The sequence below is a fragment of the Physcomitrium patens genome, chromosome 19 (genome assembly GCF_059467195.1).
Source record: "Physcomitrium patens ecotype Gransden chromosome 19, ASM5946719v1, whole genome shotgun sequence".
NCBI classification, from domain to species: Eukaryota; Viridiplantae; Streptophyta; class Bryopsida; order Funariales; family Funariaceae; genus Physcomitrium; species Physcomitrium patens.
This window is the reverse complement of record NC_143428.1, coordinates 8,963,512-9,035,600: the sequence shown is the minus strand read 5'-3', so window position 1 is coordinate 9,035,600 and position 72,089 is coordinate 8,963,512. Positions and strand designations below refer to the sequence as shown.

General features: G+C 35.1%; 5 protein-coding genes and 1 long non-coding RNA gene across 18 annotated transcripts; 4 read left to right on the top strand and 2 right to left on the bottom strand.

The window, feature by feature from the left end:
- Positions 1 to 19,513: 19,513 nt before the first annotated feature.
- LOC112296079 (putative xyloglucan 6-xylosyltransferase 3) lies at positions 19,514 to 22,555 on the top strand. Of its 2 annotated transcripts, none has more exons than XM_024548219.3 (3): positions 19,514 to 19,832; positions 20,453 to 21,436; positions 21,596 to 22,555. In XM_024548219.3, the coding sequence occupies exons 2-3, from the start codon at positions 20,590 to 20,592 to the stop codon at positions 22,126 to 22,128; spliced, it is 1,380 nt and encodes a 459-aa protein (XP_024403987.1). In that variant the 5' UTR covers positions 19,514 to 19,832; positions 20,453 to 20,589; the 3' UTR covers positions 22,129 to 22,555. The 2 variants fall into 2 exon arrangements, with proteins under 2 accessions (XP_024403987.1, XP_024403986.1); XM_024548218.3 differs by having other exon boundaries at positions 19,646 to 19,972.
- A 773-nt stretch (positions 22,556 to 23,328) lies between these two features.
- Positions 23,329 to 25,952, top strand: LOC112296081 (uncharacterized). The gene is made up of 3 exons (XM_024548220.3): positions 23,329 to 24,208; positions 24,581 to 25,014; positions 25,318 to 25,952. Exons 1-3 carry the CDS (start codon positions 23,687 to 23,689, stop codon positions 25,460 to 25,462), a joined length of 1,101 nt encoding a protein of 366 aa, XP_024403988.1. The 5' UTR covers positions 23,329 to 23,686; the 3' UTR covers positions 25,463 to 25,952.
- A 228-nt stretch (positions 25,953 to 26,180) lies between these two features.
- LOC149987382 (uncharacterized) lies at positions 26,181 to 26,955 on the top strand. Its single transcript, XR_016498688.1, has 2 exons — positions 26,181 to 26,382; positions 26,595 to 26,955. It is a non-coding gene; the product is annotated as an uncharacterized LOC149987382 (long non-coding RNA).
- A 632-nt stretch (positions 26,956 to 27,587) lies between these two features.
- LOC112296082 (uncharacterized) lies at positions 27,588 to 30,668 on the bottom strand. 6 transcript variants are annotated; one of them, XM_024548226.3, is made up of 3 exons: positions 30,197 to 30,668; positions 28,687 to 29,898; positions 27,588 to 28,287 (listed from the first exon to the last, which is right to left on the bottom strand). In XM_024548226.3, the coding sequence occupies exons 2-3, from the start codon at positions 29,339 to 29,341 to the stop codon at positions 27,941 to 27,943; spliced, it is 1,002 nt and encodes a 333-aa protein (XP_024403994.1). In that variant the 5' UTR covers positions 29,342 to 29,898; positions 30,197 to 30,668; the 3' UTR covers positions 27,588 to 27,940. The 6 variants fall into 6 exon arrangements, with proteins under 6 accessions (XP_024403994.1, XP_090100939.1, XP_090100938.1 ...); XM_090244813.1 differs by having other exon boundaries at positions 28,687 to 30,068; positions 30,231 to 30,652; XM_090244812.1 differs by having other exon boundaries at positions 28,687 to 30,068; positions 30,197 to 30,556.
- A 15,566-nt stretch (positions 30,669 to 46,234) lies between these two features.
- Positions 46,235 to 47,049, top strand: LOC112295843 (protein BOLA1, chloroplastic-like). The gene is given in 2 exon segments (XM_024547844.3): positions 46,235 to 46,480; positions 46,482 to 47,049. Coding segments are annotated over 2 exon segments (582 nt in total). The 5' UTR covers positions 46,235 to 46,348; the 3' UTR covers positions 46,932 to 47,049.
- Positions 47,050 to 50,648: 3,599 nt separating this feature from the next.
- LOC112296123 (uncharacterized) lies at positions 50,649 to 55,881 on the bottom strand. Of its 7 annotated transcripts, none has more exons than XM_090244541.1 (8): positions 55,634 to 55,821; positions 54,619 to 54,719; positions 54,330 to 54,495; positions 53,958 to 54,136; positions 53,061 to 53,607; positions 52,754 to 52,797; positions 51,996 to 52,502; positions 50,649 to 51,667 (listed from the first exon to the last, which is right to left on the bottom strand). In XM_090244541.1, exons 7-8 carry the CDS (start codon positions 52,173 to 52,175, stop codon positions 51,293 to 51,295), a joined length of 555 nt encoding a protein of 184 aa, XP_090100667.1. In that variant the 5' UTR covers positions 52,176 to 52,502; positions 52,754 to 52,797; positions 53,061 to 53,607; positions 53,958 to 54,136; positions 54,330 to 54,495; positions 54,619 to 54,719; positions 55,634 to 55,821; the 3' UTR covers positions 50,649 to 51,292. The 7 variants fall into 7 exon arrangements, with proteins under 7 accessions (XP_090100667.1, XP_090100669.1, XP_090100668.1 ...); XM_090244543.1 differs by lacking the exon at positions 54,619 to 54,719 and having other exon boundaries at positions 54,330 to 54,386; positions 54,492 to 54,574; positions 55,528 to 55,813; XM_090244542.1 differs by lacking the exon at positions 54,619 to 54,719 and having other exon boundaries at positions 54,330 to 54,386; positions 54,492 to 54,574; positions 55,634 to 55,775.
- Between the last annotated feature and the right edge of the window lie 16,208 nt (positions 55,882 to 72,089).

Genomic DNA, 72,089 nt, shown 5'->3' with positions numbered 1-72,089 from the left:
AATCTCCATTCCTATTGGCTAAAAATCATGATCGATGGGCTTCAAGGAGATTGCTTGAGGCCATATTAGGAATCAGGGTTACACTTTCGAGCCATTCGAGATTTTGAAGGCTATAGTCAAAAAGTTTAGAATTTTGGCTATGATTTTGGTTCAAATTTTGATACAAATGGAGTTTTTATGAAGGAGATATAGGTGCTCAAAGTCGAGGTATCAATTTTGTATCTACTATCACTCTTTTGGAAATAACATTCGCATATAGAAAACAACAAAGGATCGGCAACTGAGATTAAAGAGAGCACTTCCTTGACTATAGTTTTGGCATACTATTTGATAGATTCCAAGTTAGAATGAAGGATATATTGGAAGTTGAAATTAGTGCTTACAAATCTAAAGGTAGTAAGTGATGTGTTTTACTAGTGGTTGTATTTTGAGCTATATCTTGAGCAATTTGATAAGATTTTGTTTCAAAATTTTCAAGAATGTATATAATTATGTTAATAAACTTTATGTAGAAATTTTTTATCATTTGGATTTTGGATTTGTGAGATATGAAGAAAATAGTACTCACATACTTATGAATTAGGATTTGAAGCACCTACTAGGATTTTTAAGATGCCAAATGATCAGTAGCAAATTTATAATTGAATTTTCTTTAGTAATGCTTAAGGATAAATTCTATATTATCTATAGATTTGATAAAAATAGAATGGTTGAATCAAGAGATATGAATTTCTAAAGTTCAGGAAGAAAAAAATCTTTGCAAAAAAAAAAATGATTTGAAAGGGTTTTATTATAATTTGAGTATTTTATATAAAATAAAGGAGTTTTTTGGAAGTCAAGACTTTATATATATTTTGAAAATGGATATATAGAGCTATAGTTAAATTTTGATGTAAAGATGAATTTTTGAGAGGAGATTATGGATTTTCTTTGGAATTATTGAAAATCTAATTTATCAGCAAATGATTAGTTATGATTTGGTATAACCAAGAATGTTAGGAAATTCTTAGATATTTTAGAAAGCCTTATGTACAAACCTTCTTAAATATAAAAGATTTTACTAATACAATATCTTTTTGATATTATAGTATTTATTTGTCTTCTACTTAAAAGGTTAAATAACTTGTTGGAGCTTGGTCAATAAATTAAAATTAAACTCTCTATATTTAAGTACCTAGTGTATTTCCAAATAGAAAACCATGCAATACAAAAATGTATTTATATAAGATGTGTGAAGGAAAAACCTTGAGGTTGACTGACACCTACATCTTAAGAGAGAGGTTCAAGATAACAAAGCTAAAAAATGATATTATCTTTGGTATGCCATGGTTTTAGGTAGAAAATAAGGAAGTTGATTGGATAGCAAGAACAATCTCCTTTAAAGATGCAAGGTGACTCTTTGTACCTGCACATTAAGTCAAGAGGAAAAATAATCTATAATTAAAGACTTATTTATAGGAATGACCTTTATAAAGATGCAAATATAACATAAGCAACCAATTATCATGGACATATATATTTATCTCAATAATTACTTATATGATTAGGTAGAAATAGATAAATATAGATTAATTTCATAAAGTCTTTTAGAAAAGCTTCTTAGAAGCTTCATAGACATGGTTTTGACTTTAGATGTGTTTGTAGGTTAGAAACTTAACCAACAAGCTAACCATGTATTGGTAGCTTGTGGAACAAGTTAACTCCATGTAGTAGCTTGTAGAACAAGCTAACTATGTGGCGCATACATAGATAACTTGCCTTACAAGTTAAAACAAGTGGCTAGCAAAGTCAATATGTTTTAGAGGTCCTATAAGACATTGCTTTAAAGCTTCTAGTCATAAGTATATATGGAGGCAAGAATGAAGCCTTCTTCACTCTTGTCAATGAAGTTCTAATTTATAGTCTTATTTCAAGACTTTCTAATCTTCTTATTTTTGACAATAGCCATTCTGTCACGGACACAGAATACACACTTGATATCTACCAAGAAGTTCAAGAAGAACTGGCAAGAACTAGATTAATTAGATGAATACAAGAACAACACCAGAGAGGTGAGCTAGAGCTCCAAGAGATGTGTTGTCGAGACTGAAGAACTCTTCAGCCTCGATCCCAATATATACTCCTATTTAGGAAGCTTCTCAAGCAACTTCTACCAACTAAGAAGCTTCTAGAAGGTTTGAGAGACTTGCTTCTAGAAGGTTCTAGAAACTTATCTCTAGAAGTTTCTAAGGACTATGTCCCTAACATCTTCTATCAACTAAGAAGCTTCTAGAAGGTTCTAGAAGCTTGTCTCTAGAAGGTTCTAGAAACTTATCTCTACAAGGTTCTAAGGACTATGTCCCTAACATCACCCCCTCCTTTAGCTTCGAGGTCTCTGAGAAGCAATGTTGTTGTCAATCAGTACCAACGCAAGAAAATGAAGATCTGTCGCATAACGTCTGCTATGAACTCCAACTGTTGTTCACGAGGTAAGTGGTTCATCGGCCCTTGAAGCCAACGGTAGTGGCCCACTCCATCAACTTCTGACCAAGCATGAACTTCCGTGTCTTCATTGTGAAATTGTCCTGAAAATATGCCTTCTGGTTGACCATCGTAAGTAGGCTCGGACTCAAATACAATCACCAGTGATCGGTTACTTGGTATCCTCCGTCGTCGTCGTGGTGTAGATGGTTCTTCATCTCGAGGTTGCCTTCGTGAATTAGTTGATTGAGATAATCTGACTGGCATAGTATCTATCTCTTGGCTATCCATATCAGAAGACCAAACTATGGCTACTGAAAAAATTCTATTTTATCTTAGAGAAAATAACTACATCAGCTACGAATTTTGGTGGTGCTCTCTCTCTTTCTTATATTCTTGGGTGAGCAAGCTTCAGAAAGAAGCTATTGTCGAACCGGCTTAGGTTTATGAGGATGTTATTGATGAAACTCTTGTACCTTTTACGGCGCATTGGTGATATTTTCAGCTGGCTCCTACGTTTGCTCATTAATGTCATAGCCGCACCAATGAACAAGATACTCCAACTTGCCCCACCTTCGTCGAGAATCCAATACCTTTTCAACCTCGTATTCCTCGTGGTTCTCGATCTCAATGCTAGGTGGCGGACATTGCACTCTTCTAGAAAAAGATGACTCTCGATAAGGCTCCAACAAAGAAACATGAAAGACTGGATGTACCTTCATAGAAGCCGGTAATTCCAGACGGTACGCCACTGGATTGATTTGCTTTTGGATGATAAATGGTCCCAATCTTCGATAGTCCAACTTATCACATGGTCGCTTAGTCTTGATATTTCGTCGAAGAAGCCATGCTTTATCTCCAATTTTGAAAGTAGGTGCTTGATTCCGAAATCTATCTGCAGACGCCTTTTAGGATTCTTGAGTGGATTGTAATTGAAGCTTCAACATATTTTGAAGCTCTGATAGTTGTTTCGCAAATCCTTCAACTGCTGGATTATTATTTGTTGATGGACTCAATAAATCAAGCTTTGGATGATACCCATAGTTGGAAAAGAATGGTGTGTATTGAGTCGACGCATGGAGGGTGTTGTTATATGCAAACTCGGCTAGCGGCAGATATGTGGTCCAATCGTCTTGGTAATAGTTGATGCTGCATCGTAAGTATTGTTCCAAGACTTGGTTCACCCGTTCCGTTTGACCGTCAGTTTGAGGATGAAAAGTCGAAGAAAGCTTGATATCCACCTTCAGTATCTCAAAGAGAGATCTCCAAAACTTTGATACGAACTGGGTTCCTCGATCTGATACGATATCATCTGGTAGTCCATGATATCGATACACATTATCAAGAAAGAGCCTTGCTGTGACTTCACTGGATGATGTCTTCTTGCAAGGGATAAAGTGTGTCATTTTTGTAAGCCGATCTACCACGACAAAGATGCTGTCAAATGAGTTCGATGATGGCAGGTCCGTGATGAAGTCCATGGAAATTGAAGACCATGATCGATGTGAAATCGGCAATGGCTGTAGAAGTCCATAAGGGCGATGTCGAGGATTCTTGGATCTTGAACAGATGTCGCAGGAGAGGACAAAATCTTTCACATCCTTCCACATTTGGAGCCACCAAAAATCTCGAGAAATAAGCTCCAAGGTCTTGTTGAATCCAAAATGTCCCGCAGCTGGAAAATCGTGGCGAGATTGAAGAACTCGGAGTCGTGCTAGTCCTTTTGGGATATATAACCGCTCTTCAAAGTATAAAAGATCTCCCTCCATCTTGAACTTGTCGTCATTGGCATGTTGCTTAATATCAATGGCTACTGAATCTTCAATGGTTACAGCACGTACCTGATTCAGGAAGTCAGCATCAATTGGCATAATAGTAGCGCAAAGCTGAAATTGCTCTAGCTTCAACAATGTCGTACATTGTTGATCAAACGATGCTTCTCCAGCCTTTGGTACAAGATACGATCTCCTCGATAAGGCATCAGATAGTCCTTGCTGCTTTCCAGGTCGATAAGTGATAATAAAATCGAACCTAGATAGCAACATACTCCATCGAGCTTGACGTCGATTTAGAACTCGAGCCGACATGAAATACTCCAAATTCTTGTGATCTGTGTATACGATCATTAGATGTGCAGCTCCTTGAAGAAAGTGACGCCATTCTTGGAAAGAATCCACTATAGCAAGAAGTTCCTTATCGTGGATCTCATAATTGATTTCAACAGTAGAGAACTTTCGAGAATAGAATGCAACCGGATGGAGCTTCTTATCTTCTCCCATTTGTGAAAGTACAGCTCCCAAAGCAAAATCCGAAGCATCAGTTTCTAAATAGAAGGCCTTTGTAAAGTCTGGATGTATCAAGATTGGAGTCGTAGTAAATGCGGTCTTCAGGTTTTGAAACGCCTTCTCTACTAGAGGTCCCCATTCCAGCTTATCCTTGCATGTCAACCGAGTGAGAGGAGCAGCAACTTGAGAGTAATTCTTGATAAAGATCCGATAGAAGTTGGCAAAACCAAGAAAGCATTGTACATCTCTAACCGTCTTCGGAATCTCCCAGGACACGATTGCTTCCACCTTCTTGGGATCCATCTTCAAGCCTTCCGTAGTCACAACGAACCCCAGAAACTCCATCTCTATTTGGTGAAATAAACACTTCTCCAACTTGGCATATAGTCCTCGCTCGCGTAGTTTCTCCAATACCAAACGAACGTGTTTTTCATGCACTTCTTCATTTTTGGAGAATATCAAAATATCATCTAAATAGATGACAACAAAATCGTCAAGGTACTCTCGAAAAATGTCATTCATCATATGTTGAAAGACCGCTGGAACATTGGTAAGACCAAAGGGCATGACATTATATTCAAAATGGCCATACCTTGTACAGAACGCTGTCTTCCACTCATCTCCTTTCTTGATTCGTACGAGGTTGTAAGCTCCCCTTAGATCAATTTTTGTAAAGATCCTTGCACGTCCAAGTTGTTCTAAGAGACCAGAAATCAAGGGTAATGGATAACGATTCTTCTTTGTTACCTTGTTGAGGCCTCGAAAGTCCACGCACATCCGCAACGAGCCATCTTTCTTCTTCACAAATAAGATGGGTGCTCCAGCTGACGATTTTGAATGACGGATGAAGTTCTTGGCTAGATTCTCGTCGATGTACTTCCACAACTCCGCCAACTCCATCTGCGATAGATTGTAGATTAGGCCAAAAGATGGTTGTGCTCCTTCCTGTAAGTCTATGGCACAATCACATAGTCTGTGTTCCGGTAGCATGTCGACATTTTTCTTTTGAAACACGTCTTTAAAATCCTTATATTGCTCCGGTATACTTGCTGTCGAGATCTTCTCCCCGGTAGTTGGAGCCGCATAAATGACAAACGGTGTGCCTCCCTTGGACAATCTTATAAATGCTCTTGCTTCAATAAATAAGGATTTCTCTATTTGGGGTTTTCTACTAGGCTTGCTCTTGGGTGGTTTTGTAGGAAAGGTCATCTTCTGCAACTTCCAATCTATGAATGGGTTATGCTTTTTCAACCAGGAAAGACCAAGAATAACAGGATTTGATGGGATTCTAATAATATTAAAAATAATATGACTACTATGGTCCTTAAACGTCACTTCTATAGGTTCTGATTCATGGGTGACACTACCAGACAATAAAGGTCGTCCATCTATGACCTCGACGTGAACAGGTTTGGATTTTTGTACTAAAAGGATCTTATGACGCTTTGCAAATTCTTCGTCTAAAAAACAAGCAGATGCTCCTGAATCTAATAATGCTAAGGTTCTCAGTTTCTGAGGGCCAATAAGCAAAGGGATTGTAAAACAAAGGGCAGGTTGAGCGGAAAGAAAGGAACCTGGTTGTTGTTGCGATATTTCGCTGTCCAGCCGCACGGTTTCTATTGTGGCTAGGCATCCTCGTTTTCCTGAATAAACGCACCCCTAGTCTTGATAATACGTCGATTTTGCTTCTTGGAGGAGTTCCCAACTTTGTGGCCTTCTTCACCACAATACAAGCATAGACCTTCCTCCATACGCCACTTTTTTTCTTCTAGACTAAGAGATTTGATACGTACCGCATTAATTTGCATGTCTTCTACCTCTGAATGTGAATTCACGCTGCATGCCGACATAGTTGGGGTGTGGCGAACTGTATGTTGTCTTGAACGTTGGTCTTGGCGACATTGGAATAGGCGGTTATCGCACTTCACAGCTTGGCTAATAGCTTCGTTGAGCGTTTGCGGATCAGGAAGAGTTAACAGCAAATCCTTCACATCGTCCCTTAAACACCAATAGAATTGACTCATCAACGCTTCTTCGTCCCAATTGATGTCGCATGTTAATTGCCTGAAGTCTGATGCATAGACTGATGTAGAACGCATCCCTTATTGTAGTGAGCGGATCTTTGTTGTAGGCCATTGAACCTTGTCGTGTTCACCAAATGCTTCCGCAAATGCCTCCAAAAAGGTTTCAAAGTTGTTTAGTATGGACGATCGTTTCTCAAGCAAAGGAACAAACCATGATAGAGCTTGCCCTGTAAGTAAGGTTCCAACAAGCCCAATACGTGACTCTTCCGTTGGATAGCGTTCGGGCCGTAAAACTGTTATCAACCTGATTTGGTTGACGAATCCTTAAAACTTGGAATGCGTACCATCGAACTTGTCTGGAAGGCTAACTCGGGGCTCCTTATGTTCTAGAACTAACCGTGCTTGTCGAACCTGAGGCAAAGTTGCTTCTCCAAGTACAAAGTTTGAGGCTGGTGCAACCTAGATTGTGCCATCTCAGATGCTCTATCATTATGAAGCCTTGCCACGACTCCTTCAATCTCTACAGTTCTTTGCGATAACGTAGCGAGGGCATTCATGATAGCATCTAACTTGGACTCTGAACTTTCCGTCATACTAATGTCTTGGCCCCCGACCATTCTAAGAGAAGGACAGAAATGACTCTACAAGAAAACAATATTGGTTTAGAGGAGGGTACTCCACAACCTCTAAAGTGCCTTAAGAACTTCAAAAAAAGGGGTAATCCACTCTCTTCAAGAAGAATAAGACTCCAATATTGTAACAAAAGAGGTATCAGTTTAGAGGAGGGTAATCCGCAACCTCTAAAGTGCTAGTACACTTCCAAGCAGAGGGGTAATCCACACTCTAACAAAGAAGAAACTAGCTCTGATATCTGAGGTGAGTGAAGTCTCGACAAACTGTCACGGATACAGAATACAGACTTGATATCTACCAAGAAGTTCAAGAAGAATTGGCAAGAATCAGATTAATCAGATGAATACAAGAACAACACTAGAGAGGTGAGCTAGAGCTCCAAGAGATGTGTTGTCGAGACTGAAGAACTCTTCAGCCTCGATCCCAATATATACTCCTATTTAGGAAGCTTTTGAAGCAACTTCTACCAACTAAGAAGCTTCTAGAAGGTTCTAAAAACTTATCTCTAGAAGGTTCTAAGGACTATGTCCCTAACATCTTCTACCAACTAAGAAGCTTCTAGAAGGTTCCAGAGACTTGCTTCTAGAAGATTCTAGAAGCTTGTCTCTAGAAGGTTCTAGAAACTTGTCTCTAGAAGGTTCTAGAAACTTGTCTCTAGAAGGTTCTAGAAACTTGTCTCTAGAAGGTTCTAAGGACTATGTCCCTAACACATTCTAGTTAATATTACATTATCTTTAGAGTGACTTTTTAGTTTTCTTGAGTGACACAAGAGTGTATCAAGGATTCTCTTTCTTTGAGATTCATGTCCTTGACAATTTGACAAGAGTAATAACATATTATTTCTATCTTCTTTTAGAAGTAAGTAGATCACTTCACTTCTATTATTGTATTTTAAAGGTTACAGACTACATATCTTTTAAACAAAAAAAATCTTGTTTTGTAACACTGATCTTTTTTTAAAGAAAATGGATTATCCATCTTTGTAGAAATTTTTATCAAAGGTTAAAGATTACCTTCCTCTAATTTAACTTTTTTGGATTTATTTGAGTAGCCTATAGAGGGAAAGATTATGGATGCTACTCCTAGCAAAAGTGAAAATAGATTTGTAACTATTGCAGATCTTCATGATCTTGTTAATACTTTTAGAGTAAAAATTTCACGTATTTCTAACGTAAATCATGGAAGTACTATGCCTATGCCTATGGGAGAAGTTTAGAGAGTATGTGGGAAGAAATTGTGTAATTGAAGGAAGCAAGTAAATCAAGCTTACAACCAAATCTAAAGAATTTTGCTTCTATAAGTACGATGGAAATAAGGATTAGTATGCTTCAAAATTTTGATGGAACAAGATCAAAATTTTGAGGATTTTTGCAACAAGTCAAGCTCTATCTAAGTTTGCACCCTTTTCAATATCTTTATGGATTTACTTAAGTTGGATTCATAGGCGCACTTCTATCACGTAGTACTCTCTCTAGGTTTACATCTTTAATTAAAAAGATTTACGATTTGTTTATGATTTGAATTCATTCCTATAAGTGTTTACGATGACATTTGGAGAAAGTGATCAAGAATGAGTAGCAAAGACCAAACTCTTATCTTTACCACAAGAATCATGATTAACCACCACATATGCTGCTGAAATCCAAAACCTTGCTTGTGATGTGGACTGGAATGACAAAGCACTCATCAATTAATTTCAATATGGATTAAAGGATAGTGTCAAAGATTTGTAATTAATAATGCCAAAAATAAAATCTTTAGAAAAATTTATTGCTTAAGCCATTGCATGTAATAATTGATTATTTGAAAGCCGTTAAGAACAAAGGCTTGACTAAAGAAGAACAAGTCAAGCAATAGCAACAACTTTTAAGTTTTTTGAAATGTATTTATCAAGGCTAGAATTAATACAAATTGATATAATACATTTTAAAACTCTCACAGAGTAGGAAAAGACTCGACGTCACAAAGAAGGTTTGTATTTATATTATGGAGAAGCTAAGCACACCTCTCAACACTATCTAAAGAAGCAATACAATTACAATTTATTGTGAATGATGAAAAAAACTTACAGCCTGCGGCCTTAATCAACTTCGTTGATTGATCAAAATGTTTTTGACTTTGCGACAAGTCTTAGCATTAGTATGAGTTTGATAAATGAGGAGCACAATTACCAAAGAAGTTAATGTATCAAAAAACGAGTTTTTCTAGCTACAATAGGGACTGCGTGGCTGGAATCATGTGAAACAACCTAGTAAAGGTCTTATTCTCTCCTCAAATCTCTCATTATGTTTTACAATAGATTTGCATTTAGGACCTAATAATCACAAAGTCTTTGTCTAATTAGATTCAAGAGCCTCAGCTTGTTTTATAGACAAAGATTTTGTCAAAAATCAAAAAATACCTTTAATCAAATAAACCAAATCTGTACATGTAGAAGTTATAGATGGTTGTTTATTGTCTTCTAGAAATACTATCTATGAGATTGTTCCTTTAGATGTAACAATGAAAGATTATAAAAGCATAGTAGTATTTAATGTAATAAGATTTCTTTCTAATCTGATTATTTTAGGATTATTATAGCCAGAAAAATCTAGTCCTCAAATTGATTGGATTTCTTGTAACCTTAACTTCTTTAGTAGTATATTTCAAGATCAAGTTAGTGAAGTAGAAGTACAAAAGTCTAGTACTTCCAAACCTTTACTAGTAGGTATGAGAGCTTTTATGCATATTGTAAAAGAAGGATTATCTCTTCTTATATATGCTATGTCCATTTTTAATGGTGAAAAAATATCAAGTAGTATTCTTAGCTAATATGAAGAATTCTAAGACATTTTTGAAAAGAAGAATGTAAATATTCTTCTAGAGCATCGACCTTATGATTATTCAATTGATTTATAAGAAGGAACTCAACTACTATTCAGACCAATCTATAGCTTATTACAGAATGAATTGGCTGGATTAAAGTGTACATTGATGAGAACTTAACAAAGAACTTCATATGCCATTCTAAATTCCTAGCCAGAGCTCCTATCTTATTTGTGAAGAAAAAAGATAGATCTCTATAAATGTGTGTGGATTATTGAGGACTCAATAAGATCACCATCAAAAATAGGTATTCTTTGCCTTTGATTTTAGGACTTCTTGACCAACTCAATCAAGGAAAGATCTATACTAAAATAGATCTACGATGAGCATATAATTTACTTTGTATCAAAAAAAGAGATGAATGGAAGACTGCTTTTCGAACTAGATATGGACATTTTGAATATAATGTCATGCTTTTTGGACTCACGAATGCACGAGCCACTTTTCAACATCTTATGAATGATATTTTTTGTGAGTTTCTAGATGATTTTATCATTTGCTATTTAGACAACATTCTAATCTACTCTAAGAACACATAAGAATATGAACTTCATATTCGTTGAGTGTTACAAAAATTTAGAGATGTAGGATTATATACCAAGTTGAAAAAGTGTTTATTCCACACTACTCAAGTTGATTTTTTAGGATATATCATTTTCAACGAAGGCCTTATGATGGATCTCAAGAAGGTCTAAACTATCATAGATTGGAAGATTTCAAGAACATTATGAGATGTGCAATGCTTTTTAGGCTTTGCTAATTACTACCAAATCTTCATCATGAACTTTTTTCAAGTTACAACTCCACTTATACGTTTGACTTATAAAGATAAACTTGAGTGGAATAAAGAAGTAGAAGCATCATTTGATGTTTTAAAGAAGGAATTTACTTATACACCAATCTTATATCTCATCAACTTTTCCAAAGCTTTTTTTTATGGAAATAGATGTGTCAAACTTTGTTGTAGGTGTCGTATTATTTTAAATAGAAATAGATGATAAATTCCACCTAATAGCTTTTCATTCTAAGAAATTTTTAGGAGCCAAAATTAATTATGAGATCTATAAAAAAGAGCTCGTTGTAATTATGGATTCATTTCAAGAATAGCTTCATTATTTAGAAGGCACTTCAAGTCTAGTTACCATATGTATGGATCATAAGAACCTTGAGTACTTGATGTCAACATGTATTTTGAATCATCATCAAGCTCGTTAGAACATGTCTTTATTCAGATTCAATTTCAAGCTCATTTATTGATCCAAAAAAACAAATTGGTCTATCAGATGCCTTTTCTAAATGTTTTTTTTAACTTGCACCAAAAAAAAGAGATGCATCTTTTGATAAAAAAAGAAAAAATTTCTTGAAGCTCAGGCATTTTTATCTTTGAGCAATAAAATCATCATTGACTATTGATTCAACCTTTATCGAGAAAATCCAATTAAATATGTCCTCTAATTCTTTTGTTCATGATATTAAGAATCTTTTTTCTAAGTCTCATAATATTTCAAAGTTCAATTTCAAGAACAACCTTTTCTATTTCAAACGACACCTATATATTCTAGAATAAAAAATATGTCTATGTATTTTTTAAGCACATCATAACTTTCCAACAACAAGATATTTTAGATACAATAAGACTTTAGAGCTTATATCTAAAAAAATTTGGTGGTTACAAATAAGGAAGGCAATAAAAGAATTTGTACAATTATGTGATACTTGTTCAAGATCCAAAACTCTTCACTATCAACCTTATGGACTTCTTCAACCATTACCAATTCTAGAACAACCATGGTCTTTTGTTTCTATGGATTTTATCATGGATCTTCCAATCTCAGGTTTATATGAGTCTATATTCATAACTGTAGATCGCTTCATCAAAATGATATATTTTGTACCATATACAAAATCTATTTTACGTGAAAAAATAGCTAAAGGTTTTTTTTGACAATATCTATCGCTATTATGGATTGCCAAAGGATATTATATTGGATAGAGGGACTCAATTCGTATTGAGATTTTGAAAGACTCTATTCAAGATTCTAAAGGTAGATATAAAGATTTCTTTTACTTTTCATCCTCAAACTGATAGACGAACAAAACAAGTGAATCAAGTTTTAGAGTAGTATTTATGGTATACCATCAACTATCATCAAGATGATTGGACAACACTTTTGCCATTGGCAGAGTTTGCATACAATAATTCGGTACATTCTTCTACTCAATAAATACCTTTCTTTGTAAATTATAATTATCATCCATGACTTGATACTCTTGACTTTTCAAAAGTTGATAATCCTACAGCAAAAGATTTAGCAAATTATTTGTTAGAACTATATGTAATAATGAAGATACAATTAAAAGAAGCTTAAAAATGGCAAAAGACCAACACAGATCTTTATCGTAAGGAATAACCACAATTCAACGTAGGTGACAAGGTATAATTACTTCATCAAAATATCAAGACTACTTGTCCTTGTGATAAGTTAGACTATTATAAGTTGAAACTTTTTTTTATTTGTGAATTAATCAATCATGTTGCTTTTCGATTACATCTATCGAAGTCTATGAAGATCCACCCTGTATTTTACATGTCCTTTCTTGAGCTATATAAGACACTAAATATCTTGGGAAGAAGAAAAATGTCACCTTCTCATATATGAATAGATAATAATCAAGAATTTGAGGTAGAAGAAGTCTTAGATTCTAAGTGGCATTGAAATAAGTTGAAATATCTTATTCATTAGCAGGGATATAATCTTACCAAATGTATATGGGAGCCAACAAAGCATCTTACAAATACAATAAAGAATGTTAAAGCCTTTCATTAGCAACATCCATCAAAACCAAGATAAAAAAATTACAAAGACCCATGAAAGTGTATGATCATTCCTTGTAGAACTTGTTCCTAGAAGAAGGAATAATATCACAAACGTATATATTTAATTCAATAATTACTTATATAATTAGATAGAAATAAGTAAATAAAGATTAATTTCATAAAGACTTTTAGAAAAGCTTCCTATAAGCTTCCTTGAAGCTTTATAGATGCGAGTTTGAGTTTAGATGTGTTTACAAGTTAGAAACTTGGCCAACAAGCTAACCACATGTTGGTAGCTTGCGGAACAAGCTAACTATGTGGCACATACATAGATAACTTATCTTGCAAGTTAAGACATGTGATTAGCAAAGTCAACATATTTTAGAGGTCCTATAAGACATTGCTATGTAGCTTGTAGCTATAAGTATATAAAGAGGTAAGAGTGAAGCCTTCTTCACTCTTGTCAATGCCATTCTAATCCTTAGTCTTCTTCCAAGACTTTCTAGTCTTCTTATTTTTGGCAATAGCCATTTTAATTAATATTACATTACCTTTTGAATGACTTTTTAGTTCTCTTTAATGATACAAGAGTATATTGAGGATTTTCTTTCTTTGGGATTCATGTCTTTGATACAAATATATATAGTGGTTTCAAATCTTGTATTAGTGATAGGAAAGATAATTGAAGGAATAGAATGAGTAGAGCAACTCATACAAAAATATTGGAATGTTTTTCCAACCAACTTACTTAATGGCATGCCTCCTGATCAAGGTGCTTCCTTTCAAATAGAATTATTTCTTGAAGCCAAACTAGTAAGTCGGCCAATTTATCACCTAACACCAAAAGAACTTCAAGAGCTGTAAATAATATTGGATGAGCTCTTTGAAAAGGGCCTCATTTAAGAAAGGACATTACTACAGAGAACACTTGTAGTCTTTGCATCCAAGAAGGATGGTGGATTTTGACTTTGCATCAACTATCAAGGCCTCAATGAATAGACTATTAAGAATCCATGTCCACTTCCATGCGTGGATGAGCTTTTTGATCAATTTTAAGAAGTGACGTTCTTTAGCAAATTAGATCTTTAGAGTGGCTATTGATAGACACCTATCACAAGAGAAGATATATAAAAGATGGCATTTTGTACGTGCTATGGACATTTTGAATGGCTTGTTTTATCTTTTGGCCTCACCAATTCTCTAGCTTCTTTCATATATCACATGAATAAGTTGTTTTGGGAATTTTTGGACAAGTATGTAGTTATTTTCATTGATGATATCTTCATATGTAATAAAATTTGTCAGAAGTATGAGCAACACCTACAAGAAGCACTATATCGATTGCATGATAGTCGCTTCTATTAGAAGTAATGAAAATATAAACTTTGGAAGTTAGAAGTCACCTTTTTGGGGCATGTAGTGTCCTCCAAAGGCATGCATATAGAGCAAGATAATAAGAAAGTAGTAGAAGATTGGCCAACCTTTGAAGATGCTTCTGAAGTCCGCTCATTTTTAGGCCTTGCTAGATATTATTACCATTTTGTTTGGTGATTTATATACATTGTTGTCTTATTGACAAACCTATTTGAGAAAGATGCGTCATTTGAATGGAAACTTGAACAGCAAAGCAACTTTGATAGGTTGAAGGAAGCACTCATTACTGCTCTAATATTGCAACCATATAATTCTAACTTTCTTTGTATACTTGACATTGATGCTTCTAATTTTAATATGGAATAATCCTTTAATAAGACTTTGGTAAGGGCTTTTAATTTGTGGTATATGAATCACGCAAGCTTAGAAGAAAAAAGTACAATTATTCTACACATAATTAAGAATAATTAGCAATTATGTATGCCACAAAGCTATGGCAATACTATCTATTGGAGAAGCAAGTGGTTGTTTGGATTTACCATTGATCTTTGCTACATAATTTGCATCTACAAAATATGAAATCATGACATCATTGTTGGAAAGAACAGTTATAGCTCTTTCATATTCAACTTGAGTATAAGCAAGGGCGATAATATATTGTACTAGAAAGCTTATCTTGGAGACCAAACTTGAAGGCCAAATCAAAAAACAAGGCAGAAGTTGCTACCATTAGTAGTATTATTTCAAACCTAATCAAAGGAGTAGAATGAGAAAAAAAGTTATGCATTGAAATGCTTATTTCGAGATGATTAACAATCGGTTGAAGGTCAATAATATATAATATGAAGCTTATAGTCTTAATAATGACTTACTTTATTTTAAGAAGTGGATTTTGTATACCTGATAACTCTATACTTTAGATATGCATATTTTAAGAAGGACATGATATTCTAATATTTGGACATCTAGGACAAGAGAAGACTCTAGAATGGATCTTAAAGACATGATTTTAGGCTAGTTTGGATTGTATTATTCGAGCTTTTGTGTAATCTTGTAAATCATATTAATATAATAAAGCACGTAATATAGCATCTTTTAGGCTATTATAGCCAATTCTACTACTAATGGTATATTGAGAATAGGTGACTATAGATGTCATTATGTATTTGCCGTAGATGCCTCATAATCACATTACAATTGTTATCTTTGTGGATCGACTTTCAAAGCAACTTCACTTTGCTATAATGTACTTTAATATTAATGCCTTGACACTTGCATGAATCTTCTTTGATATTATCTTTTATTACCATGGATTATCTTGTATCATTGTTTTAGATCAAGATTCAATCTTTACAAGAAGTTTTTGGCAAGTCTTATTCAAGCTACTAAGTATATGACTTGTCATGTCTATGTCCTTTTATTTCCAAATAGATAGACAAACAAAGCATGCAAATTTGACCTTAGAAGATATGTTGCGGGCATTCATTATAGTTCATTATAATAACTAGGATGAATATTTGACATCCTTAGAATTTACTTACAATGATAGTATTCAAGCAGATACTAGTCATTCACTATTTTTCTTTAACATTGGTTTGCATTTGATTATGCTAGTAACTCTCTATTGTTCCAAGAACACCAACAATTCAACAAAAAAGTAGTTTATACAACATATAATGGCCTTACAAGAGGCACGGTTCTACCTCCTTATGCTACAAAATTGACAAAAGCAGTATGCGGATAATCATTGACAATACAAGATCTTCTAAGAGGATAACAAAATATTACTTTTCAACGTCAATTTGCCACTTATTACATCAATCCAAGTCTACAAACTGACACTTCAATAGCTTGGATCTTTATACATTTCTGCAATGATTTTTGATATTGTATATTGCCTTGAGTTTCTGCCACTTATTTTGGTCTATCCAATCTTCTATATTTTGCAATTCAAGGAATTTTATACTAAGCCAAAGCGCTTATGAGATTGACATCAACTACCACCACCACCAATTATAGTTGATGGCCAACAAGAGTATAAAGTGGATAATATTTTGGAGCATTGCTACCTTTGCCATAGTAGTGGATGTCTATAACTTTAGTACAAAGTTCTTTGGAAAGATTATTCTATCCATAATACAACATAGAAACTTGCACAAAATCTCACCTATTGCCAAGTAAAAAATTTGAAAATATTATCGAGAGCAAAACAAAAACATTTCATATTGGTGGAAGAAGATTAACTATAATGGCATATAGATAAGATATTTATATTCTTAACATGTACAAATAAATAGTTGGAACTATATTTGAAAAATTATAGAAGTTTTTAGAATTGGAGCTAGGTTAGTAGATCATATAGGAACCACCATGGAACATCCCATAAAGAGCTTAACATAGTTATCTATGAAGGACCTACCATAGAACCTTCTAAAAAGATTTTAAGGCAGTTGTCTAAGTAGAGTCCATCATTAAGAATATTTTAGAAAGTTCCAAGATGGTTAGACAATATATAAATAGGATTCGCTAGGGCCTTTTGGCATTTGGTCAAGTATGGCTTTTAGTAAAGTTTGGTTTTGCATCTTCTTGTTCAATTTTGCTTTGTTCTATTTTTGTTTGTTCAGTTTTGTCTTTCATGTCCTATTCTGTTTAGTTCTATTTAGATTTGGTTGTGATCCATTTTTTCTTACTTTGTGATTTGATTTTATATTATTGTAGATTAAAAGGATCTTAGACTTTCAAGATAGACCAGTCATGTTTCAGTATATATAGTAGTAAGAATGATGTCTTTTTCATTCCTAGTAATTTTTTTTATTTCAAGTCTTATTTCAAGAATCTTTTATGTTCTTATTTTTTTAAAATAACCATTTTATTTTTAATAATATATATATATATATATATATATATATATATTTTGAATAATATCTATTTTTTTAATATCATATTAGTATATTAATTCTTTGATTCTTTATAATTCATGACTTTGATAGCTTTATCATTTGAAGTATATAAACATCATTAAAAATAGAAAAGATTGTTCTTGAATTCAAACTTACAAGTATTATAAAATTAAAAGGATTTTACTTAATATCATACTTAAAACAATCTAAAGACATACTTGATTGAACTTAATTAAGAAAGATTGAATCAACAAGTTCTTTTGATTTTATTACTCAAAGATGAAATTATTGTAGATTCAAAAGAATTATTTGTTTTTGATGATCAGATGCATTTCTTTCTTTAAATGCAAGATAAGATTGTCTTAATAAAATATTTGAAAATTCTTATTGTTTTTTTAGCCAATAAATAATATTAAATATAAATTTTAACAAAGATATGTTCCAAAAAAATTAGTGATAATTCAAAATATATATTAAAATAAAATACTTAAAATTATTATGATCTATACAAATAATCTTTAGATTAGAAATATCTTCTAGATAATAGTACTATTCTTTGAATGAATCTACAATTGTATAAAGTTTTTATTGTAGATTTCTTAGTTGATCTTGCTTGCTAAAAGTTTTTTTAAATAAAAAACTATAAAATAAAGTTTTTATGTACTCTTATTTGTGAAAACATTATACTTGAGAAAAATCATACTTTATTTGTTTCATAATAATAGTTTAAAAAGAAAAATCTAATAGAAAATTGATACTAAAATAAAAAATATCTTTAAAGCTTGAAGTGATGCTTTATTTTTTTGTCTTATTTAAGATTTTTCTTTATAAATTAAATATGCAAATGAAGCTATAATTTTTAAAATATATATTAAATAAAAAGATGGTATTTTTATCTACATATAGAATGTCATCAATAGTTGAAAGGATCTACTAACTACCTTTGTAGAAAACAATAATTAGAGTTTGTTATTAATACCATGCAAAAAGTCTTAGACTTTATTAATTTAATTAATCATTATAAAATTTGTTGCTTAAAAGAAGGAATAATGTAACAAATGTCCATATTATTTATGTAAATAGAAGTAGATATAAACATATTAAAATGAATATATCTTTCTTAAGAAGTTTTTTAGGACTAGATTATATATTTAGACTTTTATAGATATACCATGTGACTATCTAAACTTAGTTTATGAATTTCCTACTTTTGAAAAGTTGTCTTAGAATCTACTCATAACTTAATATTCGGGCCACAAGTCTTATGGTTCCTAAGAATCTTCTATATGACCTTTGCAACTAATATATATATGGAAGCAAGACAAAGGTTATCTTTAGTCTTGTCAACACCTTTCTTATGTTTCAATTTTAATTCAAGACTCTTTAATTTCTTTATATTGGAAAGTAGCTATTTTAATTCTTTTATGTTTCATAAATATATTTTCTCCCTCTTTTCTTTCTTTATTAATAACTCATTAATATATTGTCTTATGGATTTTATCTACATTCATATCTTTGACACCTTCATCCTATTTGTTTAGCTATTAACTTATAAGAAGACTATATAGAAGCCTAGTTATAACTATAAGGCTTACAAATCAAATATCCAAGTTACATGACACTTCTATAATGACTTTTTCAAAGTACAAAATTTCGTGAAGATGTTTATATAGTCACATAATTCACCCACAAATCCAATTTGTATATAAGTAGCTTTTTTGATGCTCTTTTGATGAAAATAATATCTATCTAATCAATTTCTATTTGATTTCACTTACTTAGATAATATAGGTATATACGATACAACACCTTCTTCTTATTTTTAGTTTTTATAAAATTCACGAGGATTCAGAAAGCAAAAGGAAATTCCTCAGAGAGAGATCTTCTGCTGACAGGCAAGCGAAGGCGTGAGAGTTCGCTCTCCCCCATTGTCAATCCACCTAGGTCACCAAATCTAGGAAATATAAAATATATTAAAAAACAAACTAATAAGTAGAAGACACGGAGATGGGAGCAATGAAGAGAATACATCCAAAGCGGGGGCAGTTGAGCGGTCGTGGGGGGCACATGCACCGAGAGGGCGTGAAATCCAAGGCGTCCCGCGGAGCAGAGGATCGAGCGGAGAAGAAGGAAAACGCGGATTAAACTGCGCCGCGGGCGGGGATCGCACAGACCCACCACAGGGAGAGCAAGTCAGTCAGAGTCAGAGTCAGGTTTCGGGGTGGCGCGCATTGCCTCGCCATAACGCACTCCGTTTTAGCACACCACGTCCCTGCTGCGGCCTCCCCTTGTCGATGCCCTTTTTGGATCTCTCTTCGCCCAACTCCCTCCTCCTGCTGCTGCCGCTGCCTGCCACCCTCGCTACCCGCCCCTACGTTTTCGCATCTCCTCCTCTTTCCTCGTGGGTGCTTTCTAGAGTCTCATCGTCGTCGAGTTGATTCACCTGTCTCTATGCTGGCTGTGTTCCGGAGTGGTGAGTTTCCTCTTCTCTCGCGCATGCTAGCGCGCTGTGGTCAGTTCCTCTCTTGGGTGTGAGGTTTTGCTCTCTGTATTGGTTGGATTCAAGCGGGGTTTCGAGGTGGAGTGTGAGCATGAATACGAACTAGTGCTTGTGTAAGTCCTATTTGCTGGCTTGCTCGTTTGTGGTGTGCGTTGTTCGTGGTTGGGTTGATGAGCCTACGAGTTGACGGGGGTTTGGCTTATTTTCTGGGCAGTGTAGGCTTGCGGTGGATCGGTTGCGGCTAGACTAGCCGTTTTTCGTGTGCTTTGTAGATTGTGAAGTGTGCAGAAAATGTGTTGTGTCTTTCTAACTAGGCTTTTTGTTCTCTTGCGATGCACTTGCTTGTGTCCGTGTCTGATTTCTGTTCTCTTGTCTTGTATTTCATTCTATCTGTTATGAGAGGTTTATTTAATGATCATTGACATAATGCTATGGATAGTGAATCTAATGCGGGATGAGGAAGTTCGTGTCACTTTTGGGACTGTTTTTTTTTAGTTCCAAGTGTGCAGTTAAAAGTCTGTGAGTTGAGTGGACAGTTAAGAGCTATACCGTTTTGCCTATCCTTATTTGTGATCTTGCGGGTGCACTCTCAGATACGCAGCCGAGGAGTATGTGATAAGCTGTCTTCAATGAAGTGTTCATTCTATAGTTATTTGTAGGAAGGATCAGGAAGATCTTTCAACTTCTTTCTCTGTGTCTCCTAGACACAAGGACTCGCAGAGTGCCAGACATGATGAAAGGTCTCTCAGTAATGACTCCCACGACCCGCAAAATGATGCAAGTCTTGAATTCCTGTAAGGCCACTCTTTTTTGTGTTCTTGTAACCATCCTTGTTCTGCGAAGTACCGCGATGGTAAGCGACCATCATATTGGCGATATTGAAGGTACTACTGAATGGGCGCACGTTGGGCAAAATCGACATGGACGCAAGCTCGCCCAGGCCGACGAGGTGAATATTTCTGAGAAACCAGATCCAGTGACCGCCAGTAAGTTTGTCGAAGAGGAGAAATGGGACCCTAGTACGCCTTACACTCTAGGTCCCAAAATTTCGAACTGGGATCAGCAGCGGGTGATCTGGAATAACCTCAACCCAGGAAAGAACAAGACCCGTAACGGCAAGCCGAAGATCCTACTCGTGTCGGGTTCGCAGCCCGGCCCTTGTGCTAATCCCATGGGTGATTTCTACCATCTGAAGTTTGTAAAGAACAGACTCGACTACGCTCGCCTCCACGGACTCGAGTTTTTCTACAACATGGCAACTTTTTCTAAAGAAATGACTTCTTTCTGGGCTAAGCTTCCACTCTTAAGGAAGCTGATGGTTAGTCACCCTGAAGTCGAGTGGATATGGTGGATGGATAGTGACGCCATCTTCACGGACATGGCTTTTGAGATGCCTATGGAGAAGTATGAGGGCAAGAACTTGGTCGTGCATGGGTTCCACAACCTCTTGTTTGAGCAGCATCGTTGGATAGGTTTGAATACTGGTATTTTTCTCATCAGAAATTGTCAATGGTCTCTGGATCTGCTCGATGCATGGGCTCCCTTTGGCCCGGAAGGAGAAACTAGGGTTAACGCAGGTGCGGCTACTGTACTCGCCTTTGCTCGAGGCTTGAAATTCACATCTGCTGTGATGCCTCTTCTATCATTCATGAAGTGAGTACTTCTGTGTGATTTAGGCCCTCTGCTGTAAGGGCCTTCATTTCTCACTCTTAATCTCTCTTTGGCACTTGTTGCAGGAAAAATGTTGACTGCCAAGCTAGTTGAGCGTCCTACCTTTGAAGCTGATGATCAATCCGCGCTGGTCTACCTTATGCTCTTTGATGACCCTAAATGGAAGCTGAAGACGCACATCGAGTGGGAGTTCTACCTTCATGGGTACTGGAAATACTTGGTTTACAGGTATGAAGAGTTGATGGCGAAGAGTCACCCCGGTTTTGGAGATGAGCGGTGGCCTTTCGTGACTCACTTCGTAGGGTGCAAGCCCTGCCAGCTCTCTGTGACTCCCGAAGTGGATGAATGTTTCTTGCAGATGGAGCGAGCTTTCAATTTTGCAGACAACCAAGTGCTGGAAAAGTATGGCTATGCCCACAGGGCTCTGGCATCATTCAAGACGCAACGCATTCGCAAGGACACCGCTGACCCACTAGGTTTACTAGAGGAGCGCAAACCTAAACCTGAAGATGCAACTGCGTCTCTCAATTTTCAGGAGAAGGAGTTTTTGCGGAACAAGGAACTAGCCGAGCAGGAAGCGATAAACCAACGAACATAAGGGAATTTTTCTAATTTCATTGGATCGATTTTTTTTAGACTTAAAGATGACGACAACAATGCCTCCTACACATTTAGGTGACTCTGAACAACCAAGGAGTCTCCTGCACAGATTCCTACTATATCTTACTGCTCCTAACTACTTAACTTGATGTACTTGTCTCTCAAAACGAGACCAATCTATTAGATTAGGTCTTATGGTTTTGTGTGAAGTGCAAGGAAGCGTATGCAACCATTTTTTCAGAGATTGCGCTCATGCACTGGGTCGTAGAAAGCCTAGATATCCTTGATGAGCATGAAAATGCTTGGCCTCTAGTATTGAGAACCGCCTAGAGCTTACACTCTGTACAGTACACTCAAGGAATCGGTGTTGGTATTCACGGAATGTTTTCGAGATTAAATCTACTCTTCGGGCACTTAACCTACAATGTGTGCATTTTTCTGAACGCAAGTATGTACTCTGTACTCATGGGAATTTGAATTCTGATTATGAATCTAATTTTCATTTCTCTACTACAGCATTGGGACGACGGTGACCGGCTCACCTTACCCTTCTCTCATGTCCTCGGCCTTCTCAAATTCTAATAATGTTTTTTCTTGTAAGATGCAGCCTCTTTTTTAGCAAAAGGCTGGATGTGGCCAAACCAGTGGATCTAACCCTTATTCTGTCACTTTCACCAGAGTCTAGAAATACTGAAGTAAAATTGATTTTAAGGTCTTTCATAAAATCTTGTCATCTTCGCTACCAACAGATGGTTGTCACCACCTCCAACCGCACTTCACATTTAATCCCACTCCATGCTGTGCCGTCCCTGTCAATTTTTCTATTATTGCCTGTCGTAATTTGGCAACTGCAGGGATCAGATGGAAGAAAGCCTCTCGTCGCTGGATAAATCCGTCTCACCGGTAGTCAATGAAGTGTTAGAAACCGGAATGAACGTCATTATCAAAGACACTACCAGTTTTAGCTTCCATTATGGAATTCAGTCTTCACCCATGAAGCTCCTTGAAATCTCATTCCACTGTGAACAGTATGCGGAAGATGGGCCATTCAGAAGGCGCAGTGTGAAAGCGGCTGATTTGTCCCATTGTGTAAAACGTCCATTCCAGGCTCTGAAAAGAAACTGTTGACGCAAGCATTCGTCACCTTCGAAGGATGCCAATGCACTCTCGAACGTGGGTTGTATCGAAACATCTGGAAACTCATTCTGTCTACTACGTACCAAAATAGCCACAATTGCCAGCAAGAATGTGTGCTTGAAGCACGCCCTGAATTATTGTATTGTTTTGTTTTTCTCTTGAGGTTGTCAATTGCAGGGTTTACTTGGAATTAGACAAACTCTATTTCTGCAGTTTCCTGCTTTTAGTGTGCATGTGGAAAATGGAGAATGACAACCCTCCTTTGTGAATGTAAGAATATTAGAGGAACGCTGAATTTGTGTTTGGATTTTATTTCTGGACTTGGGTCCCATCACATGAGAGCTTGAGGTTATTGCGACCTTTTCTCTGTGTTTTCTGCTTCTTCATTTTCTCTTTTGTGGGATAGAGGGAGGGAAGAGATGGAGTGCATGAGGGCAATGTCGTCTGTTTGCTGTGGGAGCGCGTCATTGGGGATCGTAGGATCAGTAATTGACCATGGTGCCGGGAAGAATGAGAATTTCCGCGGCAGGGCTGTAGCTGTCGCTTCTCTTAGAGTGCAGTCGATGCAAGTCGGAGGGGTATCGTCAGGTTACCAAGGGAAAGCTTTGAAGAGGTTTGGGTTACGGAGGAGCATCGCACGAGCCACATACTCCAGACCTGACGAGCCGCTGGGGACGAAGGCAGAGAATGCCGCCAACAAAGCAGCCAGGGATTTCGATGGGGCGAAGCAATCAGTTGGAAGTGCCGTGGAAGATGTGGAAGGGAAGGCAAGCACAGAAGTTGATGAGGGAAAGGAATCACTGGGAAATACTGGGGAGGAACTAAAACTGAATATCAAGAGCGGCATTGACCAGTCGAAGCAGGCATTTTCCAGCACTGTGGAGGATCTCAAAAGGAAAGCGGACGAAACTAAGAGTCTTGCACAAGAAACAGCTTATAAGGTGTAGTAGCTCTATTGTATTTTTCAGAAACCCCACGGCAGGGCGTGTGATGTAAATCACATATCTGACTCTTTGCTGCTAACATCAACGTTTAACAAGCTCCTGTGGTTGGTTGGAGGCATCGGAATTCTTTATTATTTTATTTTATTTTACCCCAACAACGGTAGAGTGTGCGACCTCCCAGTCGATCCGTTATACGACATCGAGACACCAGTTATTGTGTTGGAGTTTTGCAAGCTCCTATCTTGTTGGGACTCCGGTTCGCAAGAAGAATTAGAGCAGTTCACTAATTATTAAAGTCACATATTAATAGATTGGTCAAGTCTAGATTCTGTTTTCAAGAATTCAATGGTTGAACTTGTCCTTTGTCAGGAACTGGAGAAACTGAGAGATATCACTAAAAAACTTCTAGAGGAAACCGATGTCGCATTGAATAAGCTCGCTGCAACGGCACAGGAAACTGCCAACAAGCAGAAAGATAATCTAGCAGATGTCGTGGAGAAAGCGCCGGAGACAGTGAAGGAAGTTGCAGAATCAGTCCTTCGTGCGCACTATTCGGAAGCTGGAGGGAGCGGTTCTAAGGTTCATGATTTCTGCTTGGGTATTCCTTACGGAGGTTTCCTATCTGTTGGAGGTCTACTATGGTTTATACTTTCCGGCTCGATTTCAGCCATTAGGTTCGGTGTACTGCTAGGAAGCGCAATCCTTTACTTGGGTTTGACCAGCTTGAAAAAGTGGGAAAAAGGGGAGTCCTCAATGACGTACATCCAGAGTCAATCAGCCATCACTACCTTTATCTTCTTCAGGTTTATTTCTCGGCTTATATTTTCATTTTCTTCTTCGTCTGTCTACAGACTTAAAGTAGATTGAATCCTGAGATAATGATCTTTCTGAAGTAGTTCAGCCTGTTGTAATGTGTTGTACTCATTATTTTGAATGATGCCCAGTTATATCTTCATTTCATCTTTTTTGTGGGGTTTTCTATGCAACTTTCAGGCTGTAATTCTACACTTCTTTAACATCATCAGACCGATTGCTCGTTTCCTCCCATTTTATGTTTTAGCTTGAGATTTTCTACTGCTCACGGGAAACTCATTTCTTGGTATCAGGTATTTTAGGCATTACACTGTGAACAAGGCGCTCTTTCCAACGGGAGTTGTAGGCCTTATAAGTGGTGCAATGGTGGCCTTCTATATTTATGTATTGGCGTCCGGTGGGAATCGTCCCCAAAAACCCGAGAGCCAGACAAATTGATAGGTTAAATTATTTGCAAAGCACCCCTTGTTCTATGGGGATATACATTAGCCTCTGTTAGACTATTCTGCAGGTCAGTACTTTCAGTCCCTTCTTTGGTAGAAACCACTGCCCACCGTTACCATCTGGCATTAAATATGGAGTTTGTGTGTGCAAATGTCGAGAGGATGTATGATACGGGTGGTGTGCACTGTCCAAGCTATTAATGTTAAGACAGCAAGCATCAAGATGTCAGCAAGATGGGTGTGGGAAATCCGGCCCGACTTTCGACGAGGAAATCACTTCATGAATCTAGTTTCTTTTTGTGATGGTTGTGAGACCTTAGTTGATCCTGCTTTTTGACAGCCTTCAAAGTTTCACGAGTGCTTAGGGTTAAGTAACAGAATAAATTGCTTTCCTCTCGAAGCTCACTGTAGTCTTGTGCTGCCACTGAACGGAGAATTGAAAGGCTTGACTTGACCTGGCTTGGTTGGCCAAGTGTTCTATTCAAGCCACTGATTGCTGCGTGGGCCTTATTCTCTGCTCGTACAATCAGGAGTCTTCTAGATCTTGGCATGTAAAACCAGGGAACATTGTCTGCTTTAAATTCTTCACTTTCATCTGACAATATTCAGGGTGATTCATTTGATGCGACGGTACATTACTTGAAGCAGTGTGAGTCGACGAACGGTGGAACACGACTGAAATACCCCGCATGCACTAATTGTTAAAACAGAGTTCTCCATCCCGATCAACCAGAAGTGTCGAGTTTCCAATCGAGAACAGCTGATCAGATTGTCACCTGACTCGGACTGACAAGTTGTTTCTAAGGCTAGCGTTAGACTTTATTAATGGTCGCTCCAGTTCTCTCAAATAAACATGGACGAGTGGTGGGTCTCGGGATGGGCACAAGGATCTCGAGGAAGGGCATTTTGCGTGAGGTGCGTTTCCGGATGTTTCGTCATTTGGATGTTGGCGCTGTGCTATCCCTTGTGCACATAATTTCTTTATACTAATCGGTAACATTTTATCTCATGCATATACCTACTATCACCTTGCTAGTTTTTGCATCGTATTCGATGCAGAGGGCTCTGAAAGAAAGGGCGTGTAAAATTTCATAGATTAGGTTGAAGAGTTGGAGGATTTTGCCCAGGATGTTGATAGACCAACGAGCAATTCGTGGTAGATCTGCCAAGAATGGTAGCGAAGAAAGGTTCAGAGGAGAATGTACTATTCCCTATGGGCATCACTCTCATGCAAGCTGTGGTGGCAGCAGGAGTGAAGGGGCCAACAATAAACCAAATTGCAATCTGCCTCAAGGGTTCCGTACAGGGACATGATGTGCACAGATTCTCGGGTTACTGCGGCGACCAGGAAATGACACGAGCGAATCGCGTCTAAGTCGATGAAATCATCCAGATGAAACCCACTTTCCAGGCATTCCTAGATTAGAGATGTCGTGTGGAATCCTAATTGCCAACAAGTTTTAACTTCCTGGTTGCTTTCCTCAAATATCCGGCGCCTCAAATCCAGTTCTGTGTGCATTTTATGGTTATACCAAAATATAAGGTTTCTGCAAATACTCCTTTGAAATATGATACGAAATTTTTTATACCATTTGACTGGAAATTCAGTCGCAGTGAAAATGATGCCATCAATACGTTGGGCCATGTCCCACATTCAAATCCCTCCACTTGCCCCAAGACCTCGACAAAGTCGATAACTGCTGGCTTTCAACACAAGTGATTTTATCCCTGAATGAGAAGATTGGGCATCCGATTCGGGCCCGACCACTTGAAGAGTATATCTGCGGGAGATTTCAAATTTGAAAGTTTCAGGATATCTTGAAAGATAATAGAGACACTGACGCGGTTGTGTACACTTCGAGTGGGAGCCAGATGACGTTTATGGAGGTGAACGAAAAGGGCCCCGAGTCAGCAGCGATGATGGGGATCGCAATTAAGGGATGTTGATTCGAGTCTAGCAAGGGCATACATTCTAGACCAACAGTCTGATGACCACCATCAGAGTAAAGCTTATGGCGAAGGAAACTCCTGTTGGGGACCTCGAATCATGCACATATCTGCATGGAGGCTTGGTCATGGTTGCGGAATTATTGTGTTCAAGGTATCAAAATGGACGGGGATTCTTGAAAGGATTATAACATAAAAGAACGATCTAGCTCTTGAATCTACAATTAATCCATGAGGGCAACACATTTCTTTGCAACTGCTTCACATCTAATACCCCTCCTACTTCATGCAGAGTTCTTGAAGGAGATCATGACAACTAATAACAGCAGCGATGTCGCAAAATTCTACCAGCAACAAAGCTGACCTCAGATACATTACGAAAAGGCTTCGCTGGTGATCCCAGAAACCTAGTTGGCGCCAAAAGTATCCATGAAGGGATGTGTATCCCATCAGATTGCAAGGACTTCAAACAATCAGTACTTCAATCCCTGCTTGTAGCAGACTGCGGTAAAGCAACCAACATGCATCATGAATGAATATTTGCACAAAGCGCCGCACTGAGCTGCTTCAGACCATCACCTATGTTGACGAGGGCGTCAATATAACCACTGCCCAGTTTCATGGCACCTCGAAATTTCTCCTTCTCCAATTCCAGCTTCACTTTCTCCATCTCAAGATCTTCTCGGTGTCGCTTATCTTTCCTGTCTTCGGATTCCAGCATTGCTTCAACCACGTTCTTGTTGTTGCGAACCAGTATTGTAGCCAGTGCCTCGTCTGTTTTTGACCACAACTTTCTCTTCTTCCCAAACTGATTTGGACCGCTCGTTTCCTCCCCGCTTTCGTCTTCGGAGTCAACAAGCTCTGCTTTCACACCTGCAAGTGAGACATACTCAGAGATTCATATTCTGTTGTCTGGCGACAAAGAGCTGCCCCATCGGAAAGGAGTAATATCAAAACAGGCATCCTCAAATCTGAAATAAATGTGGAGTTATAACCTTGTCATAATAATAATTAAAGATAAGAATCCAACAAAGACCGACTTAATCAGCTCACAGTCGTTAATTCGTTCAATTTCAATGACATGTGCAGGACATGGCACAGATTGGAGCTCTTGGTCTTGAATTAGAATTTGGGCCTAAGAAATGAATACCCCGACAACTGCTTTAACAAAGCAGATTGAATGATTGGCAACCACAACAAGACATCTGTCAATCTATACCCAGGTATCAGACAAGCAACACAAGCAACCGAGGAAAGGATTCACAGGCATACCTGATGGTCCCTGTGGCCCCGATGTATCAACCACAAGCTCTCCAGAGTCCGAATGCTTTATCTTGGTATCACACCACTCTAGCAAAGCACTGAATACCTCCTTTTGAAAATTTGGTGGTAATTTATTTCGCTTGCGCTCCTCGGGTGACATGTTCCAGTAAGACTTGTGTCCATTGCACGCGTATTTTTCATTATTATAGACCTTTTTATATGCTGTTGAGATGACCTCCCACTTATCATGGCACTGTTGAGCACTTCGTTGGACTCCAGAAGCCCAGCAATAGTCCTCAATCCAATTCCATCTCTCCTGCACGGGATTCTGTATGCCCTTCATACCCCGATCATGGCGATGGAAGTCCTCCCTCTTCGCCGCCTGCAGAACCAACATCTCTTCTACCACCCAATTACTTTTCTTATATAGCCGCCCACACCGTGAGCCCTGAGGATGTCCATATACTACTTCGTCCTCAAGTGTAATGAGGGAATGGTGGTTGCTAGCGTGCATTAAATGACTGTTTCCGTTCACATGGCTGCCATTGGAGTCATGGAGGATGTGGTCAGGGTCTGATAGATGAGCTTCATCTCCTTCACTCGGAGAATGATGTGTATCCACTAGAGAGATGTCGGTTCGAAATTCGCCACTATGTAGGTCCATTTTTTTTTATCATAGGGACTAATGATGCCCCTTGCCGTGAGAATCCCACAAACAAGATAATTTCCAACTTGTAATGACACACTTGTCACTTTCGAGCGAGATCTCTCGAGTAACAACCAGTCGCTACCAACACGAGCCCTTAACTTCATCCAAAAACAGAGGCCTAAGTTTCAGCCCTTGCCACCTGATTCCTACCCATTGATAGACCTGAAATACTCCCATTGACTTTCCTAAACTGTGCATGAAAACATTAATAAAACTCCCGAACCATGTAACATGCTTCGATCGTTTCCTTGCTTTGCGCAGTTGCAGAATTTAAGTATAATCTCCATCGCATCTTTGTCTTCCGTTGTGCATTATGTATCAACAGGGTATTAAAACAACCCAACTCTTCCTTATACGAACTAAAGCCCTTCTCCACCTTCGATTTGAAACCACAGCAGCTAAGCGAGCAGGGCTAATGCATCTCTCCTACTGAAGAAACAATTGCACCAAGACCCGCCAAGCCACATCATTCCCGTCCGGAGCTTGAAATAATCGAATACGGCAGGTCTCCCCTTCAAGATGCACATATCAAGGATTAATTATGTACACGATGCCAACTCTTCCAGCCCCACGGGGGATTTCACGATTTGCTTCAAAGAAACAACCCTAATTGAAGAGTAGCAAAATCCTCATATCGTCACGCTCCACTCAAAAGCCCGTCCCCACAAGTGTCCATTTCCACCTGCATTCTCTGCTATCCAGCTTAGTTTACACCCCTAACCCCACCACATACTACATCAACCTGGAAGTGCAATAAACACCAAAACTCAATTTCAGACAAGGAGAATACAGCACAGATTTAGAGCTCACATTTCAACCAAGTCTCAGAAAGCCCAACACCCACCCGCAATCTCGATCTGCTGCAACCCTACTGATCCCTCGATGACTCGCAGCTCGGCGCACGGGGAAGAACCGCTCGAGGTGGGGAAGCGGATCCACGAGAACCCACGACAGAATCGAGCTTGGAGAGGCAAATTCAGAACCCAGAAGCAGGCTCAAGAAACAAACGGAGTACGCGGTGGCGTAGAGCCGGAACCCACCAGAGTCCGTCCACACATCCTGCTACACAAGGAAAACGGAAGTTTAGGGTTCGGCGTGGGGCCTTCAGAGGGGGGCTGGATTTGGGCTTGGGTCCTCCACTTCATACTGTTGCTGCATCTACTGCTGGGGTTCTGTGTCCATAGCTCTACATGGAAATCACTTTTGCGCTAAAAAAGATCCCGCTCCAGCGAATCTCTCGCCGCAAAAGGAGCACATGCTGGAGCGGAACACCTCGCAATCGACGACGATGAAACTCCACCTCTCTTTCCCCTACTGCTTTCTCTTTTACGTTTTCCCATAGTGTGGTCAGGCAACCTCATGCAGGAACCGAACCGTGTAATTGGGAGGATCAAATCTGGGATCTATCTATATATCCTTGATGGTTCAAGTTTACTTTGAATTGATTCAATCTTTCTTAGACTTTAATATAAATAGAAACCCGTAAATGATTGGTCGATCTTTTGTGTAATTGTGGGTGAAATTAAAGGGAACCATTAGGTAGACACTCCCTTTTTGCTGCATGAACACCCTCATGTCATGTATCCCACATACACACAATAAAACTCTTATTTGAAATTGAAAATTAAGAATATGTCTGATTAAATCATTCTTTAAATTTATTGTAAAATATTTTGTGTGCAATGATTTATATATATATATATATATAATTTAATTCAATTTAACAAAATTTTATGATGCATATTATTTAATACTTTCATTCATTTTTAAATTATTTTTAATACAAAGTACATAGAGATGTTGAAAAAAAAATACTGTACATAAAAAACTCTATTGCAAAAAAAAAAAAAAATTAAACTATGTAATATAGGAAGTATTGATATTTAGATAAATATTCATGTTAGCTTTTAGTTTATCGTTGGTAAACATCATAAGTTATCAAAGTACATGTTTAATAAAATAATAATAATTTTTTTAAAACTCATATATTTACATTTGTAGTGTAGTTAATTGTTTGTGGTCTTTAATTTTTGGCTCAATTTTAAATATAATGGAGCCAAAAATAACTTACAACCTTTGCAATTAGATCCAACTTAACACATTATTTAAAAAATAAATAAATCAAAAAATATAAATGATATCAAATTGTGTTTAAATGCTTGCAAATTAACTCGATGTAAACTTAATCTAATCAACCTCCTTAATTGATTAACTTTTATATAATTGTAAGTTGCATTTGAAGTGCCAAAAGATAAGTTTTTAGGTTTTTGCTCACAGAAGTTAGACTCTTGTATGTCCATAATCCTATGGTCATTAGATTGGATTCAGAAGAATTCACAGCTAATGCATTGACAACACTATTCTCTTTAGCACTAGATTATTGCAACGAAGATTCAACGAATCGCTCCACATATAACATCGTCGTAAGAATATGTGCATTAATTTTCAAAGAAACATAGATGAACAAACAAAAAGAAAGAAGTGAGCAGATATGCAAGTAAATAAAGAACTACATCACCTCTGTTAAAACACTTCATCCTTCTTTCATAGGCCTTGCTACCTAGCCAAACTTGACTTAATTCATGCTTGCACTGTAAGTTAGGCAAATTCACTCACTCTTGCAATTTGGTACTTGCCTTAGGAAAGCTTAAGAAGCCGTACATGAAAATACATGTTTTAATTGTAACTCTCAGGTAGTGGTGATTGCAAAGAATCAAACAAATGCCAAAAAAAATTTAGTCAGAGGCGTCAAGGAGGACAGTGATGAGCATCAATCTTCCATGTGAGTAGCGTTTGATTGCGATTCCCGAGAATGTAGATCAGTGGCACACATCGACGGTGCCTTCAGAATCGATGTGGTCAGGCTATGACAGTCCAGTCCAAACCCAAACTAGTGATGCCTCTCGATGCCGATGAGCGCACATCGCTGGTTGTCAGACTGGAAGGAAGATCCAGAACACATAATTTACTCCCCCAGAGATGCAAGCTGAAGTTTGTTCTGGTGGATGGCACCCTAACCCAGTAACCAGGTGGATACATCCCATGATTCACTGACCCAATTCGTGTCTGCAGACACACTCACAGCAGCTAATATCTCTCACGACGATTCACCAATTGCAGCCCAACACTTCTGACCCGCTGAATTATTTCAGCCACGCCTTAACTGCACCCTCGTTTTCCTGATTCTGCCCACGTCGAGTCCCCGTGCTCCAGGTACAGGTGCCGCGAACCGGCTCTGTCTAGCGAGCTCGTCCTATTGCGACAAAACACGCCCCATAGCTGGAGAGTTGCGAGAGTTGTGAAGATGAGAGTGATGTGATGAGATGAACCGGAGTGTTGTCGATCGACGTCGAACACGAGCAGGTTTGGGTTGTTTAGGGAGTTGCAGTGGTGATGAGAAGCTGGAGAATTCATGGTGAGGTGGATAAATCAGGTGCTCGGCGTCACCTACGACTCATTTTGCATGAACGGCGTCGAATATGCTTTAATATGTTGTGCATATTTATGCTTGATTTAGACACAAAGTGGCTGAACTATTGCTGCAGAGTGCATGGAAAACAATGTGTTGATTGATTGATGGATTGGCTGATGGAACATGAAGGTTGCTAAGGACTATTTGTTAAGAGCTCGTCTTGTTTTTGTTTTTACTTTGTTGTTGTTGTTTTTTTTTTTTGTTAGGCTTTGGTTTGTTTTATTCTCTTCCAAAATGGTCTTTTTCCTTGTTGAGTATGTTTGAATGGTGACATAGAAGGTTAGACAGAGGTGGAACATTTTTTTGGACAAAAACAAAGCTGTTTAGAATGGTGTAAAATGAAAATTAGTAAAAACATCTCTTGACTTGTAATGTGCATTTATATGTAGGTTTGCATATGTAGATATAGTCAATAGTACTAATAAATTTTAGGGTTATTTATTTATTTATTTATTATTTAATTGTAAAAATATGTAATTTTTAATTCTGATAGAATATGAATGATACAAGATAATATTTTTAGTTAATATTCTTTCATTACCTTATTACTACTACTATGTTTATTTTTATCATTATAAAATTTTGATTTTCTTCACGTCATTTTTTCCATCTTCTTATTCAATATCAATTTTCATCATTAAATAGGCATCTATGATTAAAGACTCAAGTGTATTTATTGTTTTGTTTACAAATCTTTAATTTTAAACTATATTTATAATAAATTTTCTTCCTTAATAATTTTTAAAAATATTTGTAATTCAAAAAATAAATTTTTATCCAACTTTTTACTTAGCATAATTATATATTAAATATAATTATATTTATTTATAAGTTATGACAAAATTAAGGCCTAAATTTTTAATTAGCTATATAGATAATCAAGTGCTGATATAACCATTTGAAATAAACAATATTTGGATATGAATCGCATAATAAATAATTTATTGCTATAAGTTTTTATTTTTTAAATTTTTTTTTTTATGCTACTTTGTATTTATAATCAATACTTATAGCACTTAAAATAAATTGAAATAAGTAGAAGTATGTAGAAAGAAATAGAGAAGATAATACATTTCTTAAGAAAATTCACAAAATTTTCTTAGACAATATTAGAGTATTATTAAAATATTCTTTAATCACTAAAATTCTTTAAGTAATATCATCTTTTAGATACTTTTACAATTCTTGGATTTTAATCATAATATGAGAAGTATTATTTTTTAATTTTTAAAAGATGTTAGCTAACTTAATTTTTTTAATTTAAAAGTTGGATCAATTATATTGATTTAAGTTTTAAAAAATAAAAATCTATCTTAAATTCTAATACTATTACAAAAAAAATAAGACAAATTAATTAATAGTTATTATATATTTTAGGAAAAATATTATATGTACCTCTTAAATATGTCAAAATATCAAGAATATCCCTATACTCTTGATAATAGCATATATTTCTAATTTTTTTGATGATAACATATACATTTTTAGAATTGATGATAATAGCATACATATTCTTAAAATTATTGATAATAGCAAATATATCCTCCACCTTGATAAGATATTAGAAATCTGATAGTTCCATTAATATTTTTATCTTCATTTGGGCCTAAATAGTGGCTTTTGTGATTTAGTGTGTGAATAGGGAATAAAATAAAATAAAATAAAATCTCACATGATATACATTCTTGGCAAATTGTCAAAAAAAAAAAAAAAAAAAAAAAAATGTTACAACTGCCCAATAATGCATAACATACAATTCTCTCTCCCACAGCATCCTATCCATTGTCGCAGTTAATGACTCATTTCTTTGTACAATAGCCTTGAGTATGGACATGTATGTGTCACTGCTTGTAATGTCACATTTGTCTTGCATTCTCTCTTGGTGCTACAACTAGTAATCAATCATGACAATATTGCAATACGTATCTTGTATTAAGTTTCTTCTTTATATATAATGTGTGTTTGTAGCTTCTTATGTAGATAGGTGGAGATCAATGGATTAATGAGTGATTGAAAAAGAGAGAGAGAGAGACAAAAGTATTTGTGTATTTGAAGTCATTACTTTGCAATGAATTCTTGTTAGAAAATTGATACAATATTTCTTTTTGTTATAAGGCTCATTGAAAGTCATACTTGCAAAAAACTCATTTTTATTATTATGATTCTTGAACTATCAACAATATTTTATTCAATCTCTTCTAATATTTAATTCCACTTTTGATGAGAGCTTTTGATTGACATAATTATTAAATAAATTTTAACATGTTTTAATATTTTACTTATAGTATGAGATTGTGTTTGTATATATATATATATATATATATATATAGATTCAATGAGTATTATTTCTTTTTCAATCAATTGATAATAGAATAATATAAAATAGGTGATTGCAAATGTAATAAAAAAATATCTATTTATTCTATAAAATATTTACTTGGTTTTGAAAAAAATGCCAATTTAAAATGATGATTCAAAAGTTAATTCTAATATTTTCATTCAATTTATTTTATGATCATAAATACAATAATTTTTTCTCTATTTTTTTTTTGTATAATATATTCATCACTATTTACATCACAATAACAATTGTATATTGATTGAACAATCTATAGCTTTTGTTTGTTTGTTTGTTTTTTCCTTTTCTTTATTTTTTCTTCTTCAGCTTCTGATAAATTTTTATCCAATAATGATGACTATTTATACACAAAATTTATATTAGTAAAGTTTATCATTATTTATTAAAAAAATAAGTAATTATGATATGAATAAATTTATATTTATATACATATATAAAATTTCTATATTTACATAATTTTTTTGTGTGTTTTTCAATACATACATTTACAATTGAAATATTTTTCAATATATATTTGTATAAGTTACAATCTTGAGGATGCTAAGGATTAGTAGATTTGAACCAAAGATACAATATTATCAACATTAAATATAACAACACTACTCATACCTATCATAATATCTAAGTTGAATATAAAAATTTCTTTAGAATATGATCATACTTTTAAGATAAAAAATAAGTCAAAATCGAAGAATAAAAAATATAGTTAATTAATACAAAGATTTGTGTGTTATAGTGAATTTCTATAAATTTAAGATTTCTACAAAGAAACTTGTATGCTATAGAATCATCAACATCTACATAGGTTAAATATGTATATCTATGATATTGCAAATAAAATACTTGGGCTCACAATCCTATAACTAGTTTAAAAGAAATACTACAAAATTCACTAGGAGACAATTGGTATCAGAAACACCAAACTATAGATCAATACATTGATATAATTTTTCATAGATATACATATTTATTCTAATATTTATCTATATGATTAAATATTAATAGATAAAAGTAGATTTATTTCATAATATTTTCTAAAAAAGCTTCCTAGAAGCTTCATAAACATTGTTTTGACTTTATATATGTTTGGAGTTGATTGATAGGTTAGAAACTTAATTAAAAAATTAACCACGTCTTGGTAGCTTACAAAATAAGCTAATTATGTAGTATACATATAAAAAACTTGTATTGTAAGTTAAGATATATGTCTTGCAAAGTCAACACATTTTAGAGGTCCTATAGCATATTACATTGTAGCTCCAAATTAAGAGTATATATGGAGGCAAGAGTGAAGCCTTTTTTATTCTTGTCAATGCATTTTTAGTCTTTAGTCTTGTTTTCAGACTTTTCAGTCTTTTTGTGTTTGGCAATAGTCATTACAGTTTAATATTATATCATCTTTGAGTGATTTTTTAGTCTTTTTGAATGACTTAAGAGTGTATTGAAGTTTTTTTTTTTTTTTTTTTTTTTTTTTTCAAGATTCATATCTTTGATAATTTGACAAGAGTGTTAATTCATTGTTCTTGTCTTGTTTTAGAAGTGAGTGAATTATCCCACTTCTATTGTTGCATTTTGAAGGTAGCAAATTACCCACCTGTAAACAAATTATTTAGTTTTTTAACACTATTTTTTTCTTTAAAAAGAGTGGATTATCCTTCTTTGTAGAAATATTCATTTGATATTAAAGGTTGCATATTACCTTCCTCTAATTTAACTTGTGAATTTGTTAAATTATTTGAAATGGAAGGAAAAATTATCAATGCTACACTTGACAAAAGTAAGAATAGATTTGCAACTATTGCAAATCTTCATGAACTTATTAATATTCTTAGATAGAAATTTTATGCATCACCAATATAAACTAAGAAAATACTAATTATATGCCTACGAAAGTAGTTCAAAGTCTATATTAAGAAATTATGTAATTGAAGGAAGAAGTAAGTAGATTGATCTTACAACCAAATCTAAGAAGTTTTCTTTTTACGAGTACAATTGGGATAAAGATTAATATGCCTAATAAATTTAATAGAACAAGATCAAAATTTTGAGAATTTCTACAACAAGACAAGCTCTATCTAAGATTGCATCTCTTCCAAAATTTTAATGGTTTTACTCAAGTTGAATTCATGGATACACTTCTATTAAGAAGTGTTCTCTTTTGGTTTGTACTTTTGATCGAAAAGGATTCATGACTCCTTTATGATTTGAATTCATTTCTAAAAGTATTTATGGCCATATTTGGAGAAAGTGATTGAGAAAGATTAGTAGAGACCAAGCTCTTATCTTTATAACAAAGATTATGATAAGCTACCATATATGATGCTCAATTCCAAAACCTTGCTTATAACAAGGATTAGAATGATAAAGCTCTTATTAATCAATTTTGATATGGATTGAAGGATAACATCTAAGATTTATTATAAGTAATGCCAAAAGTACAATCTTTGATATAATTTATTACTCAAGCCATTATGTGGAACAATTAATTATTTGAAAGACTTAAAGAACAAAGATTTGGTCGGAGAGGAATAAGTCAAGTGATGGTAGTAGCTCTTAAGTTTTCAAAAAAATATTCATTAAGGCCAAAACCATTAAAAATTAATATGGTACATTTTAAACCTCTTTTTGAGAATTTTTTTTTTTATTGTTGTCAAAAAGATTTGTACCTATATTGTAGAGAATCTAAGCGCATTGCTCAATATTGTTTATAGAAACAATGCAATTATAAAATAAGAAGCGTGGTTGCCAAAGAAGATAATATATCAAAAAATAAGTTTTTCCAATTACAATATGAACCGTGCAATTAGAATCTTGTGCAACTCCTAGTAAAGGTCTTATTCTCTCGTTAAATCCTTCACCTTATTTTACAATAGATTTTTATTTAAGATAAAAAAATCACAAAGTCTTAGTCTTGTTGGATTCAAGAGTCTTAGCCAATTTTATAGACAAAGACTTTGTTAAAAAATAGGATATATCTTTAGCCAAGAAATCAAACTTATGCATGTAGAAATAATAGATAATTATTCATCATCTTTTGAGAATATTATACATATAACTATTCATGTAGAAGTACTAATTAATAGTTATAATAGTTTAATAATATTTAATATATTTAAGTCTTTATATAACCTAATTATTTTAGAATTATTGTAGTTAGAAAGATATAACTCTCCAATAGACTAGATATCTTGCAATCTTAATTTTTTCCATGGTTTAGCCCAAGATTCTATTAGGCAAGTAGAAACCTATAAGACCTATATATCTAAACCATTCTTGATAGGTATAAGAACTTTCATGCATGTTACAAAAAAAAGGGTCAAATTTTGTTATATATGCCACATCTATTGTTGATGGAAAAAAGATTTCAAGTAGTATTCTAAGCCAATACTAAGATTATCAAGACATCTTTGAAAAAAAAAATACAAATATTCTTTCAAAGCATTGTTCTTATTATTGTTCCATTGATCTTCAAAAATGAGCTCAACCACCATTTGAATCAATCTATAATCTATTATAATACAAGTTGGCTGTATTCAAGGAATATATTGATGAAAATTTGGCTAAAAACTCCATATGCCATTTTAAATCTCCAATCAAGACTCCTATCTTATTTGTGAAGAAGAATGATGGATCTCTGTAGATGTGTATGGACTATTAAGGACTCAACAAGATCACCATCAAGAATATGTACTTTCTATCCTTAATTTTAAGACTTCTTGATTAATTAAATCAAGCAAAGATTTATATAAAAATAGATATGTAAGAAGCATATAACTTAGTATGCATTAAAGAAAGAGATAAATAAAAAATTATATTTTGAACTAGATTTCAACATTTCAAATATAATATCATGCTTTTTGGATTCATGAATGTGCTAGCTACTTTTAAATATTTAATAAATGATTTTTTTTACAATTTTTTTTGATGATTTTGTTGTATTTTATTTAAAAGACATCTTCATCTATTTTAAAAATATAAAAAAATATGAAGTTTATGTTTGTCGCATATTACAAAAATTAAAAGATGTAAGATTATATGTCAAGATAGAAAAGTGTATATTTCACACTACTCAAGTTGACTTCTTAAGATATATCATTTCAAACGATGGTCTTATGATATATTCTAAGAAGATTCAAACTATTATAGATTGAAAGATCTTAAAAATAATTAAAAATATATAATTTATTTTGAGATTTACCAATTATTATTAGATCTTTATTAAGAATTTTTTTGAAGTTGTGGCTCATCTTATACTCTTGATATTTAAAGATAAACTTAAATAGAATAAAAAATTGAAGCATCTTTTGAAGCCTTAAAGACAATATTTATTTTTGTACTAATTTTATATCATGTTGACTTTTTGAAGGCATTTTTTATAGAAAAAAATGCATCAAATTTTGCTACAGATGTTGTTTTGTCACAAATAGTAGCAAATAACAAGCTCAACTAGGTAGTTTTTTATTCTAATAAATTTTCAATAATTGAGATTAACTATAAAAATTATGATAAAGAGCTTTTTATAATTGTGGATTCATTTTAAGAATGGCTTTATTATCTAGAAGGTGCTTCTAATCTAGTCACTCTATATTTGAATCCCAAGAACCTTGAGTACTTTTTATCAATACAAGTTTAGAATCATTACTAAGTCTGTTGGAGCATGTCTTTATCAAGTTTTGATTTTAAGATTACTTATTGATTTGAAAAATAATGAAATTTATCAAACATCCTTTTTAGATATTCTTATCTTGTATCAAAAGAAGAAGACTCAACTTTTGATCAACAAAGAATGATTTTCTTGAAGCCAAAGAATTTTCATCTTTGAGCAGTAAAATCAACATTGATTATTGATTCAATCTTTATGAAGCAAATTCAATCAAGTATGTCTTTTAATCATCTTATTTATAATATCAAGAATAATTCTTCTAAGTCTCTTGATACTTCTATAGTTGAATTCAAGAATAATCTATTTTTTTAAGGGATAATAATATATTCTAAAAGACAAAGTATGTTCTTTAAGCTCGTCATGTCTTTCTAGTAATTAGACATTTTTGATACAAGAAGATTTTAGAGCTAATATCTAGAGATTTTTAGTGGCCTCTAATGTAAAAGATATTTAAAGACTTTGTACAATCATGTAATATTTATTCAAAATCAAAACTTCTTATCATCAATCTTATGGACTTCACTAGCCATTAATTATTTTGGAACAACTATGGTCTTTTGTTTCTATGGATATTATCACAAACCTTCATGTCTCAAGCTTGTATGATTTTATATTTGTGATTATCGATTATTTTATCAAAATAGCATATTTTGTACCATGTACAAAATTGATCATATGAAAAAAAAAATGGCTAAGTTTTTTTTTAATAACATCTATTGCTATCATGGATTGTTCAAAAATATTATATCAAATAGGGAGACTCAATTTATATTAAGATTCTAAAAAATCCTTTTCAAGATTTTAAAGGTGGATATAAAGCTTTATTTGGCTATTCATCCTTAAATTGATGGACAAATAAAATAGATGAATCAAATTTTGGAGTAGTATTTGAGATGAACCATCAACTATCATCAAGATGATTGAACAACTCTTTTGCCATTGGTAAAGTTTGCATATAATAACTTGATATATTTTTCTATTTAATTAATATCTTTTTTTACCAATTATGGTTATTATCCATAACTTCATACTTTTGACTTTTCAAAAGTTGATAATCCTATAGTAGAAGATTTAGCAAATCATTTGTCATAGCTACATGCAACAATGAAGGCACAATTAAAAGAAGCTCAAAAATGACAAAAAATCAATGTAGATGCCTAATGCAAGGAACAACCACAATTCATCATAGATGACAAGGTATGGCTATTTTGTTGTAATATCAAGATTATTTTTCCTTGTAATAAGTTGGATTATCATAAGCTTGGATATTTTCTTATTAATGAATAAGTTAATCCTATTACTTATTGATTACATCTATTGAAGTCTATAAAGATCTATCTTATATTTCACATGTCTCTTCTTAATCCATATAAGATAGTGAATATCTTGAGAAGAAGACAAATGCCACATCCTTCTATAAAAATAGCTAATGATTAAATATTCAAAATAAAAGAAGTCTTAGATTCAAGGCAACACCAAAATAGATTAGAATATTTTATTCATTGGTACAAATTATTATGGACAAGAATCTCAAAGAAAGAAAATCCTCAATACACTCTTGTATTATTGAAAGGAAGTAGAAAGTCACTCAAAGATGATATAACATTGAAATAGAATGGCTATTACCAAAAACAAAAAGACTAGAAAGTCTTGAAACAAGTCTAAGGATTAAAAAGATGTTGACAAGAGTGAAGAAGGCTTCATTCTTGCCTCTATATATATATTCTCTAACTAAGAGCTACATGGCAATATTCTATTAGATCTCCAATATGTGTTGACTTTGTTAGCCACATGTCTTAACTTACAAGGCAAGTTATCTATGTATGTGCTACATAATTAGTTTGTTTCACAAGCTACTATATGAAGTTAACTTGTTCTATAAGCTACCAACACAAGGTTAACTTGTTGGCTAAGTTTCTAACCTACAAACACATCTAAAGTCAAAATTGCATCTATACAGCTTCTAATAAGCTATGCTAGAAGATTTTATGAAATTAATCTATATTTACATACTTCTACCTAATCATATAAGTAACTATTGAGATAAATATATGTGTCCATGACATTACCTTTGTTTCTATGGATAAGTTTGACGAGGAGCAGTCATCATCTTTCATGGATCTTTATAATTCTTCAACTTCATTTTGATGGATGTTGTCGATGAAAAGCTTCAACTTTCTTTGATGTATTTGCAAGATTCTTTGTTGGCTCCTATGTGCATTCACTAATATCATATCCATGCCAATGACAAAGATATTTCAATTTATTTTGGCATCACGTTGAATCTAAGACTTCTTCTACCTCGAATTTATGATTATTATCCACTTTAATAGGAGGAGGTGGCATTTGTCTTCTTTTCAAGATATTTACTATCTTATATGGCTCAAGAAAGGATAAATAAAATATAGGGTGGTTCTTCATAGACTCCGATAGATATAATTAATAAGCAACAGGATTGATTTGTTTACAAATAAGAAATGGTCTTAGTTTACAATAGTCCAACTTATCAGAAGGATGAATAATCTTGATACTGCAACAAAGTAATCATATTTTTTCATCTACATTGAATTATGGTTGCTCCTTGCGATAAGTAGCCGCCTTGGTCTTTTGTCGTTCTTGAACTTCTTTAAATTGTGTCTTCATTGTTGCATGTAGCTCTAACAAACAATTTGTTAAATTTCCATTGTAAAATTATTAACTTTTTAAAAGTCAAAAGTATCAAGTTGTAGATGATAACCATAATTGGCAAAAAAAAGGTGTTTATTGAGTAGCAAAATGTACTAAATTATTGTATGCAAACTCTTCTAATGGTAAAAGAGTTTTCTAATCATGTTGATGATAGTTGATGGTATATCTCAAATATTACTCCAAACTTGATTCACCCATACCGTTTGCCCATTAGTTTGAAGATGAAAAGCTAAAAAGAGTTTTATATCTACTTTTAAAAACTTAAATTGGATTCTTCAAAATCTTGATACAAATTGAGTCTCCCTATCAGATATAATATCTTTTGGTAATCCATGATAGTAATAGATATTATCAATGAAAAACTTAGCTATTTTTTTACTTGAAATAGATTTTGTACATGATACAAAATATACCATTTTGATGAAGTAATCTACAATTCCAAATATAGAATCATATGAACTTGAACTTGAAAGCTCTATAATAAAATCCATAGAAATGAAAGTCCATGGTTATTCAGATATAGGCAATGGTTGAAGTCCATAGGATTGATGATGAAGAATTTTTGATTTTGAACAAATGTCACATGAATGGACAAAGTTTTTTTACCACCTTTCACATTTGTAATCTCTAAAAATCTTTAGAAATAAGCTCTAAAGACTTATTGTATCCAAAATATCCTACTGTTGGAAAGTCATGATATGCTTTTCCTTCTGGAATATATATGTGTCTTTCAAAATAAAGAAGGTTGTTCTTGAACTCGAACTTTGAAACATCATGAAACTTGGAAGAAAGATTTTTGATATCATGAATAAGAAGATCAAAGGGCATACTTGATTGAATTTGTTTGACAAAGCTCAAATCGACAATCAATGACAATTTCATTGCTCAAAGATAAAAATGCTCTCGCTTCAAGATGATTGTTCTTTCTTGATCAAAAGATATGTCTCTTTCTTTCGATCCAAGATAAGAGCGTTTAGAAAGAACATCTGATAAATCTTATTTTTTTCTAGGTCGATATGTAATCTTGAAATCAAATCTTGATAATGACAAGCTCTAACAAAGTAGGCAACGATTCAAAATATGTGCCTGTATGAAATACTCGAGATTCTTGTGATATATATATATATATATATATATATATATATATATATATATATTATAACAAGTTTTAAAGTATCCTCTAGATAATAACGTCATTCTTAAAATGAATCCACATTTGCAAGAAGTTCTTTTTTGTAGATCTCGTAATTAATCTTGGCAGTTGAAATTTTTTAAAATAGAAAGCTACTGGATGGACTTTGTCATCTATTCTAATTTGTGACAATACTTCATTCGAGGCAAAGTCTAATGTATCTGTTTCCATAAAGAATGCATTAAAAAATTTGACGCAATACAAAGTTGGTACAAAAATAAATTCTTTCTTCAAAGCAACAAACAATGCTTCTACTTCTTTATTCCACTCAAGTTTGTCTTTACAAGTCAAATATGTAAGTAGAGCTACAACTTGACAAAATTTCTTGATAAAGATTTGGTAGTAATTGGCAAAGGCTAAAAAGCATTGTACATCTTTTACTATTCTTAAGATCTTCTAATCTATGATAATTTGGATCTTCTTTGGAGCTGTTATAAGGCCTTCATTGGAAATGATGTATCCCAAAAAGTCAACTTGAGTAATGTGGAATATATACTTTTTTATCTTTGGATATAAACTTGCATCTCTTAGTTTTTGTAATACAAAACAAATATGAATTTCATGCTCTTCTGTGTTCTTAGAATAGATTAAAATGTCATCTAAATAATAAATGACAAAATCATCAAGAAACTCACAAAATACATCATTCATTAGATGTTGGAAAGTAGCTGGTATATTTGTGAGTCCAAAAAGCATGACATTATATTCAAAATATCCATACTTACTTCGGAAAGTAGTTTTTTATTCATCTCCTTCTTTAATGCAGACTAATTATATGTTCTTTGTAGATCTATTTTTGTATAGATCTTTGCTTGATTTAGTTAATCACAAAGTCCTGAAATCAAAGGTAGAGGATACCTATTCTTCATGGTGACCTTGTTAAGTCCTTGATAATCCATATATATCTACAGAGATTTGTCCTTTTTATTTTTTCACAAATAAGATAGGAGTTTCGATTGGAGATTTAAAATAGCATATAAAGTTCTTAGCCAAGTTTTCATCAATGTACTCTTTGAGTGCAACCAACTTATTTTGTGATAGGCTATAGATTGGTGTAAATGGTAGTTGAGTTCTTTCTTGAAGATCAATAGTATAATCATAAAGACAATGCTCCGAAAGAATATATGCATTCTTCTTTTCAAAAACGTCCTAAAAATCTTGATACTAACTAGGAATATCACTTAATATCTTCTCACTATCAACAATGGACATAGTACATGTAACAAAAGTTGGCCCTTCATTTGCGGCATGCATGAAAGCTTTTATACATATTAATAAGGATTTGGATATATTAGACTTATGGATTTTTACTTATCTAGTAAGACCTTAGGCTAAATTATGGAAAAAATTGAGATTGCAAGAAATCTAGTCTATTTGAGGATTATATCTTTCTAACTATGATAATCCTAAAATAATTGGATCAAAAAGAGATTTAATCACATTAAATATTACTAAACTACTGTGACCACTAATTGCTACTTCTATAGAAATAATTTCATGTGTAACATCCCAGAAGATAATGAACATCCATCTATTACTTCTACATGGATGGATTTGATTTTCTTAATTAAAGATATATCTTGTTTTTTGACAAAGTCTTCATCTATAAAACAAGCTAAGACTCTTGAATCTAATAAGGTTTAGATTTTGTGATTTTTGGTCCTAAACAGACTTCTATTATAAAATAAGATAAGAGATTAGATGAAAAAATATGACCTTAGCTAGATGTTATACATGATTCGAATTGCATGTTCTCTATCGTAGCTGAAGCAAGTGATTTTCCAATATATTGTCTTTTTTGACAATTGTGCTTCTCATTTTATAATTGCATTGTTTCTTTGGACTATGTTGAATAGGATTTTTAGCTTCTCTACAATATAAGTATAAGCCCTCTTGACATCGTCAACTCTTTTCCTTCTGTATGAGGAACTTAAAATGTATCATATCAATTTGCATTGGTTTTGGCTTTGATAAATAAGTTTTTGAAAAGTACTTGTAGAACGAATTTCCAACATGTGCTCTATGTTGCTAATTTGTAATACAAGTAGTCAACATGTGTGACATGTGACTAACTTGTTGGCCAAGTTTTCAAGGTATCAATTATTTACAAACATGTTTAAAGAATAAAAAAGAAGTTCTAACTCTAGTCTATAATATAAGTAAAGATATATAAAAATATATTTTTTATTTTTTATTTAAAAAAAAACAACTATACAAATTATCTTTAAAAAAATTCCATGTGATTAAATATAATATCTCATCTACTACTGATTGTGTTGTTTTGTATACTTTAAATTCTCCATGCCAATATAATATTTGAGATTGTACACTTGCATGAAATATGTCTACTTAACAATGTACAAAAAAGAATTTTTGTTAGGATCGAAAGTTGAAACACAATGGAAAGAAAGGAGCGTGTCAATCAAAGAAACCCTAAAACACAATCTAGTCATGGGGGGAATGGAATTGAGAAACGGCTCATCATCGTAGTCGTCGTCATCCACGGACGACGACGAAGGACGAGACGTGAAGAGTTTTGCAGCGATGTCGAGAGATTGTAGGACACGGTGCTTTGTCGCAATGTCGGAATGCCATGTGAGTTTGAGAACTGTGCACAGTTGGGTTGCTTCGGAGTAGAAGGGCGATTTTGTACAGCCCACTGGAAAGGCGTTGCGGGAATGCTACGCAATTGGGTTTTGAAACTCGCGCCTGAATTTAGAATTTCACATGTTAGGGTTCAAGCAGAGCTTAACGACGCCGTCCTGTAGGCATGGAGTTCGCACTCTGTTGAAGCGCATCGAGAAAACTTTGCAGCTGTATTCCACTTCCTTCTCCATGTCGACGACTGCTGAGGGCACTACCGGTGCCTCGGGGAAGTCCATGCCGACGAAGAAGCAGATCATCGAGAAGAAGCTTGCGGAAGCGTTGGCTCCAGCGCTCCTGGAGGTGGAGGATGTCTCTTACCAGCATGCTGGCCACGCTGGTGCCCCGAAAGGCTCCTCCGAAACGCATTTCAATGTGAAGGTTGTGTCTGAGCAGTTTCAAGGGCGGAATCTGCTAAAACGGCATCGCCTCGTGTATGACTTGCTACGCGATGAGCTCCAGGAGGGCGGAGTTCATGCTCTTTCTCTCAACACTAAAACACCAGCTGAGGTCGGTCCCAAGCCCTAGTGTTAATGCATCTGCTCCTCCCTTGTTGCCGAACAGAGGAATTAGGGTTTTCTTTTTGCACTTCAATTAAGTGCAATCAGCCTTTCTTGTGCAATTTAATCCAGCATTCGTATCGTAATGTATTCGTCCAGCTGTTGTCGCCATCTGCCATAACTGATTTGTGGGTTTGTTTCCTTTTTCTTGCCTTCATCATGCTGCTCAGCTATGTCGATTCTTTGTTGTTTCTCACTCGATACAGGTCTGGGTGGCAACTGGTTTCTCTTTTTTTGTTGTTTCTAGTGATCTGACTTCTAAAAATCAATATTACTTCTCTCATCCCGTTGTTTTGCAATGAATTATGTCGTTTGGTAAACAGGAGCAGTACTGAAAGTAATGCTTCATAGGAAAAACAGCTCTGAGCAGTTGAGTGTGTGTGTGTATGTGCTTATTTATCTATTTCACAAATAGAATCTCATTGTTCTAAACTCAGTTCTAAACTCTAAAGGAATTTACATCATGTCTTTATAAAAGTGGCTCTTTGTGCTGAGGTTTTGCTGAGATTGGGCAACTGGACCAATCAGCGCAACTATATCTTGAGTCTATCAACGTTGGCACATCGTTAAGGTACTGTTAATCTTAACAGGGTTTGAATATGTGAGATACATCTCTTCATCTTTGCTATTAAAAGCTGGTGAATTTAAACTAAAATCATTCAACATTTTTATCCCTACTTGATTATAGATGTACGATGTTCTCTTCGAATTTGCAAATTTCTACAAAATCAACTATTTCGTTATTTAGATAGGTTTGGGTGTAAATGAACACAATTCTTTTTTTCATTAATTTTTGATAAGTTTATTCAATTTTCTTAAAAATTAATCTTAAAATTTCTTAGAAGTATCTCTTGTTAGATTAATTTTTTTTAATAAAAATAAAAATAGTTTGTATTGTGCCATTTAGTGAATATTTTCCATTCTTATGTCATTATATCATTGTGTATCCAAATTATTGCTTATTGGAGTTCATATGATACGTATGACCATGTTAGTATCATTTTATTTTTATAAAGATATTCACAAATGTTTTATTTGATTTTTTTGGAGTGGACAGTATTGTATTACATTAAGTCTTGCTTGAAAATGCATTGAGCACATGCCTATGGAATGTAAAAAGGAAATTGCAACAGCAAGATCTTAACAACTCTAATAGAATCTTTAATAAGTTCCAATTAAATCTTAATAATGTTAATCAAGCTTTAATCAAATCCAAAAGAAATCTTAAAGAAATTATGAAAGAAACATGAAGAAATCCTAAAGAAATATTAGATTAAAATTTAACCAAATCTTATTTTAATCTTAATTGAAACCCTTATGGATCTTAAATAAATTTTAGGTCAAACACTAACTAAATTCTAAACCCTAAACCATAAACCAAAGCTTAGACAAACCCTAAGCCTTAAATAAATCCTAAACCAAATCTTAATCAATACCTAACCAATTCAAACAAATCCTAAGGCAGATTGAAATCCCAATATCTAATGTTTAAACCATTCATCTTACTTAAAAATTTACACATCTCTTAACTTCTTAATTAAAAACAAGTATAACAAATTTGAAGATAATTGCACTTACCAAATGGAAGAAAAACCCAAAAATTGGCTTGGATGTTGGCCAGCCTCCTCCAATCTAAATGTTGAACTTCCAGTGTCAATATCTCTTTTTTGAATCATTGAATTTCTCCCAAAAGTCAAACTATTGGAAATGAAATCTAGTCTCTATAATATATATATATATATATATATATATACTTCAATCCAATTTACAAATTGCTAAAGTTCTTAAAAATAATCATTGACCATCATACTCCAATTTCTAAGACCTCAATTTTTAAAAACCTTCACATACTTTGATCTAATCATTTGATTGACCTCAAAATTTGCACATACTTTTACAACTATTACACCAATATTTTATTCAAAATTTATCCATATTCATACAACAGAACTCAAGAAACCTTCAAAGGTGTAAACATAGTTTTATTTCTCAAAATTTAAACCAACCGAGAACATTACTAACTTTGAAAATCTCCCAAAACTGAATATTAACTCAATTGATATAAAACCAATGTCCAAAAATCTCTTTGCAAATTTGTTCTCAAACTCTACTTTTCAATCTACCAAAGAACCTTGGAGTCATTGTAGGTGTGTGGTTTTGTGCCTTAAGGTCTGATTTCAACCCAGGTTGACAATTGGATATATCTATGTATACATTTTATTTTTTGAAGAATTTAAGATAGTGAAAATGTTAAATTAAAAAAATTAAAAAAAAAAATCAACTTGTAGAATTAAAAGTATATATTATAATATTAATAATAATTTTAAATTTCTATTAATAGATATCTTAGTTCTATAAAAGAATTCAATTATGTCTTATAAATTGTATGTAGGTATTCTATTTTTTTGATATTACAATAGTTCTTAAATTTTGGTTACTATCTTGCTTTAGTAACATATTTTACATTTAAATATTAAGATGTTTCTTGTAAATTTTACAAAAACTCTAAATATTATTTATCTATTTTAGAAACATTTCTTTTGAATTCAACTCAATATTGTATTTAGTAAAAATAAGAATAAAAGACATGTCATGTTTTTCTTATTACTTTATCTCTTATTATTTTTCTTCTACACACTTCATCTTCTTCTTTCTTGCATAGATATGTATTATAATAAATAAATAAGTAAATAAAATCCTTAATGAAATCTACTTTATATCTAATTAAACTAATTTTATCGAATTTCAGTTCATGATTTCTTATCTTTGTAGCCTCACAATGACAAATTGGAAGATTTTAATAAAATCTTAAAATCCCTAAATTTGGATGTATATATATATATATATATATATATATACACACAAAAAATATACAAATCTTTAATATACTAATTATTTTTGAAATAGTATCTTTAAAAAAATTAACAATGAAAACTTGTATAAGATTTAACATTCTTGTACAATTTAACAACATTTCAAAATATATGTTCATTCTTTGATCATATATTTTTAAAAAAATATTTAAAAGTTAAATAAATCATATATTTAAATATATTTGATTACTTGTGTGGCAATGTGGGAGGAAAACCTTTGCAGGGTTAAATCAGCCATGGACGGGGACAGATGAATATACTATTGGAACAATGCACCTTGAATCCAAGTCAAAAGGACATTCTCAAAAGCATCTTGAAAATGCTTTGGCACAGAAGCACATCAATCAAATATCATGTGCACTACAATTTCCTTACATTCTCAAATATTCTTAAGTATTAAAAAACCTATGATTCTCCTTGTTAAGAAAGTACACACATATAGCTAAATAAACAAAAAGGAAAATTACCACAAACAATATTTTAATAACAGTTTATTTTTTATTTTTTTATACAGTTGTTTACAAATATATTTAAATAATAATTTGTTGAAGAATGATTTTGTTTTGTTCTGTTTTCTCTTCTGTATAATCTTTCCTGTACATGTGCGGCTTGTGGAACAACTTCAAAGAGAAATACTGGAGTGTCGAATGGTGGAGTCATGATATGTTTTCAGTTCCCATATCTGGAAGACATCAAATGATGAATAGAAAGAAAAGGACATTTAAGGAATTATAGCATAATTGAACAGTATGCAAGCATCAGTTTTCACAACAGTTCTCAATTTCAGAAGGACAACATTTCTACACTTTGGCTAGGAAAGAGAAGAAGTGCCTATGCTTCCCATAAGGCCATTGTATTTACAAAATGTTGAGTATAGTACAATGTGAAAGCCAGTGGCTTTATCAGGAAGAATGCCATGCCCAGCGGAGTATATACATTGTAACTACCCCTGGCATGATACCCTCTGTAATGGACATTATTGTATCTTAAAGCAAAGCCATTGTGAGCACTCAATTAGAGACTTTTCTCTGCAACTGGCCCTCCGTAACCTAAGACTTCACAAGATGAAAAGGCATCCAATAGATGTTGCCTGCTCTAATAACGGTGTTGACAACCCTAAACTAAGAACAAGCAAAAGGCAGTTTTTCTCGGCAGGAAACCACCACTCCTTATGACGACAGACCTTGAATCACATTCAGAAAACACCGAGAAACATGAATCAGAGCATGGTTCACGATCAACTGCATGAAAGGTAAAGCCAAAAATCCTCACGCGTCCGTTTCGAAGCGCAATCTGCATCAACTTTTAGAGATACCATCTCCGCTGAAATTTTCTCAACAACCAATCTTCCTCGTTCAAATGAGCTCCAGTCACACGCACGGAGTCATACGCACGAAAGTAGGCCTTCATGTGAAGTATGTGAGGACTTTTAGGACATCATTCTGCAACTCCCTTTTTAAGAGGAAGGTTCCCCTGGCGAACTTATTGAAAATCTGGGCTTGCCGAAACTGACAGTATCATCTAGCACTCCAATTCTAGACAGTTTATTTCTCGGGCTTGGCCTGCTCATGAAGCTGCTTCCTCGTACAGTCCCAGATTTAAGAGTGGGCATAGACACAATCGGTTGCTTTGATGCAACCTTTCCAGAGCTGCAACGCGGGCAAGCTGGGTCTTGGCGAGAGCTATCAGGGGTAATCTGCTCGAGGCATTCAGTATGATATGTGTGGCCACAAACCAAAACCCCAACTACATTGCATTCGTGAAAACCCATAAAACGCGAGGAGGCCCATGGAGATCGCTGAGTAAGTCCCCGTGAGCAGACACCACAATTCTGCACAGAACTCAAGGAATCAGAACATATGAATAAGGAGTAAGTTGGACATGACAACGTATTTGGAGCATGCACAACGAATGACGCAACTGTAATTTTACGTTTTATGAGAAAAGCTTGTCTATGTTCGAGTGATTGTATACAACACACTCATCCAATTTGTAGAACTAATTCCAAAACCAAACGGATTACATTAAAAGCAAGTACTTTTCCAGAATATCCAAGACTGAATACATCCACGACACTTAGCAAGACCACTAGCCCAATCATATTCATTAGGACGATTGCACATAGCTAAATCATTCGAAGAGCAAGATGAATAGGCTACCTCAGGACACGGGCTGGACGGGGTTGATTGAGAACTACGTGCGGTAATTTTCTCCATGCACATCTGACCTGAACCTCTATCATATTCCTCCGACCGGTTGGTACCCCAGTGGTAGTCAGATGGACTCGTGGCGTTTGATACCCTTAACCATTCCTGCCGTGCATCGGATCCCGCTTCCATAAAGCCATTGAACGATGACCAGTCAGAGCTCCCCCCTGCGCTAGAACTTCTACTGGAGTTTGATCGATGAAAGGAAAAGCGCCCATCCAAAGATGGCACTTGACCTGGACCTGTCGGAGGAAAACGTCCCTCATAATGTTCTCTCCGTGAAGGATTGCCAGGCACCAGGAATGAGGGCTTAGATAACGCGGAGTCGTTCCCATGGGAAGACGATGGTAAACCAGACTCTAAGTGAGGAGCAGGGGGGGCTTTTGTGACATTGAGAAATGACGATGAAGTGCTCTCGGATTTTATTGATATTGCAGGTGGACGAGTAAGAATGTGTTCCTGCAGATAGCGCAATGAATAAAATTGAAATCAAAAGTTTGTTTTAAAAATCTTTTGTCAATTCTATGTCTGAAACTTAGAACATGTATCCGGCTCCAGTAGTTCATTAGAAGCATTCTTTTCCTAACTCAATCCAAGTCAGACTCTACTACAGGAATACGTTACTTGATAAAAATATATATCTAAGTCTTAGGGCTCCATCCAGGACAGAGACTAGACAAAAATTGAGTAGAAGTTGCGTTAGTACTTACCGCTTTGGAGGAGTGTGCCGAGGTTAGAGGGCTTGCTACTATTTCTGCAGGATCAAAGTTTGAAAATTGTCAGGCTAGGATGGCAGCCTCCACTTCGACGATCATGATAACAGTCCAGCATAGACGAAAAAGACAGATAATTCATGAGTCTCAGAAGCGGAACTGCAGTTTATGCATCTCGTTATGATTAGTGACAACTTGATTCTGCGTTACCATAAGTTCTATCTACCAGCAGTGATCATTTAAAATATCCATGAAAATGAAGTATGCATCGACCAATGTCGCTTGCCTTTGGACATTCGTGTACCTGATTCAGCTGTTGTCGAATCAGCAATACGATGACTGGATGAAGCAAGAGGATTCCATATAAAATTGTTGGGACTGCCTCCATATAGACTCCCAGAGGGAGTGCGGTAATGGTTATAGAGTCTACTGCCATCTACCCTCCTCCAGCTTCTACTTCCACGACCACTCAAGGATAACGATCTTCTGTGAACAGAAAACGTTCGAGATGATGTGCCCACGTAGTCTTCACCATGCAGTTGGTCCAAGTGCGAGCTCGATAACGGGGGCACATATCCCTCATTGGTGTGCCAACGGGGTTTATCTCCCAAACTTGACCAATTGTGACCATTGTCGGACGATCCATGTGGCCTTGCGGCCACACAGCAAAGGGACCCCGTTTTGACTGCTTGACTGTACACACTCTCCTCCTTTTGTCTTTCAATGCAGTTAACTCCCTTCTTCTCAAAACCGGAGACAGTTATTGTAGCCGTGGCGCCTGACTTTATCTTCCTGGGATCAACAGCGATAGTAGATGGTTGACCGCATGGATAGTTGAGGTGCTACAAGTCCTGCAAAGCAATGTTACCAATCATATAATAAATCAGCCTTGCTGCGCAATTTGGAATCGGCCTACCTGACCCCTCAACTATCAGTATTTATATGATGTTTCTTCAAAACCACGCAGCTAATGAAAACGACAATGTTGGAACCATTTGATCAACGATGAAGAGTCCTGCTAGTGGAATCACTGTTAGAGAGGATCTTTACCACCATCAATCTCCAGCAAGGTGGATGGAGTTCCGATGGTATCGTGAGCGTTCGCAGTATCAAAACTAATTACGTAGGAAACATGGACATGTACAGAAACCAATCAAACCAATGTTTTCACACGGTTTATCACTATGGATCGAGAACTGACCGGAAAATACGTTGAAAGATATTATCCTGCATTGTCTAGGCGTAATATCCAGAGGTAAATCACGCCCTCGTGCCAACGTGGTGCCACGATTTTGAAGAGCATGTCATGTCATGTCATACATACCATTCTACTTAATTTCCAGGGTTCAAATGAATCTTACACAATGTGTAACCTGTATCCTGCGACCACCAAGCAGGAGACAGAAATTGCTTAAAGAACTGTGGGTATGAAAATCCACTTATGTGCAAAAAGTAATCTTACGAGGCATTCATCTTTAAGATTCTGATTCTTCTTTCGTGAAAGATAACTGAACGCGCCAGCAGCAAGAAGGCACAGATGCGAGTGAAACGTGTAGAATCGTTCGAGACTTACCCGAATCAGCTTCAATTGCAGAAAACTTGTCACCATAACATGCCACAGAGTCCGTATCTAACACGATCTCCGCCACGTATCAAGTAAGGAAGGGGCACTTGGAACAACTCGAACCAATTCAAGAACGTGTAGTTAGCGCTATCTTCATTGCCAGAACAGTACCTCTCTACAGTGACAAAGCAGAAGTGAGCGACCTGCTTCAGATGCCCGAGCGCACTGGTATACTCACTATAAAAACAGATAAACTGCACACAAGCAACGTATTCCCAGAATTAGAAGTGATTCGTACCTGCTAAGACAGTAAACCACCTCAATTGCCCTTGCTAAGCGCACCCTATTGTTAAGAACCTCTCGAGACACATCTTAAAAAACTTTGGATCAAGGTTAGGTCTGATAGAAGACACCACACCGCAATTCCTCGATCAGATCGGTAGACTTTAAGAAATAATCAGATCAAAGAAATTAAAACCATTGTTTTGAAATTTTAAAATTAAAAAAGACAAAAAGGCAAAAAGAAAAAATCATGCACGGAAATTCTGCCAAAGACCACCCGAAAAGTGTACGAGTAGACAAGCCTTATCAGCGTCCTTCGATTGTAACAAACAAATTAAGTCACGAAAGTGATTCCCAAGCACTCGATACCTTCTATGCAAAGTGGAAACAAACCAAACCCCAACCAGTTCATCTAGCACCCAATAAAACACGACCATGTCACACCATCTCCCAAAAAAACAAACGGAAGAAGCGACTAACCAATCAACACACAAACACACAAAACAAAACCAAAAAATAAACAAACGTTGCTGAACTGCAATCAACACACGTGAAACCTTCTTTCCACTTCAAACAGCCGTAACCTCCATAATGACACGTTGAGCACCATGGCCTACGGAAATCTCAGATGGATGCTGCTCGATTCAGAAAAGAAACGCAGCTCTCCATAATCCACTCGCAAGGAAAGAAAGAACCCCAATTATCCCAGCCAACCACCATAGCCCCCCCCCCCCTCCACGCTCAAAACCAAATACCTGAAATTTCCCAATCCCATACTCATCTCCTCTCTCCGACCGCCTCAACCAAAGATTGCTAACGCGACGTGAAAAAGAAGGAAGGAAAAGAACGAAGAAGAAACGACGCTAATCCCGGAAGAGCGACGCCCCTCGCAAACATCGAAACACGAAAACGCCCGGCATCTCACCCTCTTCCCAGACGAAAGTCTACCAGCACGGGAAAGAAACAACGCAATTGAGAGGGAGGCGTGGCGGTCGATGAAGAGGAAGAAGAAGGAAGTAGACGAAGGGCACCTGGAACCAGGGAAAGGTGTAGCCAGGGTGTGAGAGCGGAGTGAGGGAGGGAGGAATTGAGCAGAGTAAAGCAGAGCAGAGTAGAGAAGCTTGGACGCCACCGAAGAGCTTGCTCGCTGTTGTTGTTGGTGGACGCAGCGCAACGCAACGCAATTCTCTTCCTGTTCTGTGAGACATAACATACACATAACATTACACATAGCTCTCTCTCTCTCCTTGTCTCATTCTCCGTCTCAGTCCCCCCCCTCCCCCCCTGTTACCCGTGCCCGCGCACTGGCCCTCCTTCCCCCCCGCTTCCGTTTTCCTTTCGTAAGTAACCCCTCTCTTCCTTCGTTCATTCATTCACTCATTCATTCACTCATTCATTCACTCATTCATTCACTCATTCATTCATTTATTCATTCATTCATCCATCCATCTCAGTTTATTGGTTTCCTTCCTTCCTTCCTTCGTTTGTTGGTTGGCTTGTGCTTGAGCCATAATTATATTTTATACTTTATTTTATTTTACCCTTTCCATGTAGTAAGTTGTGTTCTGACTCTCTCTCGCTCTCTCTCACGCTGGTTCTTCTTCTTCTTCTCCTGGTTGTCTGTTTTTTTCTGGTCCGACCCTGCCACGGGGTGTCACCATGCAACTACTGCGACTCCATCCTGCTACTACTACAACTTACTCCAGGAAATAATCAGAGTCAATCAGCGCACACAGGGAAGTGAGAGGAAGGGAAGGGAAGCAGAGAGAGAGGACCTCCTCTCTCTCCGTCTCGCTCTCTCCCAGTCAAAGTAAGAAGAAGACGAAGAAGACTTTTTGCAATTGCTATTATTGACATTTTGCAATACAGTGTGTGAAAAAAACAAAAAGGGAGAGGGGGGGGGGGCACATTCTGCCAAACCCTAAAGAAAGAGAGATCAATCATCTGCCTCCTCTCCTCTTCTCTCCCCCACCTCTTCAGCCAGCCCATCATCATCCATCCCCCTTCTTCCCCATTTACCTCCCTTCCTTCCTTCCTCGTTCTCATCCATCAGCAAAGGCATTGCATGTCAGTCAGTCGGCAAAGGAAAGGAGAGAGAGCTGGGGATTGACTGGGCTGCTATATAATGCATTCATTTATTCTTTCTTTTGGAAGGAAGGGAGGGCCTTGCTCCTCTCTTTCCTCCCCTAACACGATTGTTGCTTGCAGGCCCCAACTCTGACTTGCTTCACACTCACAGGAAGGCAAACACACACACAGAAAGGAGTAAAGAGAAGGGGGGAATGTCAGAGATCTCACACTGGAAACAAAGTATTCATAAATTTTTGTGTATTGCCAAAATTTTGATTTCTTATTATTATTATTATTATTAGTAGTAGTATTTATATTCTAATAATTAAGTATGTGAAAGCATAATTAAAAATATAATGTTTTTTTTTAGAAAAAAGAGAAAAGAGAAAAGAACACACGTCATCATCATATGACAACCGTAAAGAATGGATTCCTATTTTGTAGTATTCTACTAATAAAAATAAGAGAGTTTTTTTGTTATGTATATACATATATATATATATATATATTCCACCTTCATTTTAGGAATAATATTTATATTTTAAGGTTTAACGATTTTACTTATTTTTAAAATTTTAACTTAATTGGGTGGGGGGGGGAGATCAAAGGGCGAGGATTTCCGAAGGAAGCTCCAAATGCAGATGCGACCATATTAACGATTAAGCTGCTCAACTAGGAGGCGTTTCAGCTCAGCTTCCAGAAGAGCCCCTGGAACCAAGTGGATGGGGAAAGTATAGGTGGCAGACACAGTCAGCACCCGCCAAAAATCAGCCAAGGCGCTGGAGGAGGCTCGTGTGCGGCAACAGACACGAAAGGGGACTATGGCAGATTATCCATTGTCGAGGAGGAGCATCACACCGCAAAAGTCTCCCTGCAACTGCAAATGGATCTGCCGCTAATACCCCACCCCACCCAACCCCCTACTATTATTATTATTATTATTATTATAATCTGAGAGGGGGGTGATGGCGTGCACCCAAATCTGAAGTATCCGGTGCCGCTGCACCATCAATCGGAAGGAGAAGAAGAAACAGAAGAAGAAGAAGAAGAAAAAGTGTCCCACCATCACCGGAGGCGGCGATTGATGCTGCCCTCTCACGTCGAGTTCCTCGACTTTGGATTCATTCGCTCCCTCGAATCCGCCTCCGCATTCCAGGGGGTGGTCCGTCCCAGGCTCTTGAGCTGTCTCGGAATCTCGCATCGTCTGTTCGGAATAGTCACACGGGAATCCTTCAATTCTGGCTCCTTCGATGTGTCAGTAGCAACACGGCTCATTCTCTGAAAGAGAAGCTGATTTTGAGGGGGACTGGAAAGCCTGGGGCACACGCTCCCACCCTTTCCAGACCTTTCCTTCCATGCTACGGAATTGATCAGCTGCGTCGAGTCGCAAGCTGAGGGGGGGGGGGGATAGTTCCCCGTTGCAAACAGCAATGCCTCTCCTCCGCCTCCTCCTCCTCCTCATCGATGCGAAGGGCGAGTTGCGTGCGTGCGTGCGCAGGAGGAGACGCCTCCGGTAGAGATTATTCCGGAATTGCGCACTCGTTCATTCCAATCATCTCCACACCATTGCATCATCGGAGATACCACCACCACCACCACCACCTCCATCCTCATCGCAAAACACACACACACTCGCTTACATACACTAACATGCACACACGACGAAGCTGACGACGACGACGAACGAAACATGGTGACGAACGAAGCATAAAGGCGACGGTGTCCGACGAGCGAACGTTGTTCATTGGATGATGGATGAGTTGCGCCTCGTTCGGGAGAGTATCATCCATCCGTGGCTGTTCGTTGTTACGATTGCTCCAAGAAGAATAAAATGGTGTCTGATCCATTTAGTAATGAACTATTTTTTTCTTTGGTTTTATGTGGATTTGGATGTTCTATTGATGTATATTTACTGCCTCATCAAATCAATACTTAATTTTTTTTCTTGGATTGAACAATAGCCATGCTTTGTGATGCATTGACAACACCTTGTTTTTTTTTTGATGATGTATATATATTGAAAATAAGATAAAAATATTTTGTGGAATTTCTAGAATAGAATGATTTATGCATTTCTATTTTTTATCTTATTTTTATTGGTTAAAAAATTTATGTTTTAAACCATGAAATAGTAATTTTAATTAGAATATTTTGAACAAGCATAAGGGTGGAAAGTTTATATTTTTAATTTTAAAAAATAAATAAAAGAAAATAAAAATATATTTATATGGAAATTGAGTGCTATGTTTTGAAATGCATGTAAAAAAATAAAATAAAATAGATAAATACTTTGAGATGTGTGAGAATAATGAATTAATGTATGTGTAACACTCATTCTATCACTTAAACACAGGATTGTTTTGGATTTTCATGCATCTACATGAATATAATAAGATAATCTCTCTAATTCACATAATTAAATTCAAAAATGATATTGATTTTTTTTAAAAAAAAATATTTAGGCTACAAAATTACATTCTTTTTAAAATAAAAATTGGTTATAAAATCAATAATTATAATCAAATATGAGTTATTATCTATAAAATATTTCTAAAAATGATGGAAATAAATTAAAAATAATTTATCAACTTAATATTTTGAAGTTCTAAAATTTTCTTCATGATTTGCATTAGAAAATAAATTACATAATCAAATGTAGTTCCTGGGCAAATGTTGAAAACCATTGAATGCTTCTCAATTCCTTCAAAATTTAAATCTATCAATTATGAATTCATCCTTTGTAAGACAAACTAGCTTGTATCAGATTTGTATTTTTCAAACAATTTTTACTATAATTCTTTCAATTTTAACAATCAAGTTTCATAACATCATATATTGATCTATTAAAAAAAAATGATTATTTTGTGCAATATTGAATTAACAAGATGTACTATACCATATATATATTGATGGATGTACCTTCTTGCAATAATATTTATTCCAAGTTGTTAAAATGTTTAATACTGACTACAAATGCATCCATTCTAGTTTCATGATTCTACTAACATAGTACAATGCCAAAAGTATATCAATCATATCTAATGCCAAACTTATGAAATTCTCCAAAAATTAGGATCCACTTTATTTCACAAATCTAGAGTCATCCAAAACAAATCCCAACTTTACAAAGCTCTTACAAATTCAATACACATTCAAATTACATCAAATCAACACTGAAAGAAAATCTATCAAGTCTGCTATCAAATTCTACCCTTCAATTTCCAAAAGAATCCTAGAATCGTTGTTGAGGTTTGGTTTTGTGCCTCGAGGTCTAATTTCGACCCTCGTTCATAATCGGCCCTCTCTAGGTATCAATATCTAGTTTTTCTAGATAATTTTTGCTAGAATTTACTCTTAACTTCCTTGTAAAGTTGTCTATTTCATTTATTTTGAGGATTTGTAGATATATATGTGTTCAATATATGCTGTGTGTTTTAGCTTGATTAAAGGATTGGATAAAAGATTATTCAAGTTTAAGTGGATCAAAGTCTTGGAAAATAGAGTTTTAGGTTTAGTGAGGATTTCTAAGCTTTCTTGCAATCTATCTATTGGAGTGAAGTGAAAATAATGTATATAGATAATAAACTTATTTTCCTACGTATGTGAGAAATTTAAGATCAATCAAACAATTTAATAAGGAGATATTGATACTAAACATTCAACATTCATATTAAAGAAGGAGGCTAGCCAATATCCGAGAAAATATTAAAATTGATCTTCTTTTTGGTGAGTTCAATCTTCTTCAAAATATTTTTATTTGTAGTCAACTTAATTATAAAGAGGTGTGCAAAATTTGAGTTAAAATCAATGGTTCATTCATTAGTTATTAAGGTTTAAATCTGCTATAGGAATTATTTTGATTATTTAGGATTTGGTTAGAATATGTTTGGGGTTTGATTAGGATTCGGTTAAGGTTTGATTAGGATTCGGTTAAGGTTTGTTTAGGTTTGTTTAGGTTTGTTTAGGATTTTACTAGGATTTATTTAGGATTGAATAGAATTTAGTTAGAATTTGTTTAAAATTTGACATGGATTTGATTAAGATTTGTTTAAGGTTAGAATAGGATTTAGTTAGGATTTATTAAGTTTTGATTAGGATTTAATTAAGATTTCTATTTTAATATTTTATTAAGATTTTTATTTTAGTATATTTTTTAATTCTTATGTTATTTCTTTATGATTTCTTTAAAGGGTCTTTAGGAATACTTTGTATTTCTTATATAATTTCTTTGCAATTTTAATTGAATTTGATTGATATTTGATTATACTTGCTAATCTTTAATTATAATTTATTTAAGAATCTATTAGAAGTATTAGGACTTGTTACAATTTTCTTTTTATCTTCCATAGCCAAGTGTCCAATGCATTCTCAAGCCAAATGCCACGTAATATGACAACGTGTTTGTAGTTGATTGACAAATTAGAGACTTGGTCAACAAATGAATCATGTGTGATATATGTTGGTAGCTTATGGAAGAAGCTAACTTTATGGCATACATGTAGTAAACTTATTTTGTAAGTTAAGATATATGTCTTGCAAAGTCAACACATGTTGGAGGTCCTATAGAATATTGCTACATAATTCTTAGTTAAATAGTATATATGAAGGTAAGAGTGAAGACTTCTTTATTCTTGGAAATGACTTTCTAGTCCTTAGTCTTGTTTTAAGACTTTTTAGTCTTCCTATCTTTGACAATAGTCATTCTAGTCTAATATTATATCATCTTTGAATGGTTATTTAGTCTTTTTGAGTGACATAAGAATGCCTTAATCTTTCAATTCTTCAAGATTCATGTCCTTAATAATTTGACAAATTACTAATTCATTTTTCTTTTTTTATTTTAAAAATGAGTGGATTACTCCACTTTCATTGTTGTATTTTGAAGGTTACAAACTATCTATCTTTAAACAAATAATTTAATTTTTTAACATTGATTTTTTTTAAAAATGAGCAAATTATCTCTCTTTGTGAAAATTTTCATCTGACATTAGAAATTATGGATTATCTTTCTTTAATTTGACTTCTAGATTTATAAAGTTGTTTGAAATGGAAGAAAAAATCATATATGCTACATTTGGCAAAGATAAGAATAGATTTGTAACTATTGTAGATCTTCACAAGCTTGTCAAGATTCTTAAAAAAGAAATTTCGTGCCAACTATAGAAGCACTACTCTTGTACACATGAAGGAAGTTCAGAGTCTACTTCAAGAAGTTGTGCAGTTGAAGGAAGTAAGTAGATCAGCTATATAATCAAATTCAAGAAATCTTGCTTCTATAAGTACAAAAAGAGCAAGGATAAGTATGTTCAAAAATTATGGTGGAACAAGATCAAAATTACAAAGTTTTTTGCAACAAGTTAAGCTCTATTTAAGGCCACATTCTTTCCAATACCTTGATGGATTTATATAAGTTGAATTCATAGATGCACTTCTATCAAGAAGTATTCTCTTGATTTACACATTTGATAAAAAAAAGATTCATGAATATTCTATGATTTGAATTCATTCTTGGAAGTATTTACAGGTATATTTGGAAAAAATAATCAAGAAAGGGTAGCAAAAATCAACCTCATATTGCTACAATAAAGATCACGTACAAATACTATATATGCTAGTAAATTCCAAAATCTTACTTGTGATGTGGATTAGAATAATAAAGCCATTATCAATCAATTTGATATAAATTAAAAGATAATATCTAAGATTTATTATTGACAATGATGAGAGTAGATTCATTAGAACAATTGATTACTCAAGCTATTACATATGACAATTGACTCTTTTCAAAAATGGTAAAAATAAAGATTTGGTTGAAGAAGTACAAGTCAAGCAATAGCAATATCTTCTAAATTTATGGAAGCTTATTTGTCAAGGCCAAAGCCTATATAAATTGACATAGTATATTTTAAACTTCTTACTAAATAAGAAAAGACTTGTCATCATCAAGAAGATTTATATTTATATTGTAGAAAAGTCAAATATATTACTCAACATTATTCAAAGAAGAAATACAATCACAAATTGAGAAGCATGATTGCTAAAGAAGATGATATAGCCTTATTAGATTTAAGAGCCTCAATATGTTTAATAGATAAAAACTTTATTAAAAAATTACATATATCTTTAAATAAGAAAACTAAACATGAGCATATAGAAGTAATAGATAGTTGTTTGTTATCTTTTGGAGATATTATATATGAAACTTTATTCTTAAAAGTAGCAACTAGTGGTCATAATAATTTAATAATATTTAATGAGATTAGTCTCTTTATAATTCAATTATTTTAGAATTATTGTGTCTAGAAAAGTATAACTTTCAAATAGACAAGATTTCTTATAGCCTTAATTTTTTCTATAGTTAAGCCTAAGATTTTGCTAAGCAAATACAAATCCATAAGATGGATACAACCAAATTATTATTGGTAAGTACAAAAATTTCATGCATAATGAAAAAGAAGAATCAACTTTTGCTATATATGCCACACTTATTATAGATGGAAAAAATATTTCAAGTAGCATTCTAATCTAATGTCATGGCCATGATCATATAAACTAATATTTAATATGAAAGCATCTTAGAAGCTTCCTAGACGCTACTTTGACTTCATAGGTATCTTTAATTGGCTTTTTGGATTAGAAACGTAGTCAACAAGTTGGCCATGTGCCACATATGTTGTTAGCTTGAAGATCAAGCTAACTATGTGGCCCACACGTAGAAAAACTTACCTTGTAAGTCAAGGCATGTGTCCTACAAAGTCAACACATACTGGAGGTCCTATAGAACGTCGCCACGTAGCTCCTAGTTAGATACTATATATAGAGACAAGAGTGAAGGCTTCTTCACTCTTGTCAACTCCTTTCTTGCTTCTAGTCTAATTTCAAGGGTCTCTAGTTTTCTTGTCTTTTGGCAATAGCCATTCCAGTTTCTATTTCAATATATATACTTGTTTATATATATTTTGTTACCTCTCTTTGAGTGAAGGCTCACTTGTCTGAATTGTTTTTTCATCGAGTTCTTGTCCTTGACAGATTGACAAGAGTACACCTACAATATCAGAGCTTTGTTTAATCTTGATTAAGAGTAGATTACCCCTTTTTCTTGATAAGATATAAGCATATTAGAAGTTGCGGATTATCCTCTTCTAAACTGATATTGTCCTTATCATTTTTTTTGTCCTCAAGTCCTCTCTTCTATTTGTCTTGAGCGATATTAGATATCTTCTCTCTTCTAAGTGTTATCATGGCAGAACTTCTCAAAATGAAGAGTGCAATGGCACAAATGCAAGAGCAATTGAGAGAGTTAATGCTTGCGATGCATCAACTCAATTTACCACCACAAGGAGCAACAAGATTGGCAGGAAATGAAGATATAGAAATGGTTGGAGTTGTTTCAACATCGGCACCAAACCATGTCCTTTCTCCTATAGTGGAACGCCCTTCAAATGTTAGAGAACCAAGAATTGCCCTACCTGAGAAGTTTGATGGCACCAGATCCAAGTTTTGAGGATTTATCAATTAAGTGCAAATGATGATTGAACTTCAACTCCAAAGCTATCCAACTCCAGGATCACAAGTTAGATTCATTGGTACGCTTCTTTCAAGTTCAGCACTATCGTGGTTTTCATCTTTTCTTGAACAATGAGATCCAATATTGGATAATCTAGAGGCTCTTTTGGCGGAGTTTTGATCCATGTATGGAGAGCATGATGCAATTCGTGTTGCAACCAATAAGATCCGTATTTTACGACAAGGTAATCGATTAATAATGTTATATGCTTCACAATTTTGACAACTTGCAACTGATATTAAGTGGGATGATGCTGCACTTATTAGCCAATTTCTCTACGGATTACAATATAAAGTAAAAAAATTAATGTTCAACTTACCTGATCCTCAAACATTGAGTCAAGCAATTGACTTTGCTATGAAGTGTAACAATCGCCTTTTTGAATTTCGATCTGAGAACCGTACAAGTGGACCTCAACGTTATTATAATTCAATGGCAACACCAACACCTCTTCAACACATACATTCGGAAGTAGAGGATATGCAAATTTATGTAATACGTTTCAAACCTCTTATTGAGCAAGAAAAGACTCTTCATCGTCAAGAAGGATTATGTTTATATTCTGGAGAACCAATGCACATTGCTCAACATTGTCCAAAGAAATGACGCAATCACAAAATGAGGAGTATGGCTGTGAAAGAAGACAATATGTTAGAAAACGAGTTTATCTAGCTACAATAGGAACCGTGCGGCTGGAACCTTGCACAACATCTAGTAAAAGTCCTATTCTCTCCTCAGAGCCTTCTCCTTGTTTTACATTAAATGTTATTTTAGGACCTAAATATTACAAAGTCTCTGCCTTGTTAGATTCAGGAGCCTCAGCGTGTTTTTTAGATGAAGAATTTACTAAAAGACATAACATATCTTTAGTAAAGAAAACTAAACATGTTCATGTAGAAGTCATAGATGGTCGTCCATTGTCTTCTGGAGATATTACTCACAAAATCCTTCCTATAGAAGTAATAATCAATGGTCATAATAGTTTTGTAGTATTTAATATTATTAGATCTCCTTCTAATCCAGTCATTTTAGGTTTATCGTGGTTAGAAAAATACAACCCTCAAATAGACTGGATTTCTCAAACTCTTACTTTCTCTAAAAGTATAACTAATAGTATAGTTAATCAAGTAGAGAGTCATAAGTCCAGTTCAATTAAACCCATATTTATAGGTGCAAAAGCTTTTTTGCATGCTGCTATAAAAGAATCATCATACATTATTTATGCTACACCCGTTTCTATTGGTGAAAAGACTTCAAGTGGCATTCCAAGCCAATATCAAGAATTTCAAGATGTATTTGAAAATAAAAATGCGGATACACTCCCGGAACATTGTCCCTATGATTGTTCAATTGACCTTCTAGAAGGAGAATAACTACCATTTGGACCAATCTATAGTTTATCACAAAATGAGTTAGTTGAACTCAAGGAGTATATTGAAGAAAATCTAGCCAAGAATTTCATACGCCATTCTAAATCTCCAGCAGGAGCTCCAATTCTATTTGTGAAGAAAAAAGATGGATCATTGCGGATGTGTGTTGATTATCGAGGACTCAACAAGATTATCCTCAAAAATAGGTATCCACTACTTTTAATATCTAGACTTCTTGATCAGTTGAATCAAGCTAAGATCTATACAAAAATAGATCTTCGGAGAGCATACAATCTAGTACGCATCAAAGAAGGAGATGAATGGAAGACTGCGTTTCGAACTAGGTATGGACATTTTGAATACAACGTCATGCCTTTTGGACTTATAAATACACCAGCAGCTTTTTAACATCTAATGAATGATGTTTTTCGAGAGTTTTTGGACGATTTTGTGGTATGTTATCTAAACGTCATCTTGATCTATTCTAAGAATCTAGAAGAACATGAACTTCATGTTCATCGTGTGTTACAAAAATTAAGAGATGTAGGACTCTATGCCAAGATAGAAAAGTGTGTATTCCACACTACTCAAGTCGATTTCTTAGGTTACATCATTTCAAATGATGGACTTATAATGGATCCTAAGAAAGTTCAAACTATTATAGATTGGAAGATCCCAAAAATGGTAAGAGATGTCTAATGTTTTTTGGGATTTGCTAACTACTATCGGATCTTCATCAAAGACTTCTCTCGAGTTGTAGCTCCACTTACACGTTTGACTTGTAAAGACAAACTCCAATAGAATCAAGAAGCGGAAGTTGCTTTTGAATCTTTAAAGACAACGTTTGTTTCTGCACCAATCTTGTATTGTGTTGATTTTTTCAAAGCATTCTTTATGGAAACAGATGCATCGGACTTTGCTCTGGGTGCGGTTTTATCATAAATGGGAACAAATGACAAACTTCATCCAGTAGCCTTTCATTCAAGAAAATTCTCAGCAGCAGAAATCAATTATGAGATCCACGACAAAGAACTTCTTACAATTGTGGATTCTTTTCAAGAATGGCGTCATTATCTAGAAGGCGCTTCTAGTCCAGTCATCGTGTATACGGATCACAAGAACCTCAAATATTTTATGTCAGCACGCGTATTAAATCATCGCCAAGCTCGTTGGAGCATGTCTTTATCAAGATTCGAGTTCATCATCACTTATTGGCCAGGAAAACAACAAGGTTTATTTGATGCCTTGTCTAGACGTTCTTATCTTGCACCAAAAGAAGGAGATGCAGCTTTTGAGCAACAAAGAACAGTTCTCTTGAAGCCGAAGCAATTTCATCTTCGAGCAATAAAATCAACATTGACTGTTGATTTAACTTTTCTTAAGCAAGTCCAGTTAAGTATGTCTTCAGACCCTCTTGTTTGTGATATCAAGAACAATTCTTCTAAATCTCATGATCTATCTAAATTTGAATTCAAGAACAACCTACTCTATTTTGAAGGACGCCTATATGTTCTAGAAGGAGAAGCACGTTTACATGTTCTTCAAGCTCGTCACGACCCTCAAGAACAGGACATTTTGGATATAATAAGACTTTGGAGCTGATATCTAGGGATTTTTGGTGGCCTCAAATGTGGAAAGCAGTTAAAGATTTTGTACAATCATGTGATGTTTGCTCAAGATCAAAAACTCCTCGTCATCGACCTTTTGGACTTCTTCAGCCATTACCCATTCCAGAACAACCATGGTCTTCTATTTCTATGGACTTCATCACGGATCTTCCAATCTTAGGTTCTTATGACTCTATATTCATGATAGTAGATCGTTTTACCAAGATGGCACATTTTGTACCATGTACAAAATTTATCACAAGTGAAGAAACAACTAAGCTCTTTCTTGACAATATCTATCGCTATCATGGATTACCCAAGGATATTATATGAGATATGGAAACTCAATTTGTATCAAGATTTTGGCGGACTCTTTTCAAGATTCTTAAAGTGGATATAAAACTATCTTCGGCATTCCATCCTCAAACTGATGGACAAACAGAGCGTGTTAATCAAGTTTTGGAGCAATATTTAAGATGTACCATTAATACCAACAAGATGATTGGACAACTCTTTTGCCATTGACAGAGTTTGCTTACAATAACACGGTACATTCTTCTACAAAATAAACTTCTTTCTTTGCTAATTATGGTTATCATCCACGACTTGATACTTTTGACTTTTCAAAAGTTGATAATCCTGCTGCGAAAGATTTGGCAATTCATTTATCAGAGCTACATGCAACGATGAAGGCGTAGTTAAAAGAGGCTCAAGAACAACAAAAGGTCAATGCGGATGTCTATCGAAAGGAACAACCATCATTCATCTTGGGTGATAAGGTATGGCTACTTCGTCACAATATCAAGACCACTCGTCCTTGTGACAAGTTGGACTATCGAAGGCTGGGACCATTTTCTATTTCTGTACAAATCAATCTAGTTGCATATCGTTTACATCTATTGGAGTCAATGAAAATCCATCCAGTATTCTATGTGTCTCTTCTTGAACTATACAAGACAGTGGACATACCAAGAAGATGATAAGCTCCACCTCCTCCTATAGAAGTGGACAATAATGAAGAGTTTGAAGTAGAAGAAGTCCTAGATTCGAGGCGACGCCAAAATAAATTAGAATATCTTGTCTATTGAAGCGGATACGGTATTAGTAAACACACATGGGAGCCAATAAAGAATCTTATAAATGCAGCAAAGGCGGTGGAGGCTTTTCATCGATGACATCGATCAAAATCAAGATGAAAACCTTCTTTATAAAAGAAACAACATCTAGGCAAGATAACAATCTACTTTGAATTCTTGTTCATAGCTTCATTGTAGTAGTGACGCTCAGGAGTTGTAGAACCAACAACCAGCAGATTCAACTCAAGAGCCTTCATTTGCTGACCTGCCAGACGAGACATTCTGATTGTCACAACCTTCAAGACGACGTAATGGAGATGAAGATCTTCAAGAACGACATGTTCTTCCTCGAGTAGATGGCGAGATACAACGCGTTTGGTATCACGATTTGGGAAGGGACTCCCGATGTTTGGTGATTTTGCTAGAGGTAGGAACAACTCTTGATGGTGTTCCAAATATTCTATTCAAAGGAAGTTACGAAGGCCTCAACAATGATCAAATAACTGGGTGGTCTTCCCGCCCTGGTATGGGATACTACCGATGGTTGAGAGGTCCTATCAATCATCTTCGAAGAGAACAAAGATTAGAGTATGTGGCGAATACAATTCGTCGCATCATAGATTTTCTCAACATATGATGACCGCTCCTCGTGGAACTCGTCTCTAGAAGGGGGGGTAATATCACGGCCATAATCATGTAAGCTAATAATTACATATACAAATAAGTAGAAGTAAATAATAGTAGGTAAAAGTAAGTTAATTTTATAATATTTAATATAGAAGCTTCTTAGAAGCTCGTAGATGCTGTGTCAAGGACAAAGACTCGATGAGGGAAAATATACACAAAAAGGCTATCTCGATATAATAAGTCAAAATATAAACAAATAGGTATATTAAAAGGAAACTGGAATGGCTATTGCCACAAGACAAGAAACTAAAGACTCTTGAACCTGGACTAGAAGCAAGAAAGGAGATGACAAGAATGAAGAAGCCTTCACTCTTGTCTCTATATATACTATCTAACTAGGGACTACATGGCGACGTTCTATTGGACTTCCCATATGTGTTGACTTTGTAGGACACATGCCTTGACTTACAAGGCAAGTTTTTCTATGTGTGGGCCACATAGTTAGCTTGATCTTCAAGCTAACAACATGTGTGGCACATGGCCAACTTGTTGACCACGTTTCTAATCCAAAAAGTCAATTTAAGATAGCTATGAAGTCAAAGGAGCGTCTAGGAAGTTTCTAGGAAGCTTTTATATTAAATATTATAGAATTAACTTACTTTTATCTACTTTTACTTACTTCTACTTATTTCTATATGTAATTATTAGCTTACATGATTATGGCCGTGACATTACCCCCCCTTCTAGAGACGAGTTCCACGAGGAGCGGTCATCATATGTTGAGGAAATCTATGATGCGACGAATTATATTCGCCACATATTCTGATCTCTGTTGTCTTCGAAGATGATTGATAGGGCCTCTCAACCATCGGTAGTGTCCCATACCAGGGCGAGAAGACCACCCAGTTATTTGATCATTGTTGAGACCTTCGTAACTTCCTTCGAATAGAATATTTGGAACACCATCAGGAGTTGTTCCTACCTCTAGCAAAATCACCAAACATCGAGAATCCCTTCCCAAATCGTGATACCAAACGCGTTGTATCTCACCATCTGTTCGAGGAAGAACATGTCGTTCTTGAAGATCTTCATCTCGATTGCGACGTTTTGAAGGTTGTGACAATCGTAATGTCTCGTCCGGCAGGTCAGCAAACGAAGGTTCTTGAGTTGAATCCGCTGGTTGTTGACTCTCCATCTAATTAGCGTCAGAATTGCAAAGAAGTTACAAACAAGGATATGAAATTGAATGTTATCTTGGCCCAATCTTGTCTCTTTTATAAGAGAGATTTTCATCTTGGTTTTGTTGGATGTCGTTGATGAAAAACTTTGACTTTAGCTGATGCATTTCCTAGATTCTTGGATGGCTCCCATGTGCGTTTACTAATATCATATCCGCGCCAATGAACAAGATATTCCAGCTTATTTCGGCGCCACCTTGAGTCTAATATCTCTTCCACCTCAAATTCTTCATTATTATCTACTTCTATAGGAGGCGGTGGCATTTGTCTTCTTCCTTGTATATCCACTGTCTTATATGGTTCAAGAAGAGACATGTGGAATATAGGATGGATCCTCATTGACTCCGGTAGATGTAACGGATATGCAACTGGGTTGATCTGTTCAGAAACAGAAAAGGGGCCAAGCCTACGATAGTCCAACTTGTCAGAAGGTCGAGTAGTCTTGATATTGCGACGAAGTAGCCATACCTTATCACCCACGTTGATTTGTGGTTGCTCCTTACGATATAGATCTGCGTTAATCTTTTGTCTTTCTTGAGCTTCCTTCAATTGCGTCTTCATTATTGCATGTAACTCTGACAACCGATTTGCCATATCTTCTGCTGCAGGATTATCAACTTTTGAAAAATCAAAAGTATCAAGTCGTGGATGAGAGCCATAATTGGTAAAGAAAGGTATTTGTTGTGTGGAAGAATGTACTGTATTATTATAAGCAAACTCTGCCAATGGCAGAAGGGTTTTCCAATCATCTTGTTGGTAGTTGATAGTACACCTTAAATATTGCTCCAAGACTTGGTTTACGCGCTCTGTTTGTCCATCAGTTTGAGGATGGAAAGCCAAAGATAGCTTTATGTCCACTTTTAAAATCTTGAAAAGGGTCCTCCAAAATCTTGACACAAATTGAGTTCCCCTATCCGATATGATATCTTTAGGTAATCCATGATAGCGATAGATATTATCAATGAAAAGCTTAGCTGTTTCTTCACCTGTGATAGATTTTGTACATGGCACAAAATATGCCATCTTGGTGAAACGATCTACTATCACAAATATAGAATCATAAGATCTTGAGCTTGGAAGATCTGTGATGAAATCCATAGAAACAGAAGTCCATGGTTGTTCTGGTATAGGTAATGGCTGAAGAAGTCCGTAAGGTCGATGACGAGGAATTTTTGATCTTGAACAAATATCACATGATTGTACAAAGTCTTTGACTGACTTCCACATTTGTGGCCACCAAAAATCTCTTGATATGAGTTCCAAAGTCTTATTATATCCAAAGTGCCCTGCTGCTGGAAAGTCATGACGTGCTTGAAGAACACGTAAACGTGCTTCTCCTTCTGGAACATATAGGCGTCCTTCTAAATATAATAGATTATTCTTGAACTCGAACTTAGAAGGATCATGAGACTTGGAAGAATTATTCTCGATATCATAAACAAGAGGGTCTGAGGACATACTGGACTGGATTTGCTTGAGAAAAGTTGAATCAACAATCAATGTTGATTTCATTGCTCGGAGATGAAATTGCTCCGGTCTCAAGAGGACCGTTCTTTGTTGCTCAAAAGCTGCATCTCCTTCTTTTGGTGCAAAATAAGAACGTCTAGATAGGGCATCAGACAAACCTTGTTGTTTTCCTGGCCGATAAGTGATAATGAACTCGAATCTTGACAAAGACATACTCCAACGAGCTTAACGACGATTCAACACGCGTGCTGACATGAAATACCTGAGGTTCTTGTGATCTGTATACACAGTGACTGGACTAGAAGCGCCTTCTAGATAATGACACCATTCTTGAAAGGAATCCACGATCGCAAAAAGTTCTTTATCGTGGATCTCATAATTGATCTCGGCTGCTGAGAATTTTCTTGAATGAAAAGCTATCGGATGAAGTTTGTCATCTGTTCCCATTTGTGATAAAACTGCACC

Coding starts and splice junctions, on each gene's coding strand:
- LOC112296081 (XM_024548220.3), top strand. CDS start 23,687: ATGGAGTGCATGAGGGCAATGTCGTCTGTTTGCTGTGGGAGCGCGTCA. Junction 24,209..24,580: donor CACAAGAAACAGCTTATAAG/GTGTAGTAGCTC, acceptor GTCCTTTGTCAG/GAACTGGAGAAACTGAGAGA. Junction 25,015..25,317: donor ACTACCTTTATCTTCTTCAG/GTTTATTTCTCG, acceptor TCTTGGTATCAG/GTATTTTAGGCATTACACTG.
- LOC112296079 (XM_024548219.3), top strand. CDS start 20,590: ATGATGAAAGGTCTCTCAGTAATGACTCCCACGACCCGCAAAATGATG. Junction 21,437..21,595: donor AGAAACTAGGGTTAACGCAG/GTGCGGCTACTG, acceptor CACTTGTTGCAG/GAAAAATGTTGACTGCCAAG.
- LOC112296082 (XM_024548226.3), bottom strand. CDS start 29,341: ATGGACCTACATAGTGGCGAATTTCGAACCGACATCTCTCTAGTGGAT. Junction 28,288..28,686: donor GGGGCCACAGGGACCATCAG/GTATGCCTGTGA, acceptor TCTCACTTGCAG/GTGTGAAAGCAGAGCTTGTT.
- LOC112296123 (XM_090244539.1), bottom strand. CDS start 52,175: ATGGAAGCGGGATCCGATGCACGGCAGGAATGGTTAAGGGTATCAAAC. Junction 51,668..51,995: donor CGTCCAGCCCGTGTCCTGAG/GTAGCCTATTCA, acceptor AGTTCTGTGCAG/AATTGTGGTGTCTGCTCACG.